This window comes from Perna viridis, chromosome 10 (assembly GCF_037379345.1).
Source record: "Perna viridis isolate PV_CMFRI_1.1 ecotype Kerala chromosome 10, ASM3737934v1, whole genome shotgun sequence".
Taxonomy (NCBI): Eukaryota; Metazoa; Mollusca; class Bivalvia; order Mytilida; family Mytilidae; genus Perna; species Perna viridis.
In genome coordinates this window covers 720,045-770,930 of record NC_142454.1, presented here as the reverse complement: position 1 = coordinate 770,930, position 50,886 = coordinate 720,045, and the positions used below count along the sequence as shown (strand labels likewise).

Here is a 50,886-nt window from a genome sequence, read left to right as displayed (position 1 = left end):
GCAGTTAAACCAAGGTTTATCTTTATCACGTATGAGATTTGTTTTTGTTGGTATAAATTCCCTGGCCAAATTAATAAATGCATTCGTAAATTCAACACACATGGCATCGACATCAGTTAAATTATTAAGTTTAGTTTCCCAGTCTATAACTCCAAGTTTCTCGTCAAATTTTTTTCAGAGTCAAGTTTATCATACTCCCACACTTCTGTCGTAAAGGAATGTTTAGGGGCTTTGAAACTTTCGATCACTGCAGTTGCTGCATAATGATCGCTAATCTCATTCGGGATATTAAATACATCAGAGTACAAGCAATTCATATCTTCACTTACAATTATAGGGTCAAGTAATATACTGCTATTATTAACAATTCTCGTTGGTTTTGTTATTAGTCCACAAGTTTATTATAGATCAGAGTTTTAAGTCGCACTCGATCACGATATTTTCGGTTACCTGTTGGGCGAGTTCGATTGAATAACTTAAACGTGTCCAGTAGTCAATACCAGTTCCGGGTGGTCGGTATGTGTTACCCAGTAAAAAGGATTGGCCTTCACCCCATATACTTTCATCGATTTCATTTTCTAATTCAGGTTTATGTGAAATGCCGATATCATCTATTGTGTAAATAAGCAGACCCCCACCAGCGTTGGTTCGATCTTTCCGCTGTGGATTCGGATTGAAAAAATGTAGATTTATGTGATCGTTTTTTATTAAGTTATCAATATGACTTTCTGTTATTATGAGATCAAACTCTTCACTAAAAGTTTCTAGAAATGCCGTCTTATTTCTGATACTTCTTACATTGAGGTTACAAATGGAGATAGATTTGTCGGTTAACGAATCTTTACTTTGAAATTAAATATTATGAGAATCAGCGAATTCGGGACCAGGATTTAATTCAATATTTCCAATATTCCAATAATAAGAATAAAGTGCAGTACATATAAAAGAAATACAGAATTTACTTTGGGATTTGTACCTCGAAGCTCCAATAGCGAGATAAACAGTATCGAACAGCGTAGGTTAGTCAATAATATTTGGTAGTGTGTACCAGTATGCTTTTATATTACTGACTCTTTTGATTTCCGGATCGTGTGATAAATCATTCCTACGGCTGCTCCGTATGCTTCCAAACTATTACGCATTGGGACTGAACAATATGGATATATACTTGCAACCAAAGGAATGTTTCTAATAACAAACAGAATCGCACATCACATCGCATCCACTAAGAGTTAAGAGAATACAATAAAATACAAATGGAATGAGTACAAGTAGTAAAATTATGTACAAGGCTGGTTTGAGTTTCATTTTGGAAAACAAACGTTAAACATGGGAAATTGATTAACAGTATTTCATATCAATATCTGGTTTAAAAGTTGGTAGAATTTGGTTTTAAATTAATATTGAAGGGCAAGAAAGTCTCTTGTGACCGGCAACTTTGATTATTTAAAATCTGAAATGAAAAAAAAAATAATAAGATGAATTAAATTAATCAAACTAATGAATGTGAATAAGCCAATACTTTAATACTAGTGAATGGGTCCTATCTCAGGAAGAGATAGTCATTCAGTTGGTCACTGGTAAAATATTAACAGATACAAGATTAACATACATAAAAAAGGAAGACAATCAATGAAAGTTAAGTTGATTTTTAATCAACACGAAATTGTAGATTTTAATTTTATATACATTTGGAATCAATAAGAGCATTTTATCACTTAGTGAATTGTATTTAATATGAAGCTGTTGTTTAATATAGGACAGCTAAAGGTATTCATTTTCAACTTGATAAAAAAAAAGGAAATGTTGGTAAGTTGCATATTTCAATTGATAACATATGAAGGTTAAATTGTACAATAGTTTCACCAATATAGAGATCTGTAATGAACCATGAAATTTGATAAGAGGTTTGTATTAATAGGCAAAATTCAAGTTGGGTCATAGGTTAAATTCCTAATATGGTATTATTAAACAGGCGACAAGTCAACACTCAATTTCTTTTTATATGCAAATTATATATTAGTGTATAGATTTGTTCGTAAACTATCACACGTGATGAAAGTACGATTGACATAATTATTGAAGGAGTACGGGAAAACAGCTTTACTAGGGTGAACATTTATCTATCAAGTCATTGAACGTTAACTGTTCTGAACACAGGATATAATATATATGATTCTACCTAAACACGATTTTTCAAATGGTTTAGACTGCATAAAGATGTAGTTGATATAAAGCACAAGACAATGGAAAAGTTCATGGTATATTAAGATAGTTACACTTTCGAATATCAGAAATACAAGTTTACTTTTGATTTTTAGGGCATTAGATGTCTCGGTTCTTCTGACATCTGTCGACTAGCTCGAATAGAAGCAACAACTTGAGCTCTACGTTCGATGATGTCAATGTCACCGAAATTTTGGATAATTTTCTTTGTGCTCTTTTCATTCTCCTTCACGAAGATGCGCCCATCAGTCGTCCAGTTAGTGTACATGATTTCGTTATATTTTAGATCGGCTAATTTTCGGGTAAGGTTGGATCGGAATTGTGTTAAATTTTCGGTAATGAAAATTCCATCTGGATCATCTTTCAGTTCCTTTTTGTTGGTATACACTTGTTGTCTAACTCTCTAAGATAAGAACCTTGCAACAACCTGAGATTTTCCGTCTCTAACCTTACCAATTACTTGAGATCTGCCAATGTCGTTGATACTAATGTTCAATCCAAGTTTGTTATTGCAAACGTCCAGCACCATATCAGCTGTGTGTACTGGATGCTTTATGCGGCCATTTTCAGTGGGTACCTTTATATCATGGAACCTAAGAGAAGTTCTCCAAGAATACTGTTCCTGGCTTTCCAATTTGTTTTCAAGTACGTGTATTCTCCTGTATGAAGCATCTATGTCTGAATATCGTTCTTTCATAGCTAGTGATTGCTCGTTAATTGAATGTTCAAGAGCTGCAATCTGAATAAATTGCTTACATGTTTTTTTTATTTAGGCTATCAATGGTCTGTTGTTGAGTGTTGACAGTTTCCCGTAGTGGTGTTATCTCACTGTCTACATGTGTTTTAACACTGGATTCAACAATTTCTGTGAGGAATTCAGTGATTTTTTTCACATGAAAGTGGTACTATTGCGTTTAAAACATCCGGACTGCTTAGAGCTTTCGTTACATGTTCTATGATATTCTTTTGTAGGTCTTGGGTTTTCTTTGAACCGTGAGACTTAGATTCTAAGTCCGGATCAGAATTGCGTCTACGAATTTGTCTGTTTGGCATATTGAATCAAAAACATTTTAGCATACACCCAAACATAGTTGACAAATAACGACATGCACAACATTTCATACCTGATTTGCATTAATATGACGTATGTATTTTTATGTTTGTTTTTATTTGTCTTGCCGACTTTAAATAAAAGCGTTATATACCCGTGCAGGCCCGGGTGTCAAAAGAATATGCCTGCAGCAGCTCTAAGCTTGTCGACTAAATTGGCTAAATTGCCCGACTCTACCCACCCCTCCCTTTTTTGTGGCAAGCAAAATTTATCGACCCTATTATCCTTGTGTCCCATCCTTTTTTTTTCATTTCATCATCAACATTTCATGTTTATTTTGTCATATCCCATTTCATGTTCATCGCCTGAATATAGCAGAAATATTGCTGCTCGGGCGTTAAACACCAATAATCAATCAATCAATCTTATCTTACGTAACTAGCAAGATCGGATATTGCACTCTTTAAAATGGGTATTTTTTAGTACGAGTACCCCCTTAACCTGCGGGATACTAAAATACCGATTTTGAACAGATTCTCTTTAAAATATATTTTGGTTCTTAAGCTTTTGGATATTTCAAAACATTGATATCGTACTTACTGACACTTTTTTTCAAAATATTATCTTAATGTAAGATGTTACATGTATATATCGGTTTCAGCTCGGGGAAGATTTAAGCTCTTGGTGTACAGATAACAATAATACCGGATTTTGATTTTGGGTAAGGGAATTTGGGGTTACACATTTTAGACCTTTTAAAAGCAGAAAATGGAATAAAAAATTTTTTTCAAATATATATTTTAAAAATCATCAATTCTAGCCAAACCATGATGTCATTTTGTAAATGTGTACCAACTTTAGGCTGGAAATATCAAGTAATAATGAAGAAATTGGCAAAATAGTATTTGGGTTCGGGGAAAAGTTTGTACAGGTACTGGTACGGGTCCTTGTTGCACATTTTAGGCCATACCAAAAAGTTGGTACGGATACGAGTACGGGTTACACATTTTAGACCATACCCTAAACCGGATATTGCGACGAAAACAAAAAAACCAATGAAACTGATTGATAGTTTACTAAATTTCAGCAAGTAAGCAGTGCATTCACGCAAATTTAAATTATCCGATGTTGTGAATAAACAACAATTTATTTTATTTTACGTTTAAGCACTCCTTAATTAAAATATTGAATAAGATGGGCTTAATTCCAATTAACTAAGTATAGATCAAACAATATTATTATGCCATTTCTTTGGCTACTAGCATATTTACAAATGTTTAGTTCCAATATAATGCTGATAGCATTTATTTACTTTAAATATATCAAAAGAATTACCAAAATACAGCACTATAAAGATATATGAAAAAGACCTGATAAATTGAAGGTCACACTTCATCTAAGGTATAACAGCCAATAGTCTAGACAGGACAGGGAGAACCATTACTACTACTGGCACGAGACCGCAATTAATTTTCAAGTGCATTTCAATATACACATTTCAGCAGATTAAAAAAAATTCCACTGGCACAAACTGAATAAAACTTCTTTGGCCTAAAGATATATACAAACAGGATTTTATATATAAATTGTAGAAAATTTTACCATCATTTTCTGAAATTAATACATATAATTTGGAGATGGGGTAAACATGACAAATGAACTGAGTTAAAGTCCTAAATTTTAACCTTCTTCCACTGAACCAAATCACAACTTTTAGTCAGAATTGATTAATGAAAAAAATCCCATGTAATTTTAACCTATTTTCTACCAATTAGAGGCAAAACTTCAGCAAATAAGTTTCCAGTAAAAATATGAAATAATTTGGAAGGTACCTACTACCAAAGTTGGAACTACATTTGTATACAACGAAAACTAAGGGGAATTAATTGTGTTCTCGTACCTACTAAGGGGGTTTTTAACATCTTTGACTACCCTGTCAGGTCTCGCACTGACAGCCCAATTTGGTGAGCTTTAAATAATTTTGCTATTTATTTAAATTGTATGTTTAACAAAATAAAAGAAACAGTAAGTTAATAACTAATAATAAAAGCAAATAATAAATAATTGTTAAAAAAAAAGGAAAAAGGAAATGTAAATTATGAATAACTGAAATGTTTGTCTTTAAAACCACTAATTGATATATAATTATATCTCAACTGACATATAATCCACCTGCTGACATATACAAGGATAGACTATTGGACATATAATACACTGTTTTTCAAAATTAAATCTTGATTCGAGAATGGTGCATCACTTATCAAAACAAAAACCCAATATATGACCCTTACTGGCCTTACTGAGCTCAAAAAGTATTTTCTTTTTGTTGAAGCATGCTGCATTTCTTAAGCCAGCTTGTTTTACTGTATTTCTTTTGTTGTTTCAACTGTTCCATTGACCACCTATCATGATGATCAAGTATTTAAATAGAGTCAGTATGCTCCTATCCAATTGAACAATACCTCGCTCTTATCTGTTGAGTTAAAACTCATGTTCACTTGACCGCACCCATTATTGACTTCCATTGACTGGTAAATTAGGGTCAATGAAATAGATAAAATAACAAGAGGTGAACATACAAATGCAATTTCCTTTTAAATGCAACATGATTGGTTAACATCTAAAACCTGAAATGACAGAAATGTCATCACACTTCCAGTCATGGCAAAATTCGTTGGACCTTCGGACATAACCGGTACTTTTAGCCGCTGGTGTGGTAATATATTTGTGATTTCCGGACCAGATGTCCGGTACGTTTTTTTTTTATTAGATATACCTCAACTGGAACTTCTGGTTTAAAGATGGTGCCTGAATCAAGACAAATTTAAATTGGGTCAGAGAAATGATTTCGGTCAGGCAGATTATTGTTCGGTCCAGCAGATTTTGTTAGGTTGCTGGACCAAATGTCTGACAGGATGAAAAACGATTTCGCTAGGTCTGCTCTTCAGCATGGTTTCCTGAATAGAATGCTCCATATTCAATTAAAGATGTTTTTTGAGAAAATAGTGAATTATATATCAATTGTTCTATCCTTGTATATGTCTATTGGTGGATTATATGTCATTTGAGATATACCGGTAATATATCAATTAGTGGTTCTCCCTGACCTGTATAAGCCCAAGGGGCCAGGCAAGTTTTAATATGGAGTAGGCATTGCCTATATCAGCAAGCACCATGAGCTTAACCATACATGTACCGTCTGTGAAAGAAGATTTACTATACATGTACCCTCTGTGAAAGACTCAGAAGAATAGTAAAGGCAGCAAGTGAAATCAATATATAATGATATGAAAATCTACTTTGTGGGGAAAATGTTGGGTTTTTTTTTCAATAAATGAGTAAAAAAGAATATTTTTCTAAAATTTTGAACATTTATTGTTTTTTTTTTTTTTCAAAAGATCCCAGCCACCTGCCCCCTCTTTTCCCCTCGCTTTCAAAATGGTCAAGATTTTGTATCACTTCACCACACTTTCCAATGTTGAACCTTAAGGGCATCTCTAGCAACATCCTTTTCAATTTAAGTGGGTCAACTAGATTACTTAGTGAAGATCCTAGAAATATTACAGTTCTCCATGGATGGTGGGAATATTTACACATATCGTAATCATGAGAGGTAAACAAAATTCAGACGCAACTGACACTGAAAATTCCAAAAGAAAACAATTGCCTTTCCTATCTTACAAAAGCCATTCTTTGATTTGGATAATACAATCAGAGTTATATATTTTTCGAGGTGGGCTAGGCACTAGTAACAATGGAACAGCGGAAGATACACGTAGGTACATCCATATTTTTCCCGAACTTTTTAAAATACATCATATTCACTTCTTTTATTAAGTAAATAAAATTAGATTAGACTAGTAAACTATCAAAAAAGATGAAGTTATTTTTACTGGAAGGTAATCTTAAACTATATATTTTTATTTGATTTAAGGAAATGAAGACTTTTCTTCGTAAGGACAGTCACTTTTTGTTACTTCCAGGACATTACTTTTTTAGCTCACCTGGCCAAAGGCCATGTGAGCTATTGCCATCACTTGGCGTCCATCGTTGTTAATAATTATACAAAACTCCTCCTCTGAAACTACTTGACAAATTAGAACCAAACATGGTATGAATGTTCCTTGGGGTATACTGCATAGAACTGATGTGGGGATTTTTTATTTGTCAAAAAACATGGCTGCCGCTACTAAAAATAGAACATAAGGGTCAGACAGTATTTTTCACATATATCTTCTAAAGCGTTAGGTTTATCCAAATTCTTTCAATAGCTGAAATGATCCTTATTATTAGGACTACAAAAGTCTTCAGACTCCTTGTAAGAGTTATTGCCCTTGAAAGAGGAAAAATGACTTTTTTTCAACAGTTTTCAGTCAATATCTTGAAAACTATGATAGATTAAAAGAAACTTTCAATTGTTGAAAAGATCTTGTGATAGTCCTACCAAAGACTTCTTTAGTCAAAATTGTTGGACAACTTCTTGTTTAATTTATAGCCTTTGAAAGGCAAAATTCAAGAAGGTGAGTGATTCAGGCCCCTGGGAGCCTCTTGTTTTCGTTAGTATACTATATTGGGGGACTTAAAGGAAAATTAGATAGTACATGTGATAACGGTAGAGCTCACACCACTTCACCATGCTCGCTGTTAATATATTTTTTTACATATAAAATAAACTTGCCTGGCCCCTTGACTTCATATTTTAGCTTGGAAGTACTTATACATATGCATATGAATCCCCCTTTTCTTTATATGTCAACAAATAGCAGGGGTTATTCAGGGTATTCTGAGGGGCTGATCTTTGGCCCAATTCCATTGGAAAAAGCTAATAATTTTTATCAAAATGGCCTTTGAACTCTCATATGTGTTTATCCAATAAAAAACTTCGAAGTTTGTTGATTGGACAATCACAGAACATTAATAGAATGAGGGTAACAAAAGTTTAACACAGAGTCTAATTTGGATATGTGAAAAAGTGAACACCGGAAGAAATCAATTGACCTCTTGTTAAAGAAGACTTGAAAAGTCTTTAAAAAACAAAGTGGAAGTTAAATGTAATTGGTGTGATGACGTCTTCACTGAACAATTAATATCATATTAGGAAAAATTGAAAAAGGATAACGCAAATGGAAACAAAAAAGTAACAAGTTTCCTATCAAATGGGAAAGACAAACTGAATGGCATGATAAATGAAGATCTTGATAGTCTTATTGACTGTTTTAAGAAAAGAAAAAGTTAGGTTTATGCCTTTGTAATTTATAGAATGATTAGGTGTGTTAGATGTACTAACTCTAACTAATCAAAAACACATTTGAATGTTTGATCAGTTTGTTTCAGATCATATCAAGTCATAAAAACAGTCAAAAGATCTTCATTTTCAAAACTGCATATAAACAAATATTTGATCAAATTTGTGGAAACATAGTAATGTTCCATACTTATACAGGCCATTTCAAGTGAAAATAGTGGGATAAACAATTCCCAAATTACAGATAAAATTTGATAATTTTTCTGAATTGACTCAAGGTGGCTTTTCCAATTTACCCTGAAAAAAACCCTGATATAGGAGAGTTTTTCGTGATGTTATCACCTGTGATTTGGTTTTAGTTGGCAAAAACCAGAAACAGTAAGTAGCATATGGGACATCTTTTTCATTTTTTAAGATAATTGAAAAATTCTTTTAACTTCAAATAAAAATCTTTTAAAGTATATTTAGGCTACCTGAGCATGAAATTAAATAACAATTTTGTATGAAAATAGAGGTTTAAATATAGGCAGTGGCTTTTTGACTGGGCCCGAATGCACAGAATGAAGTAACTATTGTTTATTGTTCCATTCCACAACAGAGAGCCTGTACAGAGAAATGCTTGGCATTTGTGAGTCCAGCTGTCCAGTTGTCTGGACATTTTCAGTGCTCTCATGCCTACTTTTCTTACTAAATTTTCATAAGATTTATAATAAAGGCTGCTACCCTAATAGCTCAGACAAGTTCAAAATTAGTGGCTAACTAATCACTTTTGTAAGAGATATTGCTTTTTGAAAATATCACTTTTATCATTCATTTTCAGGATCAACATTGTAAACTTACTTGTACAGTGATGCCTACATTCTTGATGAATTTTCAGAATGGACTACTGCAGTTCTAGTCAAATTCTTTCAAATATTACATCAGTGTATGGGATTTGATGAAATTTTCACAGATTCATTATTAAATGATCTCCAATTTTGTTTTTCCATCTGATTCCTGACGCAAGCAATGGACATTGTCATTGTTTGACCAAAAGGAATTCATCTTCTAATCCACTACAACTCTTAAACTGCTGAGTGGAATTGGATGAAACTTTCACAGATTCTTTATTACTATATTATATGATATTGTGCACCTATTAGTTTGTTTTTCCTTTAGAACATGTATTGGGTTTCCTATATGGTTTCTGAGGAGGTGAGCGGGGTGTTTTCTAGTTTTTTTAAATGAAACTTTGTGATAACAGGTAAATTGACACTACCAAATGACACAGAAGTGAGCTTTGCTGAATTAAAAAAGAGAAGAATCATTCAAAAGTTGAACAGTTCAATATTTGTTAAGTTTGGTCCCTATCATAATTTTGTCACAATATCTTTATTGTTCTTGATCATTTTCATGTAGCAGTAGTCAGTTGTATTTTGTTAATAAAAATTTATAAACAAATTAATGGTACATGTATTTTCAAATATGTTAATTTTCATACAACCACAGAATTACATGTATGCAGTAGTATGATGGTCTGGTAGTACGGTACTGTCTTTGTTCGTGTTGTCTGTATTGTTGCAGTAGTATGATGGCCTGGTACTGTCCTTGTTAGTGTTGTCTGTATTGTTGCAGTAGTATGATGATGGCCTAGTACTGCCCTTGTTAGTGTTGTCTGAATTGTTATATTTTGATACTGTTTTTTTTTGTTTTTTTGTTACAATAAAAGGGCCATATAAGGATTGATTTTATTGATTTTAAAAAAAGTCATATTATGGTGTCATGCTGTCAGGGTCATTGTTCGTAACAATTTTATACAGATCCCACTGTTAGGCTCCATACTGCAAAGGAAGCCTGGAATTGATTTTTTGAGTTGTGATTTGAATGGTTTAAGAATAAGGGGCCAAAAAGGGGGCACTTATTCTTATCTTGTGTCAAATATTTTAACTGCAAACCAAATTCGGAGCTGTATAAAGCTTAAATAGAGTGTCTAATATTGCCCCGACTGTTCAGGATTCAACTTACGTTCTCATATTAAGTTGTGCCATGCAAAGCATTTTATTTTTTATATTATTAAAGCATGAAACTACTGTATAAAATGATTATCTTTTTAGTTAATGGATCATGTTGTGACTAAGGAAATATGTTTTATATCATTTAACAGTATGATGTATAAACTTTGACATTGAATTCCAATGGTATATTTTCAGAAACCATGGACTTGAGTGACACTGTTTAACTCCAGAAGTATTTCGAACTAAAAAACAGCCAGTCAACTTGATTTTCTGGTAAATGTCTAATCAGCTGTTACTTCATATCTATTCATTTTGTAAACAAGGTTGTCACAATATTAAAAATAAGTTAGCATGCTTATTATTATTATTATTATTATTATTATTATTATTATATACAGTATTTATATAGAGCATTAACTAATTACAATTACTCTAAGCACTTTACAATATAAAAATACACACAGAAAAAAATACAAACATGAATATAATACATTATGTCAGAAAATAATAATGACAAAATTTACTCAAAAAATTAAAATAATAATAGTAAGTGAAAGACCAAAAATTAAAAAATATCAAAATATAAACTTTAAAACAACAGAAGTGAAACTGTTTGTTAAAATAAAATAATTTTGAAATAAAACAATTAATCAAGCTATACAGTGTGGAAAAACGCAATAGGACACTAAATTATCTACAGAAAAACACTTAACAATAATATACTAGTTACATTTGAATAAAAATGATTAAAAATAAGCAAAATTACATGCAATCATCACATAATGCTTAAGCTTAAATTACAAAATGTGAAAATAAATCACTAGACAAAAAATGATTTCACTGATATACTAGTAAAAGTTCATGATAGACCTGCCTATATAAATAAATTTTCAATTGTGACTTAAAATTTTCTGCGGTATCTAAAATCCTCAAATCATTGGGAAGATTGGTCCACAAGCTGGAAGCTGCCATGTTAAATTGTCTATTACCTTATGTTTTAGCTTTTATTCTCAGGGTTAGAAATCTAATAGTATTTTCGGATCGCAACAATCTAGACAGCTTATACACAGTCAACATGTCTTGGAGGTATGCTGGAGTTATACCATTGAGCGATTTAAACACATATACTAAAAGTTTAAACTGACAGCAGAAATAGATTGGTAGCCAATGTAGGTTAGTTAAGACCGCTGTGATATAGTTGTATTTCTTCTGAGCAGCCGCATTCTGGACTCTTTGTAATCTCGCTAGTGCAGAAGAATTAACACTGTACAAAAGTGCATTACCGTAGTCCAATCTTGATGTAATAATTGAACATACTAGAGTTTTACATGCACTGGCATTGAAACAAGACTGAATTTTTCCAATGGTTCTAATTTGGTTTAAACAAGATCTAGATACGGTGGAAATATGTTGTTCTATACTAAGTGTTCTGTCTAAATAAATACTAAGATTTTTAACACATGTAGTATCTGTCACTATATTACTATAAAGAACAAGTTGACACTTTTGTAGATCTTTCACTGGATGTTTTGGCTAAAATATGATTTTATCTTGCCTATTGTTCTATTTCTGGTATAAACTTTATACCCCATTTCTTTCTGACTTCTGACCCTTAGTATTTTGCTGTTTTATACTCTATGAAAGGATGAATTTTAATTTTAAACTTTATTATAAAAATTGCCTTAGATTTCACTTTCATGTTAAATACCCTGTAGGATTGCCATCCATTATACTGTAGTAGTACCAATACATGTAATTGCATAATCTGTGTCTATAATGATAAACAGTTTTCAAAATAAAGCTTAGAATGTGTACTTTTAAAACATATTGTATGTTAAAAGGATGACTAAACTCAAACAAAAAAAGTTTTACGAGGTGTTTTGTTGGCAAAGTAAGCACCCATTTTACTAAATATTATGCAATATCTATACCCATTTGAATAACTTTAATTTAAGGGAAAATTTTTATATAAACCAAACCCATTCTACCCATTTTTAGCTCAAGTGGCTTAAAGGCTGTGTGAGCTGTTATCATCACTTTGCGTCGTTAGCTTTATTCAAACACCTTCTCCTCAGAAACGGCTTGACTAATTGAAATGAAACTTAGCTTGGTTTTTGCTAAGGATATCCTGCACAAACTATAAGTTTAAAATTTTTGAAACTTAGGAAAACATGGTCATATCTAAAAATAGAACAAATGGATCAAAATAGTTTTTTCAAATAACTCAAAAACTGCTGAATTTGGCAAAATTCTGACAGAGGGTAATATTGTTCACTATCAGCAGAAAAGCTACTCTTATAATAAACATGACATTCTGAGTTGACTGCCAATATTGAAATCTATTTTTAAGCAGCCATTTTCACTAGTTGCTTGAATTCCAATGATTTTTGGTTTATCTCATGTATCTTGGAAACATGGTATTTTAAGCTGAATGGTGATGACGTAAATTTGTTCTGGATGGCCATTTTACTTCTAATTTTTATACTTACTTTGAATTCAACAGTATTTGTTTTATACAGTATGTTCTCCCGAGTTGAATAGTGATGATGAAAATGTTGTATAGCTATCATTTAATTTTATTTTTTGTTCTTTCTCAGCCAACGTATAGCGGGCTAATGCTCACCCAAGACCCAGTGGGATAACAGGGCATAGGGAAACCACTGCCCAAATATTTTTCAGAGGTTTTTAAAAACAAATTGGGGCTAGACTGAATAATTCACTCAAAAACATGCAAGATTTTATTAAATTCCGGCTGATGTGAAAATAAGAGATATATCACATATACAACCCAATATCAATCTAAACATAGACAAAATATAGGTACATGTGGGAATAGCAGACAAAATAATATTGGCAGGCAACAAAACAAAAAATTTTGAAATATCTGTCAAACAAGCCCGCTAAACACCTGAATGACAATAAAAAATTGTAATGAAGCTGGACAGACAATATCACGCCAAGGAATGAACTTCTCCCTTGCAGGGTAACGTTAAATCTCCAAAGGAATATTCAACTTTCTTGCAAAGAGGAAGACTTCAAGGATAATCTGTTATAATACCAAGGCATACATTGCGGCCTTATTATCCCTATGTATGAAATATTGAATCATATATGTTTTCCCAAAGAATAAGCTTTTCTTTTGTTGGAGATAAGGTGCTCCAAGAAATGGTCTACTTCCTTGTAAAACCAATCTGGAGAGATATTGTACTTCCTCGAAGACATAACTACAAACATATAAGAGCAAACACATCAAAAACCAAGAAATAAGTACATAAAATATCATATTACATATGCACATATCTTCTAAATATAACTGAAATATTGCTGCCAGGAAATTTTAACCCCAACAATCAATCAATTTATCATATTACATATGTGCTAAAGTATTAATAATGGACTGGCGCAACTGCCTAGTTCCCTAGTTCATCTGAAATATCTGAAGAAGCAGGATTTTATTAAACTCAGCTTAATTGAACTATGAATTGTCAACTGCCAGTGGCAGGAAAAAATATATGATGGTAAAGTATTAATCAAATTTTTTGTAAAATACAGAAATGTAGTATATAATAAGAAATAACAACTAACGTTTATTCTCATATCAGTGTAATTTTTTGTTTTAATGGATTTAACTGTCTCTTTAGAGGTATTTCCAACATTTTACACTGCCGTATGTACTCAGTTGAACTCAGTTCATCAATATATGCTCTTTTTCAGCAATTGTTTTGGTCAAACATGGTTATTAAGCATATAACCTTTACTTACTTATTTAATAGGACATGGTATGCCAGGTGGGTGATTTAGGCTCTACAAGAGCCTATTATTAATGAGATAAGAGTCCTTAGACTGAAATTGAAAGACTTTTCTCTTTTCTATTTTAGCAGCTGTTTTCAGTAGCATGTAAATGAAATGAACAAACTAAAAAATGTACCACGCCTGGTAAGTAATTCATTTTATAAATTTGTGCTTTATAATTTCCACTTAAAATGAAATAACTTAGTGGTCATAAGCAAAATACAAAATGTATTTTTACATGGCTACCATGAACTTGTATTCACTTGTACATTTGTAAAAAGTGATGCCAGACATATTTGTGAGTCGTTTTACGATTAGGTACATTTTTGTCACAATATACTTTGGGGTATCTTAATTGAAAAGAGCCAAAAACAAGCATTTTTTTCTTGTATTCAAACAATAGCATGAGTAAAATCTTATGGATTTGTATGAAATTGTAAGATTTTATTTCATAAATGAAAGATTTTGATTTTTGGGGTTATTACCCTTCCTTATTAGTAATATGAATTTACAAGGGGCAAGAAACCAGCAGTTTATGTAAAAAAGTTAACTATATAGCTTAAGTTAATGGATCTTATCATATCACAAAGTTCCAGTTACCATCAGGATTGATTGGATGATAAATGCTTTCATGAAAGAATTAAGGGTCAAAGGGGCAAACATGTATTTTTCTGGTTTCACTGGTATGACTTGATTTAGGAATGTGAAGATGGATGTTTAGTGTTTTTATCCTTAAGTTTTTGGAATTAAGGGTTAAAATGGGGTCTGAAATAAGCATTGTGTTTAACTAGGTATAAATTGCATATTTCCTACATGTATATTTATCTTCATATTTTAATGTTATTTAAGCACTTCATTAATGATCAGAATAAGTAACCTTGTCATTCCTTTAATCACAATCTCAGAGCTTTATCTAGTTTGAATGTTTAGTCCATTCTTGTCACATTTTTTTGAGGATTTGACCTCAGGGGTCATAACAAGCTGCACCTTGTTAGGAATTTTATTTGGTAGTTTTTTTTTATCTACTAATGTAATTAATTATTTTGCAAATGTAATGAGTCACTAACTTAGTTCAAATTTGGTTCACATAGATAATACTTGACATTGTTATAGTCTTTGGACCCTTTTTTTAGGAAAAATTTGTTAGGACAGTTTTTGGAATTAAATCCTGGTACTGACTTGATATAAGTAGTTAGATCTAAGTGTGTTGCTGATGTAGTTCTCAGGTAGGGCTATCATTCACTTCATTGAGTCATGAGGAAATTGGTATATGAATTGTTGGTATGTCTAAGAAGGATTCAAAATATGGTAATTGGAAGAGTTACATTTGACTATCTATGGGAAGCAAAATTCAAATCTTACTGAATAGTCATTTTTTTTCATGATATTTTACTATCATCATTATGTTATATGAAAAATTTTTATTATGTATTTTAGGTGCCTAAATTTGTATGTTCAAAGGCTAAGAGACCAAGGCAAGATTTGAGTATAAATGGAGTTAGTAATAAAAAACATGTTCAAAGTTCTCATCCCCTTTTGCAACAAACAGATATGAAAGACAAAAACAAATCTAGGTATGATCTAGACAGGACTTATTATGGTATACCTGTGTCTGTTTGTCATTCACACTTTAAACATATTCTGTAATTATTTTTAAAATGATAGAGTTATTACCCAAGTGTGCAAGAATTTAAACACTTTAGGCTGTGGGTAAGATAAAACAGAACATTGTTATCACATTGATAATGTATACTGAGAACGGACCTGCTGTCAATTTCGCAATAAGTTGTAAGTGTAAAATTGATCACAGGTTATAATGTCACTGTGCTTTTTCTCTGGTGACATCATAATTTATGATCAATTTTAGTAATTTACACTTATGAATTTTTGTGAAATTAACACCTGACTTCTAATGTTAGATATGTAAGTATCTTACAAAAAATACAGAAGCGTTAACAATGGGAGAATTCGAATACGTCAAAATCCAGGTATGTTGCCTGAACTTGAAAACAGGATTCAAAGACAATCTGCATACACAATGTAGTGAATCAATTAAAAAAGATTACATATCAAAATTGATAATAAGGGAAACAAGACTTGCAATAAAACTAAAGCACTAGAAGATGATATCCCACAAAAGAACTTGAATTGACATCAGGTGCTCGGAAAGGGTAAGCTTGTCCCGCTCCGGCACTGGCACGTGTCATATTGCAAATGAGTATAATCAAGTATTGTAATAGTCTAGCAACACTGTTGCAGCTCCCCCACTCAAGTCACATAGGTGTTCCATCAAAAACAATTCACATTTTAAACAAACTTGGCATGAATGTTTGTTGCAATATTGGTTTAGGTCAAGTTGATTGTATACAATGCTTGTTTGGATTGTCTAGAGAGGCAGAGATTCCACACAAAGAAGTAGCTTTCAAATTGTTTAATATCTTCGACCAAACAATGTCTTAATTACAATAAAAATACAACGGAAGTTTACAGTATAAAACCTGTTTCAATTGTATATCAACATAAATTTCACCACAGTATTTAAAGCATTTCAAATAAGCAACAATACTCAAATAACCATGGCAACTTAGATCCTATGAAGTAATGGATTTAACTCTTATAATTATCAATAGACATTGTAATTAGTATTAAGCTTAGTTTCACTTTGATTAATCATTAAAAAATAATTACATAATTAATAATCTGTCACAAACTTACAAGGCTCAATTAATGTCACATTATAAGTATTGCGAACTAGCATGCAGAAATATATACTGTAACTCCTAAGATGACAAATGAAAATCATACTAAAATATTCCAAGTACAAAAACATTAAGGAATTCTTTTTCTTTATTTGTTTATAAGGTCCATATTCACTTGGTGATGTATTCGTAATAGTCTGTGTGTGGAGATTTTTGATCTGTCAAAAAACGTAGCAGCTGTTGATTTGTTGATCAATGTCAGAGTTATTGCCTTTGAAGAGTCTAAACATGATTTTGAGAAATTTATTTTTTAATACGAAATCCAGGTGGATATTTAAGATGCACTCTTTTGATTAAATGATTCTTGTGACAATAGTACAGTATGGTCATGAGTCCAGCTTTAGAAGGATAAAATACTATTTTTGATCAGGTGAGCAATTCAGGCTCTCTAGAGCCTCTTGTTCAGTTTTCTTCTTTCTTTTGTCTTATTGCAAATTTAAGTTTTTTTTATCACTTTCATTCTGTCCAGTCAAACATTTTCACACAATTCACTGCTGTACCAAATTTGAATGTTGTGTCCAAACTTGTCTTTATTATTTAGGGTTAGACCTCTGCAAGCATATCAAGCTGCACTCTGTGAAGCATTTTATTCAATATGTTGAATGAAGTGTCAGTCACTGTAAGAATCAGGCAGTGGGTGAAACATGGTACATTTTATGAAAAACCCACCACTTTGAATATTTAGTTTGACTATTTGCATCATCAGAATCAAGGAAAAATGAGTTTCCATATCATTTTGGTTATATAATGTAATAGTGCTACAGATGGCTAAGGGGTTTTCTAACTTTAATGGGCCTAGAAGGTATACGGCTATATCATATGTCAATAGAAAGATAAATCAATGTAGTTTTTAAATATTATTCTTTTCTAACTGAAAAGTGGTAAAATTGTCCACTATTTTGCATTAATTAGAGGGGGGGGGGGTCAAAGATCAATCGACCCCAATACACTTTGATCAGTGATTTTAGTAAAATTGTTCATTGTAGGTATCAGAAAACAAGTAACATGTAAAGATCATATGTATAGATTTTCAAAAATATACAAAAGAACTTTTTCCAACAAAAGTTGACTATTTAATCATGGAACAAATATACCCCTAAAATAGGTTGCATTTTAGTGCATTTTCAATGATGAAGAGATGATAAAATACTGTAAAATATTACAGTGTATATCTAAGTATTCTTTACTGAATAACAAATAAAATGAACACAACGTTCTCAGTTCGATCTGCAACATGGGCTTTGCAAAATGAGTTTGAAGTTGCAAATTTTCACATACTTAAAATAAAATTGTATAAAACAGAATCGTTTCCGGACAATTTGTCTAGTTTCGGAACTGTTTTATGAAGAGAGACACATGTAAAGTATCTAGTCTGCCTTACGTTTTGATGAAAACTTAAGGTTTTGAGATTTATTTTTGTACATATAAAGATCATACATATTTTTGTTGTTGCATTTGTCTTTGTATGCTTGGAATTCAAATAAAACGTGAAAGATTTAACCATGAATCAGGGATTCTGAAACAAAAAATGTGACTCAGGTTTCATGATAAGGCTGGATTTCGTAATAAATTTGACAATACATAAACTGTGAACTTTGCATGGAAGCATGTGCAAACATGTACATGCATGTTGTCACAATCTTTATGTCTTATGATGTTTTTTTTACTGTGCGCCAGGCTGATGCTTGTAATGCAATATCCTCTAGAGTGGCAGGTCCACACTGTGAAAAGGAGGGTGCTAGCCGGGGTTCCTCAGAATTAAAAGGGGGTGTGTGTTAGGATATTATTTACCGTTTTTTGTCAATTTTACACATGAAAATGACAAATTTTCTAATAAAAAGGGGAGTGCCAATCCCATGCACCCCCATCTGGATTGGTCACTGCTCTGAACGGATTATACTTAATGAGTTGATAAAAAACAAACCAGATTCCTTGTACAAATTCTAATGCAAAAAGAAGATAGAATTTCAGATGCAATAAAAACTTGTAAGATTTTTTTACCTCTCAAAAAGACTCCAGTTTTAGTAGGCGTATAAATAGGACACAATGGCTTACAACATAGTTGTTAAAGAATATTAGTTCATAGTTAAAGAATATTAGTTTGTAGGAAACAACATTGTCCAGGCCACGGGCGGATCAAGAATATTAAAAAAGAGAGGCTCTGATCAAGACGTTTGAAAACAGGGGATGCAGTCTATTGTTTGCTATATTTACTGTCTATAAGTTGTTATAAACTTACTTTTTTTGCGGTGTTAACATACATGTACAGAGCAGTTGTAGTAAGTGGTTTGTGCATTGAATGCTGCATTACTTCTGTTGTCATATTTTGACATGGTAGAAAAGTTGCTTTGAACATTTGCAATGCCATAGTTTCATTTTTTGGGCAGCTAATCATATCTGTCTGCTTCACGCAAAGAATGAATAAGTGAGCCATTTTATGGTTCACTCTTATTCTGATTTGTAATAATCTAAATACCAATAAGAATTAAACTGAATATGGAATCACAATTGTAATAGCATATTCACTACCCTAGGGTCACGGTCGTGCCCCCTTCCTTCACTCAATGGGAGGGGGAGGTGCAGGACCATAACCTTTGCCTACTGAAGGTGCTGTAAAATATAGGAATCGGAAATAAGCCATTCATAACTTGGAAATTTTTTCATCGGTCTATATGATAGTAAAGGCCGATTTTATTTGAAATAATCCATTGACAAAAAATCTTTGTAATGTTCTCTTTTTCACCATCATATACTAGATTATGTTTAAGCATTGCCAGAGTTTCCCTCCTTCGTTTAAACTGGAATTGCATCATTTATGTAAGAATAGATCAATGGGCGCTTAAAGAAAAACAGAGAAATGGCGTTCAAATTAATATGCTACCGATGAACCTAGTCCAAACCCCCAGTTTTTTTTTTTTATCAAGCCTGGTTTGCTAATTAATTCTTTAAATTAAGGTTTGTTTTTCTTATGACTATATTTGTAATTTTTGGTGCTTTGTCTTGACTGTGAACGTCCTGTTCTTCATTCCAATTTCCTCAAAACGAACATTGTTGACTGCTCGATTATTGAATGACAGAAAAAAATATGTCGAACTTTTATTTATCAGCTTAAAGAGCACTTAAAATATTGATCAAGTAAGAAAATAAGTTACTTTGGATAATATTCATGCTTTTCTGTTGTACCAACAGTTCGGAAACAGAACAGGTTGTCCGGAAAGTGATTTCATATTTCAAGATTTTAGTATAATTAGTAGTTTAAGTATGTGAAAATTTGCAACTTTTTGTAAAGCACATGTTGCAGATGGAATCAAGAACGTTGTGTTTATTTTATTTGTTATTCAGTAAAGAATACTTAGATATACATTGTAATACTCTACGGTGTCTTATTATCTCTTAATCAATGAAAATGCACTAAAATGCAACCATTTTTAGGGGCAATTTTGTTCTGTGATTAAATATTCAACTTACATTTTTGAAATTCTATACATGTGATCTTTACATGTTACTTGTTTCCTAATACTTACAATAAATGATTTCACTTAAATCACTTACCAAAGTGTATTGGGGTCGATTGTTGTTTGACTCCTCCTTTAATTAATGCAAAATAGCAGAAAACTTTACTGTTTTTCACTTTGATAAGTAAGATATTCAAAAACTACAGTGATTTATCTTTCCATTGACATATGATACATATGATATGACCATATACCCTCTAGGCCCATTAAACTCAAAAACTAAAGCACTTCTTTATACCTGTCCATAGCACTATAATTTCATTGAAATGCACTGAAAATGAATAACTGTAAAAACCTTAATTTTCTAACATTTTTTTGAAAAATTTCAGACCAAATCCAGTGATGCAGAGATCAGTTAATGGTCTTTTCAAATAGGGAAAGCACCCTTGATTGTCAAATTGGTTTTGAGTACTTGGCTTTATTAGATAAATGTGCAATTACAAATTTTTAAGTTCTTTGACCACTTTCGTTCTTGTCAGAAAATCTTGCTGTGTCAAACTTTTAATCACAATCCAAATTCAGAGTTTTATCAAGCTTGAATGTTGTGGCCATACTTGCCCCAACTGTACAAGTTCCAACATCAGCATTCCTACCAAACTGCGCCGCAGAAGTATTTTTTAACTTGACCTGACTGTATTTTTTTTGTCTTTAAAAATGAAATATAAAATTTAGCTTGTAGGTTACCATCCATCTGTCTTTAAAAATTAATTTCTTATAGGGTTGACAGAGATAAATTCTATCCCACAGTGATTAAGTAGTACTGTGTAATTTTGTCATTACAGGTCAGGGAATGTAAATCCAAATCCAATCCCGTACCAGAAAAAGGACTGTCAGACTGCTGATGAAGGAAATGGAAACTATATTCTTTTTTATATTTTATTCGATATTTTTCAAAATATCGGGAAGAGGTAAGTATCAAGTTAATGTAAATCTTCTTATGATTTATGCACCAGAATGAATAGAACTGTCTAGAAATTTAGATATATTAAATATAAGACAAATCAAAACGGAAGGTATACATACAAGGAGAAATCTGATGACAAGACAATACACTGAAAATACCTCATAGTATTACAAAGAACAAAGCAAACAACACATAAGGATTTAAACAGTGCACAGAACAGAACAAACTCCACTAAAAACTCTGGTGCTCTGGAATCTTGATTAACCTTTAAATAGTTATCTGAAAACTAGTTAATTTAGATTCTTAAAAAATGTCAACAGAGTTTATTGAGAAAGAGTTTAACAAATGATATTACTTGACTACATTAAGTATTAATTTCAATCTGTTTCATTTTGTTGGTCAAATGTTCAGTTGCAATTCAGAGCTGTATCAAGTTTGCATGTTGTTTCTAAATTTGTCCTATCAAGCTGTACCTTGCAAGACATTGTTTTTGTTCTCACTGTATTTTTTTTTTAGCTCACCTGGCCAAAGGCCAAGTGAGCTACTGCCATCACTTGGCATCCATCGTCGTCCTAGTCATTGTTAACAATTTTTCAAAATTCTTCTCCTCTGACACTACTGGACCAATTGGAACCAAACTTAGTATGAATGGTCCTTGGGGTATCCTTCATTGAACTGCAGTGGGGATTTTTGTTCCGTTGAAAAACATGGCCGCCATTACTAAGAATGAAACATAGAGGTCAGACAGTAGATTTTGCATGTATCTCCAAAACCATTAGGTTTAGCTAAATTCTTGTATCAGGTAAAGGTGTTCAGCATGATGAGATCTATCTGTGGTAAAATTTTCATTTTAATATATTAAGCCATGTTGGAATTATTGCCCTTTTTTTTACATTTTTTTTATATTTTTAATGTTATTTTTTTCAAAAATCTTTTCCTCTGACACCACTAGACCAATTGGAACCGAACTTGGGATGAATGTTCCTACAGGTATCCTACATGTTTTTCTCTTACAAACAAATTTACTTTAGTATCCAACATGGGGGTATGTGAGTGCGCTCACTAAGGTTCTTAAATTTCTGTCAGAAATCTTCTCCTCTGACACCACTTGACCAATTGGAATCAAACTTGGTATGAATGTTTAATGGGGTATCCTACATAGAACTGATGTGGGGACTGATCCTTTGAAGAACATTGCCACCATCACTTAAAATGGAACATAGGGGTCAGACTATGTGTTTTTCGCATATATCTCCAAAACTGTTAGGTTTAGCATAATTATTTCAATTGCTGAAATGACCCGTATTAAAAGGCCTTCAAAAGTCTTCAGGGATCAAAGTTGTCAGGCAACTCCTCGTAAGAGTTATTGCCCTTGAAAGATGAAAAATACCTTTTTTTTACAGTTTGCAGCCAATATCTTGAAAACTGTAATAGATAAAAAGAAACTTTCAATTGCTGAAATGATCCTTTAGATAGTCCTACTAAAGTCTTGTTGAGTCAAGATTGTTGGACAATTCCTTGTTAAACTTATTGCTCTTGAAAGACAAACTTTAACAAGATGAACGATTCAGGCTCCTGGGAGCCTCTAGTCAATGTTATTTCTTTCAAAAATTTTCTCATCAGACACAATTTGACTAATTGGAACCAAACTTGGGATGAATGTTCCTTGGGGTATCCTGCATAGAACTGATGTTGGGATTTTTAATCCATTGAACAACTTGGCTGCTGTTACTAAAAATAGTACATAGGGGTCAGACAGTGGTTTTTTGCATACATCTTCAAAACCATTAGGTTTAGCCAAACTCTTGCATCTACCCAAAAGAACGTGTAATAAAGGATACTACAGACACTCTGAAGTCAGCCTCATATCTTGGCCTACACTTAGAAATCGATGGTAAAGGAAAACTATTGACCAAACTTTACGACAAACGTGATGACTTTTCATTCAGAATTGTCAACTTTCCTTTCATCTGTGACAATATCCCTTCGGCTCCTGCATATGAAGTGTTCATATCACAACTCATATGTTATGCCAGAGCTTGCCGAAACTACACAAACTTTTTTTATCGCGCTAGAACTCTAACAAATAGGCTTCTGGAACAGAGTTATGTTGCTACAAGATTGAAGTCATCACTACAGAAGTTTTATGGCCGTTATCATGAACTCGTGGATCGTTATGGTGTATCCATCAGCACCATAAAAACTGATTTATTCAACGGGTCATAGTTTTCCTTCCCTTGTTTGTCTACCCCGGACTTGACTTTTTATGAGCAACGTGGCAGGTGTTTCTAGAAAAGCAGAGGACGCTTACCCTACGGGTGCACCTGGTCCATGCTCCCAGTTTTTAGTGGAGTCCGAGTTGCTCATTTACTTTTGTTACTTTGTATGTATGATTTTAGTTACTTTATGTTCTTTGTTGTGTATGTCTGTTTTCCATGTCTGGTCTTTGTCCCTGGATTACATTCTTTTGATTACCGCTATAACCTTGGTTCCCTTGATTACTCTTTCAATTGCTGAAATGATCTTTTTTGTAAGGCCTTCAAAATTTATCTGGGATCAAAGTTGTCAGGCAACTCCTTTTAAGAGTTATTGCCCTTGAAAGATGAAAAATGACTTTTTTTAGGAAGTTTTCAGCCAATATCTTCGAAACTATAATAGATAGAAAAAAAAACTTTCCTTTGCTGAAATTATTCTTATAATAAGTCCTACCAAAGTCTTCTTGAGTCAAAATTGTTGGACAACTCCTTCTTAAATTTATTACCCTTGAAAGGCTAACTTTAACTAGGTGAACAATTCAGGTTCCATGGAGCCTCTTGTTTTTGTCTTTAACACCAGAGTAATAGGATGTGAAATTTGGCTTGTACATTTAAGTTACCATCAGTTACAATGAGTCATTCATTATGTTAAATGACCTTATATGAGAATGATTAATTATCTCTGTAGTTACCTCAATGTGCTTTTGTCATTACAGCTTTGAGAGTAGCGGTTTTCATATAATGAAATATTCTATTCAGAGATGGGCTGAATATTGTAATGAATATTGTTCTTCATTTTTAAATGACAGAATTATTAGAACATGGTAAGCTGATTTTGTAGGACATCTTTTGGTTCATATAAGAATGAATAGAACAATCTATAAACTAATTTAGTTAAATGAGTTACTGAACAAATACAAGTTTAACAACTTCAGATCACAAACAAATGACTATACTCGGCATCACATAAATAACATACTGTTAAAATTTGAATAAAAATATTTTCTACGACTTTATTGACACCTACTGTCGTTTAAATTGTCTTAAATGACTTGCGCATTCGTTTAGCCAAACGGCTTCTCCCTAAACAAGTCGCTTATTAGCTTAAATCATGCGTAACAAATCCTTACGGGAAAATCCCATACTAATATCCGCCATGTTGGTTTCTACGGGACGATTTGTTTACAAACGAAGTTCGTAAGTTCCCGTCGAACTCCGGTGACAATCGTCTGCTTGATCAACTTCTCGGTATTGTACGTTGTTCGCGTGAAATAAATCCGAGATATCCTAAGTAACGCTGAAATGCATTCTGGGTTCTTCGGTTTTTGGACAAACCATTTAAACGTAAACAACATCTCCTAGCAACCCGATCACTGTAAACATGGCCGACTTTTTACAATGTAAATATTGGCACCGAGAATTAAAATCTGACTGGAATTTAACTATTCAATGTTTAGGGAGAAGCCGTTTGACTAAACGAATGAGCAAGTCATTTAAGACAATTTAAACGAGGTAGGTGTCAATAAAGTCGTAGAAAATATTTTTATTCAAATTTTAACAGTATGTTATTTATGTGACGCCGAGTATAGTTATGTGACATGTAGCAGCAATTTTGTATAGGTGGACAGGTATGGTGAGTAGGTGAAGTTTGTGACTTTATTTTTAGCTCACCTGGCCTTAAAGGCCATCTGAGCTTTTATCATCACATGGTGTCCATCGTCGTCGTAGTTTGTCATCCATCAGTAACTTTTCTTTAAAAATCTTTACTGAAACCACCGAGCAAAATTTGATTAAACTTAGTAACAATCATCCTTGGCATGCCTACTCCCAAAATTGTATTTTTATGTTACCTTGCCAGAAAAAAAAATGGCAGCTGTTACAAAAAAAATAAGACATAGGAGTATTACCATTTATTCTTGCTTATATCTCAAAAACCATATCAGATAGAAGAAATCTCAGTCATCTTATGCTTTTCAGCTCCAAGACATCAATCTTCCCTGAAAATTTCAAGATAATCAATGTACTAATTTTGGAGTAGTTACCTTTAATTTTGCTAATTTTACCTTTTTTTGGCTGTTTTTTGCCCATTATTTAGAAAACAGAAGCAGATTAATGATTATTGTAAATTGATTAAATGTTCAGTATTTTAATATCTATTTTTACTGCAAATTTTACAAAAAATTGTTGACTTTTCTTGGAGTTGTGGCCCTTGAAAGTGTCGTTTTTAACACTTTATTAGTATTTGCCAATTATGAAGAAAATGAAAGCAGAAAGGTTATAATTGTAAACTGATAAAATGATCAGTATTACAATATGTATTTTTTTGTGTGCAAATTTCAGAAAAATCCATTGTCATTTCTTGGAGTTATAGCCTTTCAAAGTGTCATTTTTAGCTCACCTGGCTGGAGGCCAGATGAGCTATTACCATCACTCGGCGTCCTTCGTCGTTAACAATTTTTCAAAACTCGTCTCCTCTGACACTACTTGACCAATTGGAATCAAATTTTCTATTGCTGAAATGATCCTTATGATAGTCCTACCAAAGTCTTCTTGAATCAAAATTGTTGGACAACCCCTTGTTAAATTTATTTCCCCTTGAAAGATGAACTTTAACCTGGTGAGCGATTCAGGCTCCTGGGATTTTTCTAGTGCTGATGAAAGACTTTTCAGAATAATGAAAATATTCAAGTCTCATTTCATCACCAGAAATCTTGCAAAATACAAAAAGCATTAAGAGCTGTAAGTGTAAGCCCAACTTAGGTTCAAGTGGCAAAAGTGACAATTTTATTACCTCTAGCTGAATACAAGTACAGTTCTTAAGCCGATCCGCACAACAATTTGACGGATCGATGACTGTTGACTGATTGATCGCTGACGGATCGATGACTTGTGATTGATCTGATTGCAGTTTTGTTATGTAAAATGACATAAGATGTGTTTGAAATAAAATATATGTTAAATAAAAGTATAAATTAATGTTTAAATCTATTACATTATGTAAATATGTGTAAAATTGACAAAGAAAACAATAAAATTCAGTGACCACTCTGTGGTGATGTGATGCAGTCACCGGTTTAATGGGTCAGTTTGACGGTTCGATGACTGACCGGAAACTGATCGTTGGTTGATGACCAATCACAATTTTTATTGCAGGGGTCGGTTCAGGTACTGTACAACTCTCAACAGGTGTCAACAATCACTTAATTCACCAATTACACTAATCCAGCATGTAGAGTAAATGTCAGTCAACTTAAATTTACTCAAGCGTGCCTTTAATGCACAGGTTAAAGATCAATTAAGTTCAAATGCTGGTAAAAATTTCTGCTGGGAAAATTCTTTTATTTCTCATGAACTTTGTATCAAAATGACATAAAAAGTTTATCATTATTAAATTTATCATTTATTTTTGTACATCAAACTTGAGTGTAACAATTACCAAATGTAGGTAATTTGGTCACTACCCTGTTTCACTACATTTTGTAGTTGCATGTCGGCAAACTTTACAATCTTGAAAATATCATTTATGCTATCAATGAAATCCTTTGTTAAATATAACTGAGAAATAATGACTTAAATGTGTCATTAACTCCGTCTTGATCCCAATAGCACACTTGAAATTATGCTAAAAATAGAATCTCATGAGGCACCACAGGGGAATACTCATTTGAAAATATTTTTATCTGTTCTGTGCATGTAGTACTGGTGTATGTTAAGGCTGTTCATACATGTATCTACATCTACACTGTGCTGGAATGTATTTTTGTGTTTCTGTAAAGGGTGGCCATGCAGGAAACAGCATTTTTTCAATATTAAAGACATGTAAAATTAAGTCAGGAATGTTTAGATTATATGGCCCCTGATTAAATATAAGAGTGTAAAAGGATTTCTATTTTTGATGATTCTTAAAGGATGGGGAGTTTCCATTTTAAATAAATCTGAGGTATGCTATTTGGATTATCTGGTAAACATGGTTGCATGATAGTGAAAAAAAATAATGTGCTTTACTCATGTGCAATGTACATTTAAGTTTTATTTATTATTTATACACAGTGCTGTAAATAACAGATTATACCGAAAAGTATTTTATGTCAGATGCAAATATACCATTAAAATGGTCCTCATACTAACACAAAAGTGACTGAAGTTTTCAAATTTCTGGGAAAAAAATCTGCATTAAGATAAGTAGAATGATGATTAATGTTTTAATGTTTATTATCGTGACAAAATTTGGTCAAAAGGTGTTCGACCATTTTTAGGTTTTTCATGTATTCAGCTTTTGAAAACTATTAAACAAGGTGAGCAATTCAGGCTATTGAGAGCCTCTTGTTCATGTTAAGATTCAGTAACATTTTTATACCCCATGCAAAGAAGTTGCGAAGGGTATAATGTTTTTGACCCATCTGTCCGCCAGTCCTTCAGTTTTCCAGACTTTTTTTCTAAACGCTTGCAGATGTTGAATGATATTTGATATATAAGTTCACCATGATAAGTTACAGGTCAAGTTTAAATTTCGTTCCGCTCTGATGTTTTATACCGAAATTATGAGCCTTGAACTTAGCAAATTCACAGAAAAATATGTTTTCCGGACTTTTTTATTAACGGCTTGCAGATTTTGACATGATTGTTGGTTTATAAATTCTCCATGATAAGTTACAGGTCAAGTTTAATTTTCATTGTGCCCTGATAATTTTTATGGAAATTACGGGCTTGAACTTAGCAAAATTAACAGAAATAACAGTTTTCTGGACTTTTTTTCTACATGTTTGCAGATATAGACATGATTTTTAGTACAGACATTTATTCATGATAAGTTTCAGGACAAATTTGTAGTTAGTTCCGCTCCGATGATTTTTACTGAAATTACAGGCCTTGAACTTGGCTAAATTCACAGAAATAACCGTTTTCCGAAATTTTTTTATAAAAACACTTGCAGATTATGACATGATTTTTGGTATATAAGTTCACCATGATAAGTTGCAGATTAAGTGTATGTTATGTTCCGATCTTTGATGAAGTCTCTTCAGATGTGATATGATGTAGATGAGTCTTTCTGAAAAAAAGTAATATGAGTTTGCAGAGAATAAACGGTCAAAATGAAGTTAAACTAACATGTTTGATGGTTTATTATATCTACCACTTGAAAAGGGGATGTATATAGAGAACATTGTGTCTGTTCATTCTTCCTTTCCTTACAGGTTTTCCATCCCGAGTTCTATTCCACACTACCTCTGAAACCACTGATTGGAATTTGATGAAACTTACATGGATTCTTTATGTTGCCATTGTGCACCTCCTATTTTGTTTTTTGAATGACTTTTGGGGTTTCCTGTTGCAAAACATGGAGTCTTTTTATTGGATCAAGGGGAACCATATTATGATATTAATTGAAAGAAAGTTGTGAAGATTCAGAAAAAATTGAGTATGATTTTAAAAAAGGAAAAAAATGATATTATACTGATATTGAAAAACAACTGGATTATACTTAGTAGAAACTGCAAGGACTGCATAATATGTATAAATACTGGATGTGAAAGTGTTTAACAACCTGATATGAGAATGAATTGATGATCTCTACAGCAATATCAATGTGTTTTACAGGGAACCAGTCTCATCTGACCCAAAACTAAGTTGGAAGACGTACCACAAATTTTTTCGTCAAAAGTATTGTTTATATCTGGAACCACAACAAAGTATTGGAGAAAAGAATGGAGAGAGGTATGCTTGTTTATAAGACTTCTTCTGGTAAATTCAGAAGAATGAGTGAACCATCTAGAAAAAAAACCATTTAAATATATGAGTTACAAAAAAAAATTAAAAAATTATCTACTATGCAATTTACGTTAATGTAAGTTACAAAGGGTCCTGGTAATTTTGTAAAAGTACAGTCAGTATTGATCATTTAGTTGTCTTCAGATTTGATACCAGTTATTCTTACAGATTATATACATGAATAACTTGAGAGGAAACAATTTCCAAGCACATTTTTTTCTGCAGTTTTTAAGTCTTTTTCATTTATTAACATTTTTAATGCCATTAAATTGAGCTTATGTTGTGTTTACAAACAATTTTTCACTTTACTACAACCTTGCTTATTATTGCATTGATGTAAACAATCAACACACATCTTAAAAATCTCAATTTTAATCATGTACAAATCTTGATGTTTCATGTCACAATTGTAATTTCACTGCTGAAATGTGGGACATATAGAGGATATTTAATTTTGTATATGGGGCCCAAATTCTCATCCAAGTAAGGGTTGGAAATTCACCAAGTTAGAAATCATTTTTTTCACACACACAAGTATTACTCAGATTTTTGTTTTACTCCATGCTTGCAAAGTAGATGTATATACTGATAGGGCCATCAGTACTTCACCCTGTATATAGATGATACCCTTCTCATATCTGTCAGTGCTTCAGCCTGTTTACAGAAGATATTCTTCTCATATTTGTCAGTACTTTGGCCTGTATACAGAGGATAGCCTTCTCATATTTGTCAGTACACATGTACTTCATCCTGTACACAGAGGATACCCGTCTCATATTTGTCAGTACTTTGGCCTGTATACAGAGGATACCCTTCTCATATTTGTTAGTACTTCAGCCTGTACACAGAGGATACCCTTCCCCTATTTGTCAGTACTTCAGCCTGTACACAGAGGATACACTTTTCATATTTGTCAGTACTTCAGCCTGTACACAGAGGATACTCTTCTCATATTTGTCAGTACTTCAGTCTGTACATAGATGATACCCTTCTCACATTTGTCAGTACTTCAGCCTGTACACAGAGGATACCTTTCTCATATTTGTTAGTACTTCAGCCTGTAGAAATAGGATACCCATCTCAAATCTGTCACTACTTTAGCCTGTACACAGAGGATACCCTTCTCATATTTGTTAATACTCCTTCACCTCTGAATGGAATATAATGAAACTTTGACTGAATATTTATAACATATTGAAAATGTGAACATCCTGCTTCAGATTTAATTGAAATGTTTTTGATTTTTTTGTGGGGGGAGAGGGGTTACATAGAAAAAAAGGGCTATACCATTTAGGGTAATTATCTGTAACCTCCTTCGAAACTGTATCAAAGTTAGTGAAAGTTAGGTAATGAAGTTTCTAGAAAATTTTATGATATATGATTAGTATGGAAAAAGGGACACACAAGTCGACTTGAAAGGAATGGATAATAACACTTGAAGTTCCTGTAATTCCAGCATTTAATTGACCTTGAGGAGAATAATATATTTCAGTTCTAAACATATGTAACTTTTGTCATTTCAGATGGAAGGATGAAGATCTGCCTCCAATACTATCCAAAAGTAAGAAAGATGTAATTGCTAATGGACCTGGTTTAGGAGAATTTATTCAAAGTGGTCTTTCAGAGCCTATTTCTATTCAACACCAGAATCAAAACCTGAAGAAGAAAAAGGGGGAGAGGTAAAGTGGTTATTGTAGATTTCAAATGGAGCATTATCTTGGATGGATATAGTAGCTTCAAATTAGGGCCCCACCACTATGTGGCGGGCACCCCATAGTAATTACTCTGTCCGTCTGTCTGTAACAAATCATGTCCATGTTTAACTTCAAGGTCAAATAAATCATTTTGCAATACAGATTCGTGTCCAGACTGTAACATTGTAGACTTTTGGTATTTGGTATGAGGATAAATCAGCTCAAGATGATACGTTACATACCATGATTGATGAAATTAGACCTTGAGTTTTGGGATCAAGGTCAAATTAATGATGTGGCAGTATAAATTTATGTCCAGGTTGTTAATTTGTTGTCATTTGCTGTAGGATTTGATAAGTATATGGTGACAGACTCAGGATGCAATTTGCACTACATGTACAACGTGAAAACATTAAAAAAATGGACTGATGAAAAGAATTTTTAGATAACGAGTCTCAGTAAATAACTTTAAGAATAAGATATACTTTGAAAAACAAACACAAAGTACAATAGTTAGTGTAGTTCCAGCTATTAAAATTGCATATTTTTATTCATGTTGAAACCAACTTTCAACAGTAATTTTACTCCTGCTCTGACAAATAAAGGGGTAAATTCTTTTTATCCTTGTTTGTCTGTTTGTCTGTCACACCTTTTTTATCTCACCATGTAAGCTATTGGCATCACTTGGCATCCGTCATCATTGTTATCAATATTTCAAAACTCTTCTCCTCTGATACTATTGGACCAATGAAACCCAAACTTGGTATGAATATTCCTCAATGTATTATGCATAGAACTGATTGGGGAGGCTTCTGTCGAAAATAAAACATGGCTGCCATTACAAAAAATGGAATGTAGGAGTCAGACAGAAGTATTTTGCATATATCTCCAAAACTGTTAGTTTGATCAGTATTCTGATAGGGTAAAATTGATTAACATGATGAGATGTAGATATGTTTAAATTTTCTTATAAATCTGTTAAGCCATGTTGGAGTAATTGCCCTTTTTGTTATTCTTTCTTAATGTTATTACCGGTAGTTTAAAAAATATCTTCTGATACTACTAGACCAATTATAACCAAACTTGGTATGAATGTTTTTATCGGTATCCTGCATAGAACTGATGGGGGATTTTTGATCCACCAAAAAACATGCGTGCAGTTACTAAAAAAGAACATAGGGGTCAGGCAGAAGTTTTTCTCATATATCCTCAAAACTGTTAGGTTTATCAACACCTGACATAAAAGTGTTAATTGTGATGAAATCTATCTGTGGTCATGTAAATCCTTGAGTCATGTTGGAGTTATTGCACTTTTATGACGTCTTTTCGCAATTTTTAATGTTTCAAGAAAATTTCTTATTAAAAACTACTGGACAGAATTCAAAATTTTATTCAATTGCTGAGGTTTGAGCATTAGGACTTATTGTCATATGCCTTTTTACAAAAAAACAGAATGTTACTTATCAAGTCAAGTGGACAATTCAGGCTCTTTAGAGTCCCTAGTTGTTATAGTTATCTTATATCAATGATGTAGCTGTAAACATACCTGGTACTTCATACTGCCATATCATAATAAGTATGTGTCATTTAGAATGAATTAATGGATAATAACTCATTCCAGATTGAGACTTCCACCATGGCTGAAAACAAATATTCCAGTTGGAAAAAACTATCATACTGTTAAAAATGACCTGAAAAATCTAAACCTAAACACGGTTTGTATAATAAATAACTATAATACAACAAGATATAAAACAGGAACTTGCAAAGGAGGGTTCTGTAATTTTGTAGTTTTTTATATGACTGTCATGGTATGATGCTGTGTATTTGTCACTGTCACATGGAATGATGCTGTGTATTTGTCACTCACATGGAATGATGCAGTGTATTTGTCACTGTCACATGGTATGATGCTATGTATTTTTGTCAGTTATCACTGTCTGTGTTGTCATCTGTAGAGACTTAATTTTCATGCAGTATAAATTGCATAGTAGTTGATTGATCTTGATAACAATAACAATAACAATAACAATGTTCTAAACCACAATGGAAGATTTGTTTTGATTTTGAGGGTCTTTGGAATAAGAGGCCAAAAGGGGGCCAAAAACTTTTCATAAAATTTAACTATATAAAATATATTAGTGTACAGATCTCTGTGATCTTAAATCTAAATGTTCTATTGCATCAAGAGTTGATTTTAGTAATTTAAGATTCAAGTGCTGGCCAAAGCAAGTATCTTTCTTGTTACCATACTAGGATGAGAAAAGTGTAACTTTTGCCACAAGGTTCCATACTGAAAAAAGATACAGACAAATTTTTGAGGTTATTGTGTATGGAATTGTATCATTGTTAGGCTGGGATTAATTTTGGAGCTGGTGACAAAACCATTAAGGCCATGTTAACTTGGGCAAAAACATTTTCCTGGTTTCTGGGCAATAACTTGGGTATAAGTGGAAAAGAAATATTTGACCGTGAAATAAATATTTGGTAATGATTTACTTACTCACTGCTAACTTTGGTGCAATGTTTTATCAAGCTAACTTAACGTTTCAAGATTTAACAGCACATTTTTTTACTCTTTCAAACAAAGTGCTTTTTCATTCAGATGCAAGTACATTTAGGTTAAAAAAAACTATTGAATGAGATGTTCTTTGATTGGTTTATATTTTTGTCGATACATCTTTGTTGTGTGTATGTTGTATTTGTTATGTTCATTATTGAGGAGACAATGTAAGTAGGTTTAACTTTTGTCTGATCTTTTTTTAATTCAGCAATAAAATATGTTAAAACTTTGAATAAGAGGCTAGAAAGGGCATGCTGATTATGGTCAAATTCTTATCTCCTGTCATATATTTTATATCAAGAAAATTCAGAGCTGTATATTGTGTCTATACTTTCTTCAACTTTTCAGGGTTCAACCTCTGTGGTATTATCAAATAACACCCTGTGAAGCATTTTATTTCATATGTAGGGGAAAAATAATGATACAGCTTTGATAATAAAGAAGATTCTTGATTTTAGTGTTTATATCGATAATAGTAAATTTAATACTAAAATTTATGATAAAAGGGATAATTTTTCAATCCTTATTTTCAACTATCCATTTTCACATGATGACATTCAGTTGTCACCATCAAATGGTGTTTACATATCACAATTGGTTCGATTTGCGTGTATTTGGAACAATGTTTTGAATTTTAATGAAAGAAATCTTTATATAACTTGATACAAAATATGAGTCCTTATTGTATAATTATAATGTACCGTGATTCTCAGCCCCTCATGGAAAAAATTGGGATTGATTTTACATGCGATGGGGGCATATCTTTTTGTAGGCTTAAAATGGTCTGGAACTGGCATCTCAGTTAACTGCTAGTAGTCATTAGTTTGTACTTTCGTGTAATTTATATTAATTTTCTTTATTTCTGTTGTAACAAGGGACTCAGACTTTTTTGAACTGATTTTCAGGTGTGTTTAATTGTGTAATATTTTTTTTCACAGTGGCCTGATTTTAAAGGGGAGGGTTGTGATCACACCACAGTACTTTCACCCTGCCACATTTTTTGTGCCTGTTCCAAGCCAGTAATTTCTGGCCCCTGTATGTCTTGTTTTGTTTTTACCTCTTGTTTATTTTTATGTTACTTGAGTTATATAGTGGCAACTCTTTAGCTGTACCTGTCTATAATGATGTTTTGGGGCCAAATGCAGACTGCCCTGTCGTATGAGGGTTTCCTCGTCATTCATTGAAGACCAATGAGTGGCCTTGGGCTGATATTTTTATCCAGGTGGGGCTGTTGTCTCTTTATCGTATACACCATACCTATTCTTGTAATATTTTGACTAAATCCTCTTTGGCCTGGTTTGCATTTTATGTATTGTAATGCCACGGAGCACGAACAGAAATTAAATATGAAACTGTTAACTGTGTATGTTTGTCATGCAAAAAGCAAAGTTAATGTAATTTTCATGTTGCAGGTATGTACTGAAGCAAAATGTCCAAATATAGGAGAATGCTGGGGAGGGCCTGCACCAACAGCTACAATTATGGTAAGTTATCAATGGTAAAGATAAGAGGATGCTGGGGAGGGCCTGCACCAACAGCTACAAATATGGTAAGATATCAATGGTAAAGATACGAGAATGCTGGGGTGGGCCCGCACCAACAGCTACAAATATGGTAAGTTATCAGTGGTAGAGATATGAGAATGCTGGGGAGGGCCTGCACCAACAGTTACACTTATGGTAAGTTATAAATGGTGAAGATATGAGGATGCTGGGGAGAGCCCACACCAACAGCTACGTCAATTATGGTAAGTTATCAACAGATGATGCCGGAAAGTGCTTGCATCAACTTTGTTAAGTTATGAATTGTGAAGATGATGCTGGGAAGGGGCTACTCCAAGGGTTATAAATATGGTAGTCATCAATGGAGGAAATATGAGAATGCTGTGGATGGCATGCACCAAGGGTTACCATTATTGTAGGTAATCTCTGGTGAAGATAAGAGAATGCTACAGTGGGTTTTTATCAGCAGCTACAATTATGATAGATTATCAATGATGAAGATAGGAGAACTAAAAGAATGAAGTCTGAGGAGTTTTAATATGCTTGATCTGACAATACTTTGATGTGACAAATATAAGCATGTATTTAGAAATTTGATTTTTTTCCCAATTTTGAATTGGTTTAGTTTTAGATCTGGTATGGTGTGAATACATCATTTTCATAAAAGTTCTCTCTGGGACTACCTGTATATTCATAGCTATTTGAAAATTTGACAGGTATGCAAAATACCTGTAAAATATGTGCAAATTGTGGAATTTCATTAATGACTCCATCTATATCATTGTCTAACTTTGTTTAATATTTGACCATATTGTTTATAGGGAAGGAATGGGGGTATTCTTTAGTGTGTTTTGTTTATAGGGAAGGAAGTGGGGGTATCCTTTAGTGTGTTTTGTTTATAGGGAAGGAGTGGGGGTATTCTTTAGTGTGTTTTGTTTATAGGGAAGGAAGTGGGGGTATCCTTTAGTGTGTTTTGCTCACTGATTTTCTATTCTTTATCTGCTCATGAGAGAAGAGAAAATGGCTATATTGGGTAATTCACAATTTACAAATAAATAAGTTATAAATGTCTAGGTCAAGGCTTCTGAAATAGTAATAAATGCCAGTCATTGACTAAAAAAATAAGGTCTCTTTGAAATTGTACCACAAGGCCCATGACAGCAAAGAAAGGTTGGGATTGAATTTGTGGGAAGTGACTCAAATCATTTATGAATAAGTGGCCAGAAAATATTCAAACAATAATGAGTGAAAATGTATGTATTTCTTAGGTGGCATATTTTGGGGATTGTTTCTTGAAATGTTTAGGAATGAGATAACAAAAAATGGGCCAGAAATAAGCATTCCTTGGTGTCCAGAGACTCCAGACAATTTCATGAGTAAAAGTGTGTATATCTCTTTGTGATTGTATTATAAGTTGCCATGCCACCAAAGATGCTTTTGGATTGATATGGGGATTATTTCTTAAATGTTTTAGGATTGAGAGGCTACAACAAGCATTTTCCTGATGTCCAAACTATAACTTGAGTAAAAGTGTACGGACCTTTAAAATTGTACCATAAGGTGCCATAACACCAATTGAAGATTGAGTTTCATAATTGGTGTTGTGACTTGAACCATTGAGAAAAAAGGCAAAAATAGGGGCTAGGAACAAGTATTTCCTGATGTCCAGACATTAAATTTAGTGTCTATGAAATACAGCATGTGTGGTATATAAGATTAAATATGAACAAAAATGCTAAAAGAAAAACTTAAGAGGGTATAAATTACTAACCTCTTCCTAACACATTACGGTAATCAGATAATTTATATTAAGGGAATACCAAGATTGTACTCTGAGCTTCATGGTCGTATTAGCTGTAAAGGAAGTACCTTATTTACATGATGTATAAAATAGTCAAGTACGGTAATTATTATACCCTCACTTAATGAGAAGATGGTACATTTGAATCACCTTGTCCTTATGCATATACTAATTTTGTCACAATTATCTCTACTACCAATATATCCCTGAGCTTGATTTTAAAATTTCGTATGTGGCTTGATATAGATGGGGCATACATTGTAAGTGATTTTGGTTCATGTATCATATAGTTTCATATTCAACTTTTCCTTTAATGGAACGAGTGGGAGAATATATACTGAATATGACAACATATGAAACTTTATGGTTTTTAAATGGCTGGCATAGTGCAAAGTGAAGATGGATATAGTATCTTATAAAAATTCTACACAATACTTTTCAATTGAAATTAGGATGCTTAGGCAATAAATGTTCAAGTCAGAATTTTTTCCCTGCATACTGTGAAAATACTTTAATGTGTGGGTACCAATTTTCGTGGATTATGTAAGATACAAGTTCGTGGTTTTGAAGTTTTCAGTATAAATATCAATGGAAATCTGCTTTTCATTGGGAACCAAATTTTATGGTTTGACCTACCCACAAAAACCACAAAATTGGTGCCCCATGAACAATAGTACTTTCACAATAAATGCTTCATAAAGTGTTGTTGTTAAAATAAATTCTTTTTTGCTTTTTGAACAGCTAATGGGGGAGCAATGTACAAGAGGGTGTCGCTTCTGCTCAGTAAAGACAAACAAAGCTCCACCAGCACTAGACTTAATGGAGCCAATCAACACAGCTGAGGCTATTGCTGCCTGGGGTCTGGATTATGTTGTACTCACTTCAGTTGATAGAGATGGTATGATATCAATTAATGATAGAGATGTGATATCAATTAGTGATAGAGATGTGATATCAATTAATGATAGAGATGGTATGATATCAATTAGTGATAAAGATAGTATGATATCAATTAGTGATAGAGATGGTATATCAATTACTGATAGAGATGGTATGATATCAATTAGTGATAAAGATGGTATGATATCAATTAGTGATAGAGATGTGATATCAATTAATGATAGAGATGTGATATCAATTCGTGATAAAGATGTGATATCAATTAATGATAGATATGGTATGATATCAATTAGTGATAAAGATGGTATATCAATTAGTGACAGAGATGTGATATCAATTAATGATAGAGATGGTATGATATCAATTAGTGATAGAGATGGTATGTTATCAATTAGTGATGAAGATGGTATGATATCAATTAGTGACAGAGATGTGATATCAATTAATGATAGAGATGTGATATCAATTAGTGATAGAGATGTGATATCAATTAATGATAGAGATGTGATATCAATTAATGATAGAGATGGTATGATATTAATTAATTAGTGTAGAACAGAGTTGTGGAAAAATGTTTGGCAAATGGATTAAACCTGCCTCCATGTTCACTTCAAATTATAGTGATCATTATGCTCATCCATTAATCTGTTCCTATTTCTAATCCACAACTCCTCTCAAACCACTAAACAAAATATTTGATGTCTTTATCATTTAAAGCCATTGTGCAACTCCTATTTTTTCCTTCTAAATGACTTTTAGGGTTTCTTGGGGGACTGTCATCATATCTGCAACAAAAGACTTTTTGTTATACCAGGGTTCGACACTTACAGTAGTCTGCTAGTCCAGTGCCCTCTTGATGTTAAGGAGGACCGTCCGAGAATCCATAATAAATAGTCCTTTGGACTACCTGAAATTGTGTTAGTAGTTACTGAATAAGTTGGGGAAAAAAGTTTTAATTTCATTGAAAAAATTATGTCTCTTTGAAAACATCGGCAAACGATTAGTTTTGTACTTTATTGTGGAAGTTCTATGCACTTTTCACCACTCTGAACTCATCCCTAACTGAGTTTCATTCTGGCCATATTTTTTCGATCATCCTCCGTTTTTAATTTGCATTTACCATACTTTTAAGGTCGACACCGCATCATTCAAATGCTTTATTCAATGAAAATAATGATATAAAGACACGATCTTTTATCAACACCAATTGTAAACAAAGATGTACAAATTTTGGGGTTGAACCACCCACCAGCAAAAAAAATAAAATGTGTAAATATGTGCAGAGAAATTAGAAAATGAGGCTGAGGAACAGGATGAGGATGATGAGTTGTATTACAGCAACAGAGATATAACTTTTCTTCAGGTCGTACAGACTTTTTCTTGACCTTATGCAATAATAAAAAATTAAATTGAGATTCATTCAACTCTTTCCTATTTTTTTCATTATCCTGGAGAAAATATCCATTCCAAAAAGCTCATTGTTTAGTCTCCCAAAGTGCTCAAATTGCAGGATTTTGCATCTATTTTTTTTTTTAAATCTTGGGGGGCATGCCCCCCAAAACCCCCTAGTTAGTTCGGGCAGCTTTGCTACCCACACAGCAAACAGGACTGCAACATTTAAAACTAACTAGTCCTGTGGACTACTAAGGTAAAATAGTTAATGTCAAACCCTGCATACTCCCTTTTTCTTTGTTTTGTCAAGAATCATGCATAGGGCAACAACTCCATACTTTGTAATACAGTAATTGAACCTCTTTCTTCCAAACTTGTAAATAATGTCAAGTAGAGATAATAGTGTCCATTCCTTCCTCAACTGCTCTTGATTCATAATTTGCCTCACATACATTTTTTTATTATATTTACAGATTTATCTGATGGTGGATCTAATCATTTAGCTCAAACTGTCATGGAGATAAAAAGAAGGTAAATTATTGTGTTAGGTTTTAATTAAATAGCTCGACACATCAAGGTTCGACTGTAAATTCACAATTATCATGCTTCAACTTCTTCTTGTATGAATATAAATTTGTAGTTATTTAATTGAAGGTCACTGCCATTCATAAACAATTTGGTTAAAAGACAATAACTTGAGTATAAGTGTATGAATTTCAATAAAATCCTTTAGGATAATGGGCCATAAAGGGGTCAGAATTAAACATTTTCCTAATGTTTAAAAATAACTTGAATAACATAGTATAGATCTTTGTAAAATGAAACCACAACTGATTTGCCTTAAAAGGAAGACTAGGATTGATTTCTCGGTTGTGGCTGTAAACATTTGGGAAAAAGGGTCAAAGTAGGGTAGATCAAAAACAAGCGTTTTCCTAATGTCTGGACAATAACTTGTAATGATGTATGGATCACATTGAACTTCTAACTCAAGGCTTGACTACAAAAGAAAAACTTGAACATTTAGGGGTTGTGACTGGAATCATTGAGAAATTTTGGGCTGAAGTGGGTCAAAACAATTTTTTTCTGGTTTTTAAACACATTATCAAAAGGAAAAAAAATGAATTTCAACAAAACAAATTTGATTGCCTTGACTGAAGATATATTCACTAATCTACTTGTATATGATCTTTTTCATGCATATAGGAGTCCTTCCATATTGGTTGAATGCCTTACACCAGATTTCAGTGGAAATCACTCTTTGGTTGAAATTGTAGCACGCTCAGGACTTGATGTTTTTGCCCATAATATAGAGGCAATTGAGAGACTGCAGTGGTGAGTTAAAGCAACTTTAAAAATAATGTTATACAAAAGTCAGTGTTCAACCTTTTCAGCTAATACCTTGGAACTGTTAAATGAATAATTTGAAAATTGATTGCAGCTTCAGCATGATGGGTCGTACAGTTAGTGTGACTTTTCTATTTGGTAACACTTCCATTTCCTGTTTACCAAATGTCTAACAGTATTGGGAGGTTATCAGTACATTGTACTATGTATGATATTATTACTCCTTCGTCAGGCATAAATTTCCTGTTTACCAAATGTCTAACAGTACTGGGAGGTTATCAATACATTGTACTATGTATTATATTATTACTCCTTCATAAGGCATAAATTTCCTGTTTACCAGGTGCCTTTGTTTAAAATTTGTTGGTGACAAAGAGCAATACTGTTTTTATTGATGTACCAACAAATCTGGCTAATAGGGTATATCTTTAAATAGTCTTTGTTGGCACTTAATTTGAAGTAGTAAACAACTCAGCACAGTGCAAACTCAGTTGATAATTTAACTCATTTGACATGCATCAAAGCTTACTCATATTCTTAGTAACAAAATGTTTGTTCCATGTCCAATTCTGAATATTAAGATACTTTATGACTTGTACAAAAGTAAAAAAAGCCTTTGCTTTCATTTGAAGTAGTGTCTTCCTCTTATTAAGAAGTGAGAAAACTTGGAATGGTTATTGATTTTCAGGGTCAGAGACACAAGAGCTGGCTATAAACAATCATTGAGTGTTTTGGAATATGTAAAGAGGAACCATCCAGATATTATTACAAAGACATCAATAATGGTTGGATGGGCAGAAACTGATGAGGAAATCAGGAAAACCATGCAAGGTTTGTTTATAAGTATGTCTCCTCTCCTTTCTCTCTTCAGTAAAAAATAAATGTCATTAAGACTTGTTGTCTATTTTTGTCATGCTCAAGCTTTAGGCTTTAGAGGAATTCAGTTGAACTGCTGTTTGTTTACATTGTATGTCTGTCCATTAAAGTTTCATTGTAAAAATCTCAGCAACCCTTAATGGGAATATTTTGAAATTTGGTAAGCAGCTTCATTTTGATGAGTTGTAAATGTGGTCTCATTTCAACTTCTTTTTTGCCGAAATGATTGTTGCTCTTTTTAGGATGTCTGTCTCGGAAGATATTGTCACAAAAATTGTAGCAATCCTTCAAAGGAGTGATTTGAAATTAGGTAGTCTGCTTCATGTTGATGATTTGCAGGTTGTGTAATATTTCAGGCTTGCTGGCATATCTACTTCATGTTTGCTGGAAAACTTGTGTTATAAGACCACAAAATATTTTGTTCTTATGATGAGATATAAGAAAACATTACTGCATGTATTAGTTGTTTTTATATTCAACATGTTTGCAATTATGGCTATTATTGTGAGAAACTACTAGTACTGTTTGTCTTTTTTAGTCATATAAATGTTTTCCATTGAAATCTTAATACAAAAAAAAGGAGGGAAGCACTTCAGAAAACTCCAATCTCTGAGAGCAAGAAAAAATATATTTATGTTCTTTAAGTTCATATGTAAAGGCTCAGTGATTCCACGTTTTTATGCCCCCACAATAATAAGTTGGGGGTCATATTGTTTTACCCTTGTCCATCCATCCGTAATTCCGTCTGTCTGTAATTCTGTCCATCCCATAAGTTTTTCACACTTTTTTTGAAAATCCTTGAAATATTGAACTGATTATTTGTATGTGTGTCTTTCATGATTAGTTACAGATCGAGTTAAAGTTTTGTTCCGCTATGCTGAGTTTGACCAAAATAATGGGCCCTGGACTTAAAAAATTGTATTGAAATAATAGTTTTTTGCTTTTTTTTTGTAAATGCTTGAAGATATTTGACTGGTTTTTGGTATGTGAGTCTGTCATGATTAGTTACATATTAAGTTTAAGTTTTGTTCAGCTATGCTGAGTTTTACTCAAAGCCACATGCGGGGGCATCATTTGTGTCTCACAGACACAATTTCTCATCTGACAAAGTGCTTTTTACAATTATGAGTTATGATATAGCTGTATGAAGGTTAAATGCGGGGGCATCACTTTATTAGTTTTCCTCTATATTTTCAGACAGTAGAGATGCAGGCATTGATTGTTTCACTATTGGTCAATACATGCAGCCTACCAAGAGACATCTTCAGGTAAAAAATTATATTAAACAAGTCATAAAACGGAAAGCATTGTTTGACACCATTAACAACTCAAAGATTGTAAACACAAACCTATTATCATTTCAGGATTTTTGCAATGGTGTAATGGTGTTTGTCAATCCATCATACTTGTCGTGTGGACACAACTGCCGTTAATCTGTTGAATGGATTTTGTTTAAATTTTGTAGGGTTGTTAGGCACACTACCTAGTTGATTATATCATACCACCATTTTGATGAGACAAATTTTAAGGGAGTAACTGGACGAAGTGTATGCAACTCTCACTGAAACCACTGGATGGATTTTGTTGAAAAGTCAGCATCTTTGACCATAGAGATAATTCCTAGTTGTGTTATAAATATATATATGTTTTTATTAATGTTATACCTCCAGATTACATAGTGCTTTCAATGATACTCATTTTATATTTCTATTTGGTTTTCAAACTTTTTCTGTGACTGGGGGCATTGGTTGTGTAAAGCAGTCTTGTCTCACTTGATGTAAATAATTTTCTACAATTTGATTGCGATAACTTCTTGTTCTCCAGATTAAAGAGTATGTACATCCAGATAAGTTCAAGCTGTGGGAAGAAATGGGTAAAGACATGGGGTTCCTGTTTGTAGCCAGTGGACCTCTGGTTAGGTCCAGCTATAAAGCAGGTAGTTACACACAGTATACATGTAATACATAATGGTTCAAAAAAAATTGTTATAAACAGAAAGAAAAATATTCAGATAATTTATCAATATTTTTTTTTATCAATGGTCTTAGCAGTTACAAGATTTATTTTTAAAAAAATGTAAAGTAAGAAGTGATTGTTCCTTTGTATTTAGAATAAATTAATAATTTAATAGAGTTTTGGCCACAATAATTAAAATTTGTGTACCCCACAAAATATTTGCAGTCTTATAATGTTGTGACATCATCATTGTCTTTTTTTTACAAATAACTTGAAAATAGAAATATTGAGCTTTATGAAATTGTACTACAAAAAGTCTGGCTTGAATTGATATTGGGTAATGACCTTAAGCATGAAGGCGTTAGTGGCCAAAAAGATAATTTTCTGGTGTCTGGGCAATATCTTGAGAAAAATTGTTTAAATCTCACAGATGTTTTACTAGGGCCAAAAACAAATATTTTTTTTTGGTTTACAATCAACATGTTAAGTGTACAGAAGTTTTTTTTGGGGTGGAAGTTGTTGCATTACTCCTTGTTAGAGTAATTTGCCCTTGAAATGCCAAAAAAAATTTTGGCCAAAATCTTGGGAACTTTGAAAGATAAAAACATTACTTTTATGTTGTGAAATAATTCTTATGATAAGGTTGTAGGACAACACTTTGTTAGAGTTATTGCCCTTGAAGTGCAAAAATTGAACCAATTGAGTGATTTGGACTCCTGGTAGTCTCTAGTTTGGATTTTTACTCTGTTTTTAAATTGGACCTATTCAGTTTTCAGATGTTAAAATTGAAACTTTGTTTGATTTGCCATGGGTGCTCTGAAATGCTAATTCTAAAACTTTGTTTAGATTTTCAATATTAGGTCATATTTGCAGTGGTGTTTATCCAGTAAAAAGTCTTCCCTTTTTTTGATTTCATACAAAAATTGAATTCTTTAGTTAGGATTTTCAATTTTTCCATGTTGAGGTTGAAAAGGTCTAAAAAAACACTTTATGAATTCATAGAAAGTTTTATACTTTAGGATTTTGGCTATGCAGAATCTAACCATGTATATAAATAATTTGCCTAGTTATCAAATTGTTGCTCCAAATGCAGGTTTAAATGTAAAAAATGAAGAATTATGTATATTAATGGGTTGCATTTTATGCTAATTGAAACCAAATAGTATGCTTTTTGTTTTTGTTGATTTTTTTATCTCGCATGGCCCATCACTTGGTGTCCATCATTTAATTCAAACATCTTCTCCTCTGAAACTACTGTACAAAATTCAATGAAACTTGGCATGTCCTGCACAAATTTTCCTATTAGATTTTTGATTCGTCCAAAAATATGGCCTTTGTTACTAAAAATGTTAGATTAAGCCAAACTCTGACATGGTTAGAAGTGTTGAGCATGATGAAATCTACTTGTGGTCAAAGTTTCATGTAAATATGTTAAGCTGTGCTGGACTTGTTGCCATTCTTCAACATCTTTTTTTCTGTTTTTAATGTTATTACTTAGAACAAGCTACAGGACAGAAATTAATGAAAATTGTTATGACTGGTCCTTAGGTATGAGCGTTAGGAATTTTTATCTAAGAAAAAACATGGTCACTTTTACAAAAATAGAATGTTGCTTATCAAGCCAGGTGAATGATCAGGCACTTTGGATCCTCTAGTTTTCTTTTGGAGTAAGGAGTTGTATTATTAAATTGGACCAAATGGAGTTCCAAAAGATCTAAAGTCAAACCTTGTTTAATTTAAAAAAAAAAAAACTCTGACTCCGGAGTTTTGGAAATTTATAATCTAAATCTTTTAGCAGTAATTGATAATTGTCCAATTTGAAAGATCTTTGAGCACATACATTCAACTACAAACCAACATCAGAGACGTAATAGTGTAGTGCTCTTGATTTCCTAAACTGTTCAGGTTTGACTTTTGTAGTTGTATCGAACTGAGCCTGTAAAGGGAGCATTTTTAACATTACACAACAAGTATAAATTTAGTGCCACAACTTGCAAATGGTGTTAAAGGTTCAACATTTTGCAGTATATTGACAATTTTTAGAGTGATAATTTTACAGATGCTACAAATTTAATGTTTTGGAGTTGTGTAATACTTGGTTCAGACTATGATGTTCTTTAAACTTTATCATAACAATCCAGCATTTATTGATGAATATATTTTATTTTGCAGGGGAGCTTTTCCTCAAGAATGTTTTAAACAAAAGACAACAGGATAATGTTGAAGACACTGATCAGATTCAAATTGGCCACTAGGGTGTGGCAAACCTATATGACAGTGAAGATGAAATAACTTTTAAGTTTTTAAAGTCTGCATTATGTTTTCATTCTACCTAAAGTTTTTATACTGGCCTGGGTTACATAAAAAACAATTTGCAATTTTTTATTTTAAGTGATTGGTTAGAATTTATCTTGAGGAAGGTTTGAGTAAATTTTTTTTTAGCTCACCTGACCAGAGGCCAAGTGAGCTATTGCCATCACTTGGCGTCTGAAGTCGTCATCTGTCATCATAGTTAACAATTATACAAAACTCTTCTCCTCTGAAACTTCTTGACTAATTAGAACCAAACTTTGTATGAATGTTCCTTGGGGTATCCAGCATAGAACTGATGTGGGGATTTTTGATTTGTCGAATAGCATGGCTGCCGTTACTAAAATTAGAACATAGGGGTCAGACAGTAGTTTTTCGCTTATATCTCCCAAACCGTTAGGTTTAGCTAAATTATGACATGAGGGTAAAAGTGTTCAGCATGATGAGATCAATCTCTGATTAAATTTTGGTTTTAATCTGTTATGCCATGTTGGAATTACTGCCCTTTTTTCAACGATTTTTGCTATTTTTAATGTTATTCCTTTCAAAAATCTTCTGTAACACTACTCGACCAATTGAAACCAAACTTGATATGAATGTTTCTTTGGGTATCCTGCGTAGAACTGATGTGGGGATTTTTGATCCGTTGAAAAACATGGCCACTGTTACTAAAAATAAAACATAGGGGTCAGACAGTATTTTTTCGCATATATCTACAAAACTTAGTGGTAGCCGAATTCTTTCAGTTGCTGAAATGATCCTTATTATTAGGACTACAAAAGTCTTCAGGGTTAAAAGTTGTCAGACAACTCCTGGTAAGAGGTATTGCCCTAGGAAACAGATTATTGCCCTTGAAAGGGGATAAATGACTTTTTTTTACAGTTTTCAGTCATTGTCTCAAAAACTATGATAGAACAAAAGAAACTTTCAATTGTTGAAATGATTCTTATAAGTCCTATCAAAAAATTCTTGAGTCAAAATTGTTGGACGACTTCTTGTTAAATATTTTGCCTTGGAAAGGCAAAATTCAACCAGGTGAGCGATTCAGGCTCCTGGGAGCCTCTTGTTTTTATGAAACCAGACACTGTTAAATCTAAAAAAACATGTCAGGAGTCTTGACTGCATTTAAGCCACAACTTTTGTCATATAGATCATTTTTGTTGAGATAAAAGGTAAATTTTGACACTGAACAGAATCTCATTTTAATATCTAGTGTTGTGTATCTGTTTTATTTAATAGTATTTTCATCAATCAAGATGTAAACACTAATATAAGCCATTAAGAGCTTACTAATATAGACAAGGAATTCTGTAAAAAAGTTGTATATATGAGAACAATATTATTACTTTGAATGCTATTGCAGACCAGATTTTACGAGGTCAAGAAAGAAAGGGGAAATTGGCAAAATCAGTAGTAAATATACAGTAAAAAAAGGATCACATTGGTAAAATCTGGATTTAAAAAAGAGGAATTCTGCTAAAAAAATGGAAGAAAATAATCCCTGTTATTGGTTTTCGAAATCTTGTTGTTACAGGTCACCAGAAGCTTATTTGCTGGCAATGTTTTGAAGAGTTAAAAACTAGCTTATTCATCCATGAATTCCTACAAACAATACTGTGGAATAGAATCTGTTTAATTTGTAAAAATTGAATGTTATTATTACACTACAGTATCAGAAATAATTATTTGTCTTGGTAAATAGCAACTGCCTTAAAAGAAATTTTGACAAGAGAAAATAAAAATTGTCATTTGGTGAATAGTTTTTTAAACATTAAATCATTGAAAATGCAATATTATATTTATGAACTTGAGCACTGATAAATGATTACTGTAAACATTAATTTTCATTGGCGCTACTTTTCACAGATTCTGTCTAGTGGACATATTCGTGCGTATCAATTTTTGCAATTTAAAAAAATGATAGGAGTTGTAGTGTTAAAACTCAAATTTGTGGGTACTATTTTTTGCACTTTTATGTCCGCCACAAAAGTAGTGAAAGTTAGTACACAGCAAAAATTCAAACTTGAACAGTATTTCTGTTGCTCTTGTCTAGTTTTGTTTTTTGTTTCCTTTGAATCTGATTAAAGTCAAACATAAAACATTTTATCTTCAGGGTCTGATGTGAAGTGTAAACATTTTATCTTCAGGGTCTGATGTGAAGTGTAAACATTTTGATCTTCAGGGTCTGATGTGAAGTGTAAATATTTTATCTTCAGGGTCTGATGTGATGTGTAAACATTTCATCTTCAGGGTCTGATGTGAAGTGTAAACATTTTGATCTTCAGGGTCTGATGTGAAGTGTAAATATTTTATCTTCAGGGTCTGATGTGAAGTGTAAACATTTTATCTTCAGGGTCTGATGTGAAGTGTAAACATTTTGATCTTCAGGGTCTGATGTGAAGTGTAAATATTTTATCTTCAGGGTCTGATGTGATGTGTAAACATTTCATCTTCAGGGTCTGATGTGAAGTGTAAATATTTTATCTTCAGGGTCTGATGTGATGTGTAAACATTTTATCTTCAGGGTCTGATGTGAAGTGTAAATATTTTATCTTTAGGGTCTGATGTGATGTGTAAACATTTTATCTTCAAGGTCTGATGTGAAGTGTAAATATTTTATCTTCAGGGTCTGATGTGAAGTGTAAACATTTTGATCTTCAAGGTCTGATGTGAAGTGTAAATATTTTATCTTTATGGTCTGATGTGAAGTGTAAACATTTTATCTTCAGGGTCTGATGTGAAGTGTAAACATTTTATCTTCAGGGTCTGATGTGATGTGTAAACATTTTATCTTCAGGGTCTGATGTGAAGTGTAAATATTTTATCTTCAAGGTCTGATGTGAAGTGTAAACATTTTATCTTCAAGGTCTGATGTGAAGTGTAAACATTTTATCTTCAGGGTCTGATGTGAAGTGTAAACATTTTGATCTTCAAGGTCTGATGTGAAGTGTAAACATTTTGATCTTCAAGGTCTGATGTGAAGTGTAAATATTTTATCTTCAGGGTCTGATGTGATGTGTAAACATTTTGATCTTCAGGGTCTGATGTGAAGTGTAAACATTTTGATCTTCAAGGTCTGATGTGAAGTGTAAATATTTTATCTTTATGGTCTGATGTGAAGTGTAAACATTTTATCTTCAGGGTCTGATGTGAAGTGTAAACATTTTATCTTCAGGGTCTGATGTGAAGTGTAAACATTTTATCTTCAGGGTCTGATGTGATGTGTAAACATTTTATCTTCAGGGTCTGATGTGAAGTGTAAACATTTTATCTTCAGGGTCTGATGTGAAGTGTAAACATTTTATCTTCAGGGTCTGATGTGAAGTGAAGTGTAAACATTTAATATTATGTTTAACTTACATTATAAAAGGACTTTACATTCTTAAAAGGGAGATAATAAAGCAAAACTAATTAGTTATTGTTTTATTATATTCATATGGATTTGTCTTGGTTTGTTATTTAAATATGCATATGTAATAAAGTCATTGTTTGCTATTTTTTTTCTTAGTTTAGCAGTCCAGAGCAGAACCTAAAACTGTAATAATAACCTAGGTTGTAGTTTCTGTACCGTTGGTAACTTAAATTGTAGTTGCTGTACCATTGGTAACCTAGGTTGTAGTTGTAGTTTCTGGGTTGTAGTTTCTGTATCGTTGGTAACTTAGGTTGTAGTTGTGAAACCTCCAGTACTATCGGGAAGCAATTATTTGAATTTTTAAAATAATAATAATAATACTAATAATGATAAAAGAACAGCATTCCAATGTCCGCGCATAAAAAGATACATTTCAACCTTTAAATTCACTGAAGTCCAGGGGCCATGACTTACGTAAAAATTATTCAACCATAACCAGAGTCGAACTTAATCTGTAACTTCTCATAGAAAGACTACATACAGAAGATAAAATCAATTGGTAAAAGCATTACAAAAAAAGTGTGGAAAACTTTAAATTCACTGAAATTTTCTCACTCGAAGGGCCATAACTTCTGTAACAATCATGATATATACTAGAAAGAGTAATCAAGGGAACCAAGGTTACAGAGGTAATCAAAAGAATGTAATCCAGGGACAAAGACCAGACATGGAAAACAGACATACACAACAAAGAACATAAAAGTGACTAAAATCATATATAATGTAACAAAAGTAAATAAGCAACTTGGACACCACTAAAAACTGGGAACATGGACCAGGTGCACCGGTAGGGTAAGCGTCCTCTGCTTTTATAGAAACACCCGCCAAGTTGTTTATAAAAAGTCAAGTCGGGTAGACGAAAGAGGAAAGGAAAACAATGACACGTTAAACAAATCAGTTTTCATGGTGCAGATGGATAAACCGTAGCGATCCACGAGTTCATGATGACGACCATAAAACTTCTGTAGTGATGACTTCAATCTTGTAGCAACAGAAGCCTATATAAGTCTAGCGCGATAGAAACAATGCCTTTTGAACCAGAAGAATCATTACTGCTGTTCCGCAAGTTGGTTCCAAGTGTCAGACTCTGGCTTTTTTGGCTAATAACTTGTATATATTTAAAAAATAACTAATATAATCCACTTTTAATAAAAAAAAAAAAAAAACATTAGCCAAGCAAGAAATACATTGTTTAACTTGTTTCCAGAATTGTTACTTAGTGTTCATACTTTGCACTTTCCATTGCGAGAAAGGATTAATCCTTTGACGCTACAGTAGAAAAATAAAATCAACTGATTGAAGTGATTACTAAGAACAATTAAGGTGATTGTTTTTTGGTTTTTTTTTTATTTAACAAGATTCTTACTCAGTATTACTGGTAACTTAGTTCAATAATATTTATCTTTGTTAAATGACATTTGTTAGATTATCTGAGAACAAACAATGCTAACGGTTTGTACACTGGTATGATAATGTTGGACCTGCAAAAGGCTTTGATGCTGTCGACCATAATATATTTTGTAGTAAACTTGAAGTTATGGGTATACAAGCAATTGATTGGTTTCATTCATATTTGTCGCAAAGAGTACAATTTGTGTCTGTAAATAATATAGCTGCGAAATTGTA

General features: G+C 32.7%; 1 protein-coding gene across 8 annotated transcripts; it reads left to right on the top strand.

Moving 5' to 3' along the window:
* The first annotated feature begins 4,280 nt into the window (after window positions 1-4,280).
* Window positions 4,281-49,343, top strand: LOC148604058 (lipoyl synthase, mitochondrial-like). 8 transcript variants are annotated; one of them, XR_015916238.1, is made up of 19 exons: window positions 4,281-4,367; window positions 10,712-10,789; window positions 14,395-14,452; window positions 15,746-15,882; window positions 21,365-21,490; window positions 24,458-24,565; window positions 29,340-29,456; window positions 31,034-31,189; window positions 32,826-32,919; window positions 35,180-35,251; window positions 37,812-37,968; window positions 39,836-39,893; window positions 40,566-40,694; window positions 41,395-41,537; window positions 42,780-42,850; window positions 43,407-43,518; window positions 45,711-48,646; window positions 48,715-48,783; window positions 48,923-49,343. XR_015916238.1 is itself a non-coding variant. In XM_088551150.1 (17 exons), exons 3-17 carry the CDS (start codon window positions 14,423-14,425, stop codon window positions 45,791-45,793), a joined length of 1,593 nt encoding a protein of 530 aa, XP_088407276.1. In that variant the 5' UTR covers window positions 4,281-4,367; window positions 10,712-10,789; window positions 14,398-14,422; the 3' UTR covers window positions 45,794-49,343. The 8 variants fall into 8 exon arrangements, 2 of the variants coding, with proteins under 2 accessions (XP_088407276.1, XP_088407275.1); XR_015916237.1 differs by lacking the exon at window positions 48,715-48,783 and having other exon boundaries at window positions 48,784-49,343; XR_015916233.1 differs by having other exon boundaries at window positions 48,715-49,343.
* Window positions 49,344-50,886: the final 1,543 nt, after the last annotated feature.

Excerpts from the sequence above, each read along its gene's own strand:
- LOC148604058 (XM_088551150.1), top strand. The coding sequence starts at position 14,423 with ATGAACAAACTAAAAAATGTACCACGCCTG. Across the intron at positions 24,566-29,339 it reads GACAGAATTATTAGAACATG|GGAACCAGTCTCATCTGACC; the intron begins GTAAGCTGATTT and ends TGTGTTTTACAG. Across the intron at positions 39,894-40,565 it reads GTCATGGAGATAAAAAGAAG|GAGTCCTTCCATATTGGTTG; the intron begins GTAAATTATTGT and ends TCATGCATATAG.